Source organism: Papaver somniferum, chromosome 3 (assembly GCF_003573695.1).
Source record: "Papaver somniferum cultivar HN1 chromosome 3, ASM357369v1, whole genome shotgun sequence".
Lineage (NCBI taxonomy): Eukaryota > Viridiplantae > Streptophyta > Magnoliopsida > Ranunculales > Papaveraceae > Papaver > Papaver somniferum.
The window spans coordinates 134223342-134295430 of NC_039360.1; the positions used below are offsets into that span (position 1 = coordinate 134223342).

The 72089-nt window shown below is 36.7% G+C and overlaps 2 protein-coding genes and 1 pseudogene across 3 annotated transcripts; 2 read left to right on the forward strand and 1 right to left on the reverse strand.

Annotated features, from left to right (window-relative positions):
• Window positions 1-2068, forward strand: part of LOC113361652 — a 4402-nt pseudogene extending 2334 nt beyond the window's left edge.
• A 1083-nt stretch (window positions 2069-3151) lies between these two features.
• On the reverse strand, window positions 3152-3872 carry LOC113361654 (protein GLUTAMINE DUMPER 2-like). 2 transcript variants are annotated; one of them, XM_026604827.1, is made up of 2 exons: window positions 3407-3872; window positions 3152-3349 (listed from the first exon to the last, which is right to left on the reverse strand). In XM_026604827.1, exons 1-2 carry the CDS (start codon window positions 3827-3829, stop codon window positions 3323-3325), a joined length of 450 nt encoding a protein of 149 aa, XP_026460612.1. In that variant the 5' UTR covers window positions 3830-3872; the 3' UTR covers window positions 3152-3322. The 2 variants fall into 2 exon arrangements, with proteins under 2 accessions (XP_026460612.1, XP_026460611.1); XM_026604826.1 differs by having other exon boundaries at window positions 3152-3872.
• A 14483-nt stretch (window positions 3873-18355) lies between these two features.
• LOC113360004 lies at window positions 18356-36600 on the forward strand. Its single transcript, XM_026603558.1, has 4 exons — window positions 18356-18658; window positions 18747-18815; window positions 35511-36189; window positions 36467-36600. Exons 1-4 carry the CDS (start codon window positions 18356-18358, stop codon window positions 36493-36495), a joined length of 1080 nt encoding a protein of 359 aa, XP_026459343.1. The 3' UTR covers window positions 36496-36600.
• Window positions 36601-72089: the final 35489 nt, after the last annotated feature.

Below are 72089 nucleotides of genomic sequence, written 5' to 3' on the forward strand. Positions count from 1 at the left end.
CTTTCAATGTCATGTTTCTATGTTTTATGCTTTCTGGTGTTCTGCGTTTATTTTGATGAAACTGTTTATGGAAGTCTCAAAAGTTTATCTTTCTCTTTATATAACCATCAATGGGGTACAGAAATTAGGTGCATAATATTTTTAATGCCATGCAATATGCTCAATATTTTAATTGATATACATTTTCAGGTTCTTGAAGTGTTGGAGCTGTATCGGAGGATTTATGAAGAGTTCTTGGCAATCCCAGTGGTAAAGGGGAAGAAAAGTGAGAATGAAAAGTTTGCTGGAGGTTTATACACAACCAGTGTAGAGGTGAGACATAAGTTCCATTTCACCCTATCATTATATTCCTTATGAATAATCTATTAACTTTATTTTCTTTGGTGCAATTACATAATTCTTTTATTTTATCAGGCTTTTGTTCCAAATACTGGTCGAGGAGTACAAGGTGCAACCTCACACTGTCTTGGTCAAAATTTTGCAAAAATGTTCGAGATCAACTTTGAGAATGAGAAGGGAGAAAAGGGCATGGTGTGGCAAAATTCTTGGGCATACAGCACTCGAACAGTAATAGACCCGAATTATTTTTCTTTTTCTTGTTCACTTGTAAAACAGATGTATCGTTTATTTTAGGGGTCATTTTCACAGAAATGATATCTCCGTGTCGTATGCAGTTTAAATAGGCCCTTCCTAAGATAAAAAATTTACGGAAATTGTTTTATATTCATTTTGGAAAAAATAAATCTCCGAATGGTCCGTTATGCAAAGCATCTTTATTTATTGTGTAGTTATATTTTTTACAGATTGGAGTGATGGTGATGGTTCATGGAGATGACAAGGGCTTAGTATTGCCACCTAAAGTTGCATCGGTCCAAGTGATAGTGATTCCTGTGCCTTAGAAAGATGCTGACGTTCAAGCCATCTGTGATGCTTGTTCCGAAACTGCAAAAGAGTTGAATAACGCTGGTTTTCGTGCTGAGACTTTAAGAGACAACTATTCACCTGGTTGGAAGTATTCAAACTGGGAACTGAAAGGAGTTCCCTTGAGGATTGAGATAGGTCCGAAGGATATGGCCAAAAATCAGGTTAGTTGAATTATATATTGTTTCCGCCATGTCTGCAAAGCAAGATGCAGTCAAATTGAGTACTCCATTTGGACACATTAACAGGTACGTGTTGTTCGCCGAGACAATGGAGCAAAAGAGGATATCTCGAGAACCATTTTGGTTGATCAGATTAAAGACCTACTAGACAATGTCCAACAAAGCCTATTCGATGCTGCAAAGCAAAAACGCGATGCTTGTGTGGTGGTAGCTAAGACATGGGAAGAGTTTACCAAGGCCCTAAATGAGAAGAGGATGATCTTAGCTCCTTGGTGTGATGAGGAGGTATGCATCCATTGGTTAACATTTTACTTGCTTTAAACATTTTCTCCTTTTGCTTTTAATAAAAATTTCCAGCTATTGGTGCCTTTGTTTTGGTACATTATTGTCCTTTGATCTATTCTTTCAGGAAGTTGAGAGAGATGTTAAAGCGCGTACCAAGGGTGAGATGGGAGCATGCAAGACTCTTTGCACCCCTTTTGATCAGCCAGAGCTCCCAGAGGGTAATTTTTGCTATAACCGATGCTGTTAAAAAATTGATCTTGTTTTCATTCCTTAACATCTAAAATCATGGACCTACTTACAGTCTATTTATGCCATATGCGTTTCATATCTACCTTCTAATATTCAAGACTTGCACTTCCAGGGACGCTGTGCTTTGCATCTGGAAAACCCGCTAAAAAGTGGACTTACTGGGGCAGAAGCTACTAGTTCAACTGGTGTTGCTTGAAAGCTGGTGTAAGGGTTTCTTTGCAACGGTAAAGAGGTGGAAACTAATTGGGAGATTTTTGAAGTTATATTCTATTTTATTTGTTATCTTAACAAAGAAAACATTACACAGTGAGATGGGTAAATCCTGAAATAACATCAGGAGGAAACTAGTGTTAATCTGAAACCTCAACCCCTTTCGTTACTTACACCACATTTGGTTTTTTCTTATTTTAACATACATAGTGTTTATCTGAAACCTTAACCCCAATTTACAATCATTTACAATGGAAAACTTAGTCCAAGGCATATTAGTAGGTGCTCCGTTTGCCACTCTGACTAGAGCAAGGTTATCAAGAGAGACAATTTCTTTTCCAACTTTTGTTGTGAGCTTTAGATTCTGCTTGGCTGCTCCAAAGTCGCACCGGTTAAACCGGACGGAAAACACTGGTTGCACATACAGAGCCATAAAGTCGAGATGGGATTCGTGTAAGACAAATGCCATCCCGCACTGTATCCCGCTCAAGCGAGCTTCTTTACCATTAGATGATCAAATCAACGGTTAGATTCGCAATTAGGAAAAGACCCATCACTTTTAGAAAAAGACCCACCATTTTCCTTAAAGGGTTCAAGACTGTTAGATCTAGGTTTTAGCATCATCTAACGGTATGGGCGCGGTGCGGAAAGCATTGCTCTTTGTGTAAACACTTGGTAACTACCGGTTGGTTCATCGCCCAATGCAACGAATTTGACGTCTTATTTTCATTCATGAATCTTAATGGCTGATTGAAAAGCTGCCGTATAAAGAAATATAGCTGTCATCCAACTCGTAATGAACGAGAGCTAACATTCAAAACTGATGTTCGAACGATTTCCTACTTCTCTACTACACTTGCCAAAACCACCGAAATCGAAACCCTACAAATGAACCGTTTAGATTGCTGTAAATTTCATTATAGTGGCCAGGATTTTCTAAGACTACTGAACTTCTAACTTCGTCATTTACGTATAATGTCATATTCCCCCGAATATATATAATAAAGCATTTAATAACATTGATTATTATTCACGGATTTCCTACGCGATTTCGTGTTGCCGCATCTTACTGGCAATCGACGCGTGTACTCCCACTTTGAGAAAAACATTCTTTTTTTTCTTCGTCTTTCTTGTTCTTGTGTAATTTTCCATTTTCATGGCTATTAGATTTTCCATAGGATCACTATTTCTTGAAAGTAAATTCATGTACTCGATTAATCAAGGATTTTACTACTAATATTTGTGTGAAAAAATACAGAATTTGTAACATTAAACTCCTGTGTTAATTTGTTCTTCCAGAACTCTTTGTGTTGAAATGTCCATTAAGAAAAAAGATATTTGAAATCAGAAAAACACTAAAAAGAAAATAAACTGTGATATTCCAATTCCTCTCAGATATTTTTATACATTGCCGCAAGCAAACTAACAAAATTGAAAAAAGAAAAAAAATACACAAGAAAGGACTAAAAACAAGATCACCGGCTTTGATCATGATGTGGGTTTTCTTCTTCTTCTTCTTCTTCTTCTTCTTCTTCTTCTTCTTCTTCTTCTTCTTCTTCTTCTTCTTCTTCTTCTCTAGGCTTATCATCTGACGATTTACTCTCATCTTCCTTTTCTGCATTTTTGGAATGTTCAAAAGAAGAAGTATTAAGATAAATAGGTGTAGCCAAATAACTAGGCTTAACATCACCAGCCATAATCACAACAATTTGGTTTTCGTAAACGACAGGTATTCTAATGGTTTCTTCTTCTGTTGATTTTTCATCACCATCATCTCTTGATCTTTCCCGATCATTGTCTACGGAGCTAGATAATTTCTTATGAGAACAAGCAAGGATTAACAGAGACAAGGCTATTAAACATAACATCGCTGCTAATCCTCCAAATAGATATGGTATTGGTGAATGCGAAGGAGAATGGATTGGTGCTGCCGCTGCTGATGTTGATAAAGATGTGTGAGTAACGGTTCCACCAGTTCTCATTTTTCTTGTATTTTAAGATGCAGAATAAAAGAGAGGTTTTTTTTTTGTGTGATTGAGTGAATGAAGACGATATGAGAAACGGGTTCAGAGAATTTATATAGGTAGTCAGGATGGGGAATGATTTGGTGTTTAACATCATTATACATTTAGTGTGTAGCTGTTAATTAATAAAAGGATGCAAGTTTTTGTTTCGAGGTGATTTGACAGCAGAACTTTATGAGTTTTTTTTGTTTTTTTTTGGAAATAGAAGCTTGAAAATCTTTTGAATTTGAAAGTGGAATCACTCTATATGCTGACTAGATCATAAATATTTGTAGTAACTGTATATTTATTGCACATTTTAAGCTGTACGATGATTTTGGAATGCTCCGTTTCTAGTTTCTAACCACAGTGATCCTCATTAGACTACCGTCATGTTTGATTTTGGGGAAGTGCTAGGGAGCCCCGCTTTTATACCTCATCCTTTGACACCACTATGTGTCATCAACATCCATGGTTGATTTTTATTTTTATCCCGCCCCGTATGGAAAAATAAGGGGTCCGCTTTAAGAATGGGCAAAGGAAAACCGGATACATAAGTGGTGTAATGTTTTGGGTATAAAAACGGGGTTTCTAAAGCATTTTTGTTGATTTTGTTCTATATCAGAGGATATTTATCAGGTTCTGTCTATTGTGGATGCGCCTAAATAGTTAAGCATATGATATTTGGACTTGTGCGACTTCGTGTCAGGCGTTATTTTTAATGTAGTTGTCTACTGAAATTGCCTGATTTTATTTTGTATATGTATCATTTCATTAATATAAATGTTTATTCTTATACAAATATGTTATTTATGAATAATTTATTAATATTATTAGGAAATTACATTCATAATATATATATATATATTAATGGAAATATCACCAACATTTCCGACTTTGTCGACCGACCATAACGTTCTACCTTGGCAACATTTTGTTAGGAAAAACCACCTGGGAAAAACCCGTATGCCCAAAGCTCACCAGTAACTTGTTATCTTATCAAAATTTGGTTGAGATAACCACTTGGGAAATCTTCTTGAAGCTCTCAATGCTATCAACGACGCTGCACATTTTGCTTCGTTAAAATCTTATCAAAAAAATCGTGTGCGGTGAAAACCTGAATCAAATAATATATGCAATCATCTGATAACCACAATACCCCAAAAGATCTATGAATATACATCTATTTAAACAATGATCACCTCTAAGATTGTTTTCTCATTGAAAACCTCGTCAAGAAAACCCAGTGGGACAAAAACAAGGACGTATGTAAACATGAGTCCTTAGAACAGTGTGGGACTCGTAGATATTTCCTCGTTAAAAACTTGCCGAGAAATCCTGAGCGAAAAAACCAGAACAAGGGAAAAAGAATACAACATTTCGAATTGAACCCTTGACAAGGAAAACCCGGTGGGACAAAACCTTGGCTAAAGAAAAAGGGTACACGACGTAATGTCCAACATTTCAAATATCCATAATTTTTTATGGATTTACTCTCCCTGATGCATAGCCATCTCACTAAATCATTGTGCTCGGTATATTGCATGGAGATCATGAACCATCCTTTAATGTCTTTAGTAGGGCTGCACATGGGCGGGTATGGGCGGGTATAAGCTAAAACCAACCTCGCACCCATAGACTGCGGGTTTTTATTTTTATAACCAACCCCGCACCCACAAACAGCGGGCGGATGTTAATACCCGCCCGCTGCGGGTTGGGCGGGTATGGGTTTAAGTGGATTTAACCCGCTTTATATTCAATGATCATCTAGTTAACTAAATTTTCTCTCACCTTGCTGCCGATGGCTCTGTTATAGAAAGCCATGTCCAGTAACGTGTGTTGTCCCCCCATGCGATATTGAAACTCCTTGGAAACAACATGAAGCAGTTGCGTCCAGAACTATCAATCCAGCGTTTCTGTGTATAGATTTATAGGTTATACATACAAGTTCATTCCAGTACCGAAATAAGTAATAAAATTTAGTTTGGACTTGCCTCTTTGTTTTGATTTGAGAAGATCCCAGACCTCCTACGTGCAAGAAGCTCTAGGTACATGTACGGATTCCGTGGTATGAGGCTCAGCGGTGAGGTAGAAGATCCATTAGCTGAAATCCCAATATAAAATATGGAGGGAAATAGTTAGGCAAGTAATAATTTTCTGAAGTCAGTCATATAGAGAGAGAGAAACGAGAAAAACCTATTAGGAGGGGGGGTCAGGCGTTGCATCTGTTTGTCAGAAGGATGATACTCCAGCCTGCTGCAATTTTGAATCTCCAAATTCTTAGGGTTTCATAATGGATCAGACGGCTAGGATTAATTTTATCTAAAGGTATATATTTTGCGGGTTTTTCGGGCGGGTATGGGCGGGTATGAGCTAAAACCAACCTCGCACCCACGGACAGCGGGTATTTTTTTTCATAACCAACCCCGCACCCACAACGGACGGGTATGGACTAAAAACCCACGGGTTTAGCGGGTACGGGTGGGTATGGGTATCGTGGGCGGGTCTTGTGCAGCCCTAGTCTTTAGCAACTTCCTTTAGATGAGAAACTCGGATCGATTTTTCTTTGTGCAATTTCTAAATGATCTTTTAATTGTACCAGCTTTTTATTCTCGACTAGCTTGCCTAAACAATCGTAATTGATTGCAGGATGAATATGTGTCCTCTACTACCAGACTACTAACTAGGAGAATATATAGCTACTTTAACAAACCTTCCAAAAATTCGAAAACTCATATAGTCTAGCTTTTCCCCGTGGGAGACATTATGTGATCTTTTATGTAAACAACCAAGCTTAATGGTATATAAGATGAAGGATTTTTCTTCAGACCAATGTCTCGATATATAATGATGGATATAACCATACTTTCATGTTTACTACAGACCTAGTATCAGGTATATGTAGCATATTTCAGCTAATGTATCATTTATACATCTTTTGTGTTATACAAATCACAGAGTGATGCATCTCCTATGTTAAGATGTAAACAAATCGATCATAAAAAAAATGAGATCGAATGACTGCAGTCGTGTTAGCTTGTCCATGTAAACATGTCTAAACCTTCAAGGTTCACAAAATTAATGGACTGCTAGCTAAAATGCTCAACCAACAGATTTAGATCTTTCTTTACCGAGTTTTTCATCTCGAACTCTTGTTTTAAGTATTTTTGTGGTTTGAAGCATTTTTTAGGAATTCCGACCAAGTTCATTTTGTATTCATCAAACCTAGAAAATCAATAATTTTGTTTTTCTAGTGATAACTTGTGACATATAAGATTGAACACTTATCCCAAGATCAATGAGCATTCACTTAGATGATTGTACCAAATTTGTGTAGATTATTTCAAACCATACAGGGCTCTACTTAGCTTTAGTGAATATATATGACATGTTAATTGTTAGAGCATTGCTCGGTCGAACTCACAAGCGTTTCTATCTCAAGCTTGTTTGTCAAGTTTAGTTGTTAAGACTATCAATATCGATTTCTAGTCTACTTATATCTATATCTCGGTTTATGATAGAATGTGTAGTTGAGCTTTAGACTTCACGACGTTCATCGATTGAAGACGAAGAACTACTAAGGGGAGCTTGTGGAACTTCATCAACAAAAGGTATATAGAGATTTGAACTTATCTATCACTCAGAAGTCTATTCTATTCCATCTCCCATTGAGACAAAAGTTGTATAGCTATATAGACTTTACATTATACACACTTGATATTTCGAGTTGAGTTTAACTCGCTTATATCTTTCTCGAAATATGTGTTGGTGATAAGCGCATGTTTACATATATTTGGTGTCAATTCCATGCTAGTAATTGTTGATTTTATTGCAAATTATTGTATATTACGCTTGTTTTCTCTTATTTGTGTTTTATTAGGTGGATCATCCAAAAGAACTGAATTGACACTTATTTGTGCAATAAAAGAAGCTAGATACAAGTGGAGAAGGGCCAAATACCAAGTGGAACTCATTCAAGTACAAGATTTCTACTTTTCATTTTGTAGAGGACGAGAATACGAAGTCAATGGCGAAAAAACAGAATCATTCTGAGTTCGCATGAAGAAGTTATGAGCAAAACAAGAACTTGGAAGGATAAAAGGGCAAAATGGTCTTTTACAGGACAAGTGCTATTGGCACCCCTACTATAGTTAAGGGCAGGCACTTTGTTAAGGGGCAGTCATATTTCAAATAAACTGCTAAACGCAGTCACGTATTTTACAAGGGGGAAAGCTGGAATTTAAATATTGTTCAAGGCGGACGTTGTTTCACTCGGGGCTGCCATCTCCATCTTCATCATTCAAAAAACAGAAAATCCCGCGTGCAGTTTCTTCTGCATGGATATCTGTTACAACGTTGCTCGAGTTGCTACGATTGGAAGTGATGAGAAGGAGGGTTCGGTGATTGATGGAAGACGAGTAGAAAAGAAGACCTCAAGCCTGGCAGTGAACGTTGTTGTCATTGTTGGTGACGAGCTCGAGTCCGTAGTCATTGGTAATGGGTTTAAGTTCTGTCCCATCTATGAAGAAAAGAAGAGGTGTTGTTGTTTCTCTGCCATTGACAGTGATGATGCTGAACACGAGCTGGCAGTGAATGATAATGGAAACAGAGAAGTGTATTGCTGCTGCCATTTTATGGCAAACGGGGACTGTTGGTCTCTTTGAAGATGATCTTGACGAGATGATTGGATTGGGTTTGCAGGAGTATGCTGTGTTTGTTGGATTCTCTCAGGATATAGAAGAACTCGAGTTCAAGTCTAAACAGGGAAGAGTATGGAGCTGTGTTGGATACTGCCATTTCCGATGAAGAACAATGATGGTGGTGGTGATCAGGATTGATCATAATGGTTGATGGGAAGTGAGCTTGAGTCTGTACCAGTGAATTCTTAAGCATCGAGTAATGGTGACTTCTGGCAGGGACAGATGGAGAAGAACGGGTTTTCGAAGTCAAACAAGATATGGAACTGAGAATCGACTCTGAAACTTAACCGAGAAACCAGTTGAGAACCTCATCGCTGACGTGATTATCGTGGACTCTGTAGGATATCTCCGCGTCTAAGATACACATGAATCATTGGTGCACGTTTGTAGAGATTGGGTAAGCTTTGGAAGTCGAAACTTGTGCGAGAATCCAGAGTTTAAGATAAGTTTCAGGTCGGCAAAACATCAACCAAGCTATGCTTCAGCCGTTGATATTTAAGATGAATGGTGAGGATTCAAGACAAGTTTAGGGTTTGAGTCGGCAAAGGAAATTTGGGTTATTATCATATTCGACTCTTTAGGATTCAAAAACTATAAATACAGGGTCGAATAACCCATAGAAGACATTTCCTCACCCTCACTTTCACGTCCAGAAACTGTTCGACAGAAGTACCCAAAGAAAGAACAGAAGCATAAAGAGTTCATATATGCAGCAATAGCTAAAGTGTCCCTGCAACAAGGCGACAGTGGCTGATATCCTGCAACAGAAGCAGCAGTAGCTAGAGTTCTTCTACACCTACATTTTGCTTTCTATAAACTCCATTATGTCAAGCTAAATTACTTATTTGATTGAGGATGATTTCCTAGTGCTAAATATGATTTAAATTATAAAATAAATCTATTTTGAGTTCTTCACATGATTTTTGATTGTTTTTACTATGTTTAATATTTATGATTAATTTTAAAATTGTTTGGGTGGCCAACTAAATCGTTTTATCAATTGATCTAATGCTAGTAAAGTTTTAAAAGATAAGTGTAATAGTCTATTAATTCTTTACAAAAGTGGAAATCGTAAAACCTTGCAGAGGGATTTTGTGGAGGGATTTCGAGTAAAAACAACCCTAGAAAGTAGACCTTGAGCTAAGAGTCTAACTATTAGGATCAACCTATAATTCACAAAAGATAAAGCATTCGACCAAATTACATCTAGAGTGAGCTACTACTAGGTGGTTTAGACGAATAGAATCTGATATTGGAGAGCTTCTGTACTCAGTGATATTAGGAATTTAGAGGATAACATTGAGCTAGCTGTTATTCTGCGGTTGGTAATAATCTGTGATAACGATAAATAGATGAATATATTAATTTAATGAATATTTAGTACGAAGAAGGATTCCTTGATCATATTTCTCATCATTTTTTTTCAACCTAATTATTTTAATTTGCTTTGCCATTTATTTTATTTAAAAATATTTTACAAAATCCCCCATTGTGACACTTTTTGACAACTAAAATTCCATGTTCTTCGTGGGAACGAACCTTATTTACTACTATATTATTCATTAGTAAAGTAGAATATAAGTAAATTAATTTGTGCACCTATGACACACATCAAATTTTGGCGCCGCCGCCGGGGAGCAGTTGGTAGCTTTAGTTGTTATTCTTTTTAATAATTATTTTGTTTTTAGTTTTATTTTTAGTTTTTGATTTAGCTTTTGAGAATTTTGTTTCAGGTACTTAATCTCTGGCATCAAAGGATTGGAATTATCCGAGGTGTGGAATTCAAACTCGCAAGAGAACGGTACTAAAAGCACGTCCAAAGTTGCAAAAAGAACCTTCTACAGTAAAGATGGTTAATACAGACGACGAGGAAAATCCTCCACCACCTCCACCTGTGGAGAGGAAGTTAGGAGAGTTGACATCTCCATGCTTAGATTCGCAACCATTGTGCATTACAATCACTAACGCAGTGGAGCTGAAGTCGAATCTACTTCATCATATACCAAAGTTTAAGGGACATCCAGGTGAAAATCCAAATCGACACCTTCAACAGTTCCAGAACACAATGACAAGTCTGGGGCATGCAACCACAGACAGAGATATGGCTATGCTACAAGCCTTCCCGTTCTCATTGACAGACTTAACATAAGAATGGTTGTGTTGTCTTCCTCCAGGGAGTGTTACAACATGGACAGAGATGAAAAAGCTATTTCTGGAGAAATATTTTCCGGCTTCCAAAGAAGCATCCGTTCGTACGGAGATTAGTGGGATTCTACAGATGTCTGGGGAGTCTCTATATGAATATTGGGAGAGGTATAAGAATTTGTTGGTAAGATGCCCACACCATAATATATCCTCAATACTTATCATTCAATAGTTCTACGAAGGATTGCTTCCAGAACAGAGGAATTTGATTGATGCGGCTGCCGGTGGTTCACTTACTGAGAAGACGATCTCGCAGGAAACCAGTTTGATTGATAGTATGGCTTCCAATGCTCAACAATTATACACCAGAAACAACTCTAATGTCAGAAGAGTTAGCGAGATAGGAGAGTCTGCACAGTCAGAGAAACGAATGAACAACATAGAGAAGGTAGTACAACGAATGGCAGCAATGATTATTCGTACTTATGAAGAATAGTCTGAACAGGTGAATGATGTGTTCCCTAATTAGAGGCCAAAGTATTATCCCTACTCTAATACTTATGATCCAGATTGGAAAGATCATCCAAATTTCAGTTATGCAAATCAGCAAGCTGCAGCTCCTAATCCGTATGGGAGACAAAATGGTTTTCAACAACCACAATTCTGACCACAACCTCCACCTCAGCCTCAACAACAAACTCAGAATTCTAGTTTAGAGGAGATGATGAAAATGATGATGCAAAAGCAAGATGCAAATGCTCAGCGTCAAGATACAATTCTGCAGAAGTAAGATATGGCTATAAAGGACTTGCAAATTCAAATTGTACAATTGGATACAGAAATGAATGAAATAAAAGCACAAAATTCGGCAAAGTTGCCATCACAGCCTTTCGTGAATCCAAGAGCGAACGTCAATGTTGTAACTCTAAGAAGTGGGAAGCAAACAGAAGAGCCAAAACAACAAGAAAAGGTTAGTCATGACTTGGAAGAGGAAGTAGAAGTGGAAACCGTTCCAAAGGGAAATCCAACCTCAACTGGCCAACCTAAGGACACAATTCCTACTTTTACCGCACCACCTCCTTTTCCTAGTCGTTTTGCCAAGTCAAAGAAGCAAGCTCTAGATAAAGAGATTATGGATATTTTTAGCAAGGTGCATATCAACATTCCATTTATTGAGGCCATCAGAACGGTACCCAGGTATGCCAAAGTTTTGAAGGATTTGTGTACAAGGAAGGAGAGGTTGATTGCTAATGAGATCACTCAGGCGGGAGAAAGTGCTTCAGATATGTTGCTAAAGAAGATGCCTGCAAAGTGTAAAGATCCTGGTGGTTTTATAGTGCCAATTAATATTGGTGACAAGCGGTTTGAGCGTGCTTTGCTTGATTTGGGAGCTTCCATAAGCGTGATGTCAGCCGATGTTTGTGATTCTTTGAATCTGGAACCTTTAAAGGAGACAGGGATTACCATTCAATTAGATAATAAGTCTAACATATATCCTAAGGGACTCGTGGAAGACGTGTTGGTACAAGTGAATGAATTAATCTTTCTTGATTTCTTTGTTGTGGATATGCAAAATGGGGACAATTGTTCGTCTACTTCATTACTTCTTGGGAGACCATTTATGAAGACTGCTAAGACGAAGATTGATTGTGATACTGGGACACTCACTATGGAGTTTTACAAAGAGGTTATACGCTTCAATATTTTCGAAGCTATGCGTTATCCAAGTGATATTCATTCTGCATTTTCTGTTGATATTATAGGTTCGTTGGCACAACAAATGTTTGATTTGAACAACAAAGATGAACTTGAATCTGTGCTACAAAATAACATTGATTTTGACGTCCATAGCATTCCTAACTTGGACATTGATATTCTCAAGTAGTTTGTTGAGACATGTGGTGCTTTAACGGCATCACAAGAATTTAAAACAGGTAATATTTCATATATTTCTTTACCTATAACTGATGAAGTTCCTTTACCTTCTGTTGTGCAGGCACTTAAATTAGAGCTGAAACCTCTACCTGATCACTTAAAGTACGCTTACTTGGGTGATGGGGAAGAGCTTCTAGTCATTATTGCAAAGAATCTCACAGTTGTACAAGAAGAACGCCTTCTTAGGGTTCTGAAAGAGCACAAAACGGCTATTGGTTGGACAATTGCTGATATAAAAGGCATTAGTCCAGCCATGTGCATGCATAGAATGCTTATGGAAGATGATATCAAGCCAGTACGTGATGCTCAGCGTAGGCTTAACCCCCCAATGATGGAGGTCGTGAAGAAAGAGATCCTCAAATTACTAAGTGTGGGGGTGATTTACCCAATTTCTGACAGCAAATGGGTTAGTCCGGTGCAAGTGGTGTCTAAGAAATCAGGTGTCACTTTTTTTAGAAATTAAGATGATGAACTTGTTCCTACAAGAGTTCAAACTGGATGGCGAGTGTGCATAGACTACAGAAAGCTCAATTCGGCTACCCGCAAGGATCACTTTCCTTTGCCTTTCATTGATCAGATGTTAGAAAGGTTAGTGGGACATTCACATTATTGCTTTTTGGATGGTTATTCGGGATACAACCAAATTGTTATTGCACCGAAGGATCAAGAGAAGACCACCTTTACTTGTCCTTTCGGTACATTTGCATACATAAGAATGTCATTTGGTCTTTGCAATGCGCCTGCCACTTTTCAGAGATGTATGGTTAGTATATTTTCTGATTACGTGGAAAACATCATTGAGGTATTTATGGACGATTTTAGTGTTTATGGTGATTCATTCGATATTTGTTTAAGTAATCTTGAGCTTGTGCTTAAAAGATGCATAGACACTAATTTGGTTTTAAACTGGGAGAAATGCCACTTTATGATAAACCATGGAATCGTACTTGGCCACATCGTTTCCTCTCAAGGGCTCGAGATAGAAAAGGCAAAGATAGACTTGATTAGGAACTTACAATACCCTACTTCGGTGAGGGAAATTCGCCCGTTTCTTGGTCATGCAGTTTTTTATAGGAGGTTTATCAAAGATTTCTCCAAAATCTCAATGTCGATGTGAAAATTGTTGCAAAAGGAGGTTGCCTTTAACTTCAACCAGGAGTGCAAGGATGCCTTTAATAAATTGAAGGAATTGTTGACTACTACACCAATTATTAAGTCACCTGACTGGAGTTTGTCGTTCGAGTTAATGTGTGATGCAAGTGATTATGCAGTCGGAGCTGTTTTGAGTCAGAAAGTAGACAAGAGGTCACATGTGATTTATTATGCATCAAGGACCCCAAACGATGCTCAAATCAACTATTCTACTACTGAGAAGGAGTTGTTGGCTATAGTATTTGCATTAGAAAAATTTAGAGCTTATTTGGTGGGTACCAATGTGATTGTATATTCTGATCATGCAGCACTACAATACCTATTAAAAAAGAAGGAGGCTAAGCCAAGACTCATACGTTGGATTCTTTTGCTGCAAGAACTCAATATGGAAATCAGAGATAAGAAAGGTGTTGAGAATACAGTTGCCGATTACCTTAGTAGACTTGTTGTTTCCGAAGAAGCACTTCCTTTACAAGATCGTTTTCCAGACGAACAACTTTTCTCAATTGGAGAATCAACACCTTGGTATGCTGATATAGTAAACTATTTGGTTACAAGGCAAGTACCTAGTACGATGTCTAAAGTTAAAGCTTAAGAAAATATCCAAGCAGTATGTGTGGGATGAGCCCTACTTGTGGAAATATGGTGTTGATCAAATTATCCGTAGGTGCGTACCAAACTCTAAATTTCAATCGATTCTATCTTTTTGTCATTCTTATGCTTGTGGTGGTCACTTTGGTTCTAAACGTACCGCTCTCAAAATCCTTGAGAGTGGCTTTTATTGGCCTACCCTATTTGAGGATGCATATGTTTTTTTGCAAATCTTGTGATAGATGTCAACGAACGGGCAATCTAGGTGCTCGAAATCAAATGCCACTCAATCCTATTCTCACTGTCGAGATTTTTGATGTGCGGGGCATTGATTTTATGGGTCCTTTTGTTAATTCGAATGGAAAATTTTATATACTTCTTGATGTGGATTATGTTTCTAAATGGGTGGAAGTTAAAGCCACCCCTACTAATGATTCTCAAGTTGTTAGTGAGTTTGTGAAGGAATATATTTTCTCTAGACATGGTACACCAAGAGTGGTTATCAGTGATGGAGGCTCGTACTTCAAGAAATCCTTTCATGCTCTCCTCAAGAAGTACAACATTACACACAAGGTCGGTACGCCATATCACCCACAAACTAGTAGGCAAGCTGAAATCTCAAATCGTGAGATCAAGTCCATCTTGGAGAAAACCGTTAACACAACACGGAAAGATTGGAGTTATAGACTCAACGATGCACTTTGGGCGTATAGAACAACATGCAAGACACCGACTGGTATGTCTCCCTATCGGTTGGTTTATGGCAAAGCTTGTCATCTTCCGGTTGAACTTGAGCATAAGGCTTTATGGGCGGTAAATATGTGCAACATGGAGTATGATACAGCGGGGAAACATAGGCAACTACAAATTAATGAGCTAGAGGAGATACGTAATGATACTTACGAGAGTTCTCGTATATACGAGGAAAAGACTAAGCTTTTCCATGACAAGATGATTTCTCGAAAGAATTTTGTTGTGGGACAGAAAGTTCTTTTATTTCATTCTCGTCTTAAGCTATTTCCTGGTAAGCTAAGGTCCAGATGGATTGGACCATATGTTGTTACTAATGTTTATTCTCATGGTGCAATTGATATCACTAGTCTTAGAGATGGGACTAATTCTAAGGTCAACGGCCATAGATTGAATTCATACTATGAAAACATAGCTTATGTGAATGTTGATGAGATAGAGCTTCAAGATTTACTCCCTCTGGAGGAGTAGTAAGCAGAATGCCAAGTCGGGCTGACGACTTTAAACCAAGCGCTTTGTATCTTAAACCTTTTTATTTTTTGTTTTTATTATTTTCATATCATATTTTCATCCCCATGTTTAATTTCATTGAATCCGGAATCTATCTTAGAAGAGAATTATGACGAATACCTTTTCGTCAGAAATATTCAGACTGCGCGTAGTTTAGTCCAGAGACCATAACTGTCAGACCGTTTATCGAAACACTGTGACCTTTTGAAACTGTGTAGAAAACACGTAGATGAACAACCTTTGTGAAATGGAGTTTTTCCAAATTCCTTACCAATTTGCACAGTTTTTGCGTTTTATCTTCTGTTACGTCAGAATTCAGAATTTTCGGTTTTACACATTGAGGACAATGTGAAGTTTAAGTGTGGGGGAGTGTTTTGCATGTAGATTTTTCATTTTTTTTTTGCATAAAACCTTCAACTTGTAGAGATTTTAGAGTCACTAGCATACTTCTAGGTATGTTTACATAGAGATTCCGACTGACATAACTGAATTTCGAAGTGTTAGGGAACTACGTTCGGATTTCTTACGAATTGGAGTGTTAAATAATGGATTTAATCATGTCGGTGATGCAAATGAGGTGCAGGGAGAAATGCATTATTATAGTTGCTGATCAATCATTAGTGGAGACTACCCATTTTCATATCAACCGAGGCACCAGACCAGATTTCTTTATAAATTACTAAAGAGCTTTCTTTTGAGTGTATGTCACCGTACGTTAATTCCGGGTAGAATGGTGAGCTACCCAACCTCCTACCAATAGAAGCACTACTCTTTGATCTCTTGAGTGCTAATTTTGTCAATCATGAGGGTGACGTCTATAGACGAAAACCACCTTCTTGTAGTTTGATTTGCAGTTAGCACCATTCTCTCTCTCTTGCCAACAACAGATCCATAGAAACACATCATCATCAACAAGTGGAGCGACATCAAAATCTACAAGGAAAGTTGAAGACGTTTGAGGTTTACAAGCAACAACTCAAGGAAGAGAAAAAAAATTCATATCTAAGTAAAAACAACATACAATGAGCGGATTTTTATATACATGTTGAAGACTTACATATAAAGAGCAGAATTCTATATATAAGTATGAAGACTTATTTACAAGAGCGAAGAAAATCAAAAGATGAGAGTTATTGAAGTTTAGGATACAAAGACAATACAAGTTGTGAAGATCAAAGTGGTAAAGTACTTCTTTCATGGCCATGGTATTTTAATTCCGTTATTATTTTCATAGTTGCATTTCCGTTATTATTTTAATTCCGTTTGAAAAAAAAACACAAAAACACAAAAATATTTGCATTTAGGTTGTTATTTGTTCAATAAGGCCATGAGGAAGAAAAATATATAAAGAAGTTTCAAGCAACAAGAAATTGAAGATAAAGAGTTACAAATTGTCAGAATTCTACGAAGTTCAAGAGTTTATCATAAGCAGTTGAAGATCGAAGACCAAGAAGATGAAGATGACGAGCCGATCGAAGACGTTTCTATTGGATGCTGTGAGAGTGGTGTTATCATCATTGCAATCGGATGTGAAGGTGGTAAGTACTCCCATCCTTGCTATAATGGTTGATTTCCTTTCTTAGAGATCATCAGAAAATATTTTTATTTCCCACGATCTTGTGGGGTCTCCAGAAATAATTCGGAAGTTTTCCTTCCCACCATTCAACGTGTGTAGGATTTTCTCTTCATTCCTACCTGCACACATGTGAGACCCATAAAAAAGTTGTCTTATTGAGTGCAATTATCATAAAATCCTTTTAAGTGAGGCAGAAGTCGAGGTGAAATGCTTATTGATCGCTCTCAAATACGCATTCTCTCATTATGGTGTGGTTATTTCTCACTCAAGATTTAAGAATGAATATGTTCTTTGGTATTTCTAACTTTTTATTACTAGCATGCAGAAACTCTATGTCCTCATAGCTCTTTGGATGCTTGGGACGCTAGAATGTTTTGAAGTTGGAGCTGGTTTTGTGGGTATACCTCTCGTAAGCCCTCACGAGAATATAACTCGTCCACTAGGGACACCTAGGGGTTTAAAGGAATGTTGCATTAGTTAAGTGCATCCGTATCCTCGACGAGATGGAGTTGTTGTATTTAGTTTTTGTTTAGGGTAGTTTGCTCGAGGACTAGCAAAAGCCAAGTGTGGGGGAATTTGATAAGCGCATATTTTACATATATTTGGTGTCAATTCCATGCTAGTAATTGTTGATTTTATTGCAAATTATTGTATATTACGCTTGTTTTCTCTTATTTGTGTTTTATTAGGTGGATCATCCAAAAGAAGTGAATTGACACTTATTTGTGCAATAAAAGAAGCTAGATACAAGTGGAGAAGGGACAAATACCAAGTGGAACTCATTCAAGTACAAGATTTCTACTTTTCATTTTGTAGAGGACGAGAATACGAAGTCAATGGCGAAAAAACAGAATCATTCTGAGTTCGCATGAAGAAGTTATGAGCAAAACAAGAACTTGGAAGGATAAAAGGGCAAAATGGTCTTTTACAGGACAAGTGCTATTGGCACCCCTACTATAGTTAAGGGCAGGCACTTTGTTAAGGGGCAGTCATATTTCAAATAAACTGCTAAACGCAGTCACGTATTTTACAAGGGGGAAAGCTGGAATTTAAATATTGTTCAAGGCGGACGTTGTTTCACTCGGGGCTGCCATCTCCATCTTCATCATTCAAAAAACAGAAAATCCCGCGTGCAGTTTCTTCTGCATGGATATCTGTTACAACGTTGCTCGAGTTGCTACGATTGGAAGTGATGAGAAGGAGGGTTCGGTGATTGATGGAAGACGAGTAGAAAAGAAGACCTCAAGCCTGGCAGTGAACGTTGCTGCCATTGTTGGTGACGAGCTCGAGTCCGTAGTCACTGGTGATGGGTTTAATTTATGTCTCACCTATGAAGAAAAGAAGAGGTGTTGTTGTTTCGCTGCCATTGACAGTGATGATGATGTCAGAATATCAGAGATGAATGGAGAAGAACACAAGCTGGCAGTGAATGATAATGGAAACGGAGAAGTATATTACTGCTGCCATTTTATGGCAAACGGGGACTGTTGGTCTCTTTGAAGATGATCTTGACGAGATGATTGGATTGGGTTTGCAGGAGTATGTTGTGTTTGTTGGATGCTCTCAGGATATAGAAGAACTCGAGTTCAAGTCTAAACAGGGAAGAGTATGGATCTGTGTTGGATACTGCCATTTCCGATGAAGAACAATGATGGTGGTGGTGATCATGATTGATCATAATGGTTGATGGGAAGTGAGCTTGAGTCTGTACCAGTGAATTCTTAAGCAGCGAGTAATGGTGACTTCTGGCAGGGACAGATGGAGAAGAACGGGTTTTCGAAGTCAAACAAGATATGGAACTGAGAATCGACTCTGAAACTTAACCGAGAAACCAGTTGAGAACGACATCGACATTCCATTTATTATGGATATTTTCAGCAAGGTGCATATCAACATTCCATTTATTGTTTTCAACCTAATTATTTTAATTTGCTTTGCTATTTATTTTATTTAAAAATATTTTACAAAACCCCTAATTGTGACACTTTTTGACAACTAAAATTCCCTGTTCTTTGTGGGAACGAACCTTATTTACTACTATATTATTCATTAGTAAAGTAGAATATAAGTAAATTAATTTGTGCATCTATGACACGCATCAGTTGGTAAGCTTTTTTCTTTAACAACGTTCATCATTATTCTTGACGAAAGTCAAAAGATGATCATGTGACTATCACCTTGTAACATCTTACATGATTTGTGTGAGACAGTCATTTGATGTGTACTCGGAATGTTTCGTATTGATCATTTGATCACTTCAAAATTTCTTTGAAGCTAATAGTTTGTGTGAGACAGCTATTGTCGTCTTCTAAGAATGTTTCAATGATTGAAATGGGAGTTACGAGCTAAAACCCATGTATGGATACATTACGGTTTGTGTACTTAGTGTACGAACTGTTTTGACGGAATTCAGGACCGGAAGTTTGCATACCCGTTCGGAAACTTATTCAACTGTTTATGTCAAGGTACTTAAGTTTGCATACTCGTTCGCAAACTGATTTAACTGTTGAAGTCTGGGAACCAAGTTTGCATACCCATTCACAAACGGTTTCAACTGAATTCGTCCAGGAGCTAAAGTTTTCGTACCCGTTTGCAAACTGTTGTCTTGTGACCAATGTCCGAAACTTACGTACCCGTTTGCAAACTTAAGTTGTTCAAGTTCTTAAATCGGTTATGTATGATTTCATACTCATGAACAAATACATTTATAAATTAAGGAATGCAATCTTTGCAACCGTGGCTAGAATGTTCATGAACTGATTCTTTTGAATCAATCCGATTTTTCTTCAATTGTGTCTTGTATACTTCTATGAGAATATAAATAATTGAACAACTTTATGAGTAACACAATTAGATTCATTTGATTATCAATTGATCTAGAAGTGTTAAGATGAACAAGGTTAAGAGAAATTGTTCATATGGCTAACTTCGATTAACTGTTTATGAGCCAACTCAATATACACGTTTAGGTACGGTTACCCATATCTAAATGAAGGTATATTTCATTTGTGTGTAACAAGATAAATACCATCTAACGGTGGAAAGATATTAGCTTGAATCATAAATTAGGTTTCATCTAACGGTGAATATTGAATGCTTTGTTACCAAGGTAACATTGATTGCAAACCCTGATTTGAAGACTATATAATGGAGAACTCTAGAAACTGGGAATCCTAATACCCACACCTCATGTGTGAAAGTCTGTTACGATCGATTGGACCCAACCAATTGGACTGGAATGACCGGGAGAATGGATCAAAGTCCAACCAGGACACGTACTCTCTGTTTAACTTTCAAAGCTATTTTCAAGAGATTCTGGGAGAGTTTTGCGCTGAAGTAAACTATACTTGGTCCTGTTCAAGTCTTGATAAGAGTTTGGTAGCAAATTTATAGCTAACAAACGCGTACAGGGAGATCACAAGAGAGATATTTTCTCAACAACGCAGAGAAGAGAGAAGAAAGAAGAAGTCGGATTCACTCGAGATTTTTGGGGGTTTGATAGCTATATAAGTGTTGGTTCGAGTCATAAGAAGGGTTAGAAACCCTTAGGAGAGAATTAGGAGTAGAGGAGAGACGAGGAGAAGCGATTACAGAGAGTTAGAGTGCTGCAGCTGCTGCTGTTCGAGGAGGAAGAAGAAGAGGAAGAACAGACCTGCTAAGGCAGTCGTTCTTCAACAGTCTTAAAACCAGAAACTAGTGTCGTAGTTCAACATCGCTAGATATGTACGTTTATAAACGGCAATACTCATCTTTGTAACAGTGACGCTGTAACGTTTATACAGCGTTGCAAACTTCTCTCTATCACCATATTCATCAATAAAAACACCTATTAAGTCATGAACACATCTTTTGATTATGTTTTTGGGATGAGGAGCTAAACCCATTAGTCGAGACGACGGAGGAAGCCATTGGCACAAAATTTATTGGTATAATTCTAATTTTTATATTTATTTGCAATATTATTATTTGATTATTTGCACGAATTAAAATTGAATTAATAGTTTTTATTGAGTAATTGTGAATTGACTTGATGAAGCATGCTGGGTTTTAGTAACTTTTGATGTTTTATACTTTCTAATTACAATTATTACTTCAAAAACTTATTTGAGGCAAATATTAGAATTGATTTTAAAGATAAAATTGCATAAGAACTATTTAGAGTTTACTATTAAAATGGTCATTGGTGGAATCCTAGTCTTGGTGTTTTTTTATAAATTTGAATTATTTTGTTTATTTTCCTTTTAAATTAAATCTAAAAAAGAAATTGTTTTCTTCACAAGTCCTAAAGAACCTTTTTATCACTACAACTACAATCACTATTTAAAAACCATCAATTTTTGGCGCCGCCGACGCGGAGTTGTGTTTAGGTAGCATTTTTTTTAGATTTATTTTATTTTTATTTTTATTATTATTTTTCTTCTTCTTTACGTTTTTGGGTTTTTTTTGTTTCCTTGCAGATTTTTGAAGATTGGAGCGAAAGACAATTTTGCCAAAGCTTGTGGTGATTTACTTAAAGTTTGGGAGCGAAAAGCAAAGCTAAAGGAGCGAAAGAAGAAGATTTTCTTTATTTTGTAAAAGAGAGAAAAAAAAAAGAGAGATTTTTGTTTTTTTTTTTTGCTTTCATTTTTGTTTTTGCACTTTATAGACTTTGGACTGTGAACTTTGGACATTTTATTTTTATTTTTTATACCCTACGGAAGGGTACCCTTAAATATAAACTGTTTGCAGGGAAGGAAGACGATTACAATATCGTCTCGGCACCTCGGGTTCGCACACGGCATAGGAGTCGTGGCCCGAGTCGACAACAACGGTTCATCCCCCATCTGGTACGGGAGGTAAGTCCAATCGAAACACTCGCGAATCCCCTGCAAGCGGGTTACTGTACTCCTTAAGGTGCTAATTGTTTGAGGACGAACCGGACTGTCTTTATTTTCCTAGTAAAGGGCAAGGCCTAGCCTAAACAAGATAAGGGTTCGGATTTCATCACCGCTCCCTTCTTGCCCGCCTTAGGAAAACGAAACCTAACGCGAACCTAAGCCTAAAATTTGGACTAGAAAGAGACCTATAGGGTATCGAGCTTAACAGGACAATCATTCGAAAAATATTGGTTACTCTTTTAAGCACACCTCGAAGTTCTTGACGGTTTCTGCGAGTTGAATGTGTGACTGCGCCGCATTGGATCGGTGAGGTTTTGGGTATCAAAGCTCCACTGAGCTTCCCTCGCCTCGATTCAACTTACTTTAACTCGGATTGATTCTAGAGGGGTTTGCTTAAATTGTAACGAATTCCCTTTCGAAGGATTAGAAGCTGGTCTAGAAACAATCTAAGTGGAGCCATCATGCTTGTTGTTTGCTAGAAATCTTTAGGTTTGCTGTGGTAAAGTCGAGTCAGCCTGCTGTGTGATTGCTAGAACCTTCCTGTTAGGATTTTTATTTCTTTTTGAATTGTTTTTAGTGTATGCCCGATTTTGTTAGGGCTTGGAAAAGAGATACTCTAGGTCGATTGATTAGCGAAAAACCTAGTAGTTCTTCTGAATTAAGCAGGGAGCTCGAAGATTCTTCTTTTGAGAGCCCTGTTTTTGGAAACTTCAGTTTTGAGAATTTATCTCTGAGTGAAAAAAGTACCCCTAGTACTCCAGTTGTGCCAACGATGGCAACTTTGAAAGGTTACATGTTCCCAACAAGGACCAACCGAGCTTCATGCATTAAATTGCCAGCCACTACGGCTAATTTTGAGATAAAACCTAGTATTCTTCAGATGATACCTATATTCTTAGGAAAAGATGATGAGAACCCTTATTTCCATATTAGGGACTTTGAGGAAATCTGTGGGACAATTAGAATAAAGACCTTACTGATGAAGTCTTGAAACTTAAGATGTTTCCATTTTCCTTGAGAGATAAAGCCAAGACCTGGCTAAACAACCTACCATCTGAATCCATTGAAACATGGCAGGAACTTATTGCTGCTTTCTAAATGAAATTCTACCCTAAGCATAAAACTGCAGCTGTTAGGCAGAAAATTAGTGCTAGTGTGCAACAAGAGGGAGAGTCTCTTTATAGGTTTTTAGAGCGATTCAGTGATCTCCTATCTCAGTGTCCTCACCATGGATTTGATAATATGAAACTTGTACAGATTATTTATGATGGTTTAGACTATTAGACCAAAGCCATGGTTGAGTCTATGTGCGCTGGTGAGTTCACTAATAAAAATGCTGATGATGCTTTTACCTTCTTAGGAGCTATCGCTGAAAAATCCCAACAGTGGGAATATTGTGTTGAACCCCCTAAAAGACTCTTGGTCAATAGAAGTAGCACCAATGTGGTAGATACAAGTTTTGGTTCAGATGCTAAGTTTGCTGCTTTATCTAGAAGGTTAGAAGCTTTGGAATTGAATCATCCTAATAATAGGTCCCTTGTTGAACCTAATAGAGCCGCCCAAGTCTCTAGTTGTGGAATAGAGCCCGATAACTCATTCTGGGAAGGTCAGGTTAGTGAAGAGCAAGCCCATGCTGTCTATAACAATGCTAGGTTTGAGAACCGTCAGAAGTTTGACCCATACTCAGAAACCTACAACCCTGGTTGGAGAAACCATCCTAATTCTCTTGGTCTAAGGGCCAGAGTCAAGGCCAGTCTAGCAATTCTCAGCCTCTCCCAGGTTTTGGTTTTAAGAACTCTTCAGGTCAAACCCAGTTTCAGAACACTTCCGAGAAAAAGATCTCTATCTTAGAGGATACTCTCACTATGTTAGCAAATAACCATGAAATGCTAACAAAGAACCACATGAGCTTTCAACAGGAAACTAGGCAAGAATTGAAGAATAATTCCCAGAGTCTTTCCAAATTAGAACTTCAAGTAGGACAAATAGCTAAGTTCATAAGTGAGAGAGAAGATGGAAGGTTCCCTAGTCGTGCTGATCCCAACCCAAAAGGAGAGAAATCGTACAATCATGTGAATGCTGTCACAACCCTTAGAAGTGGAAAGATAGTTGACAACAAGGTTGACATGCATGATAGTGAACATGTTGTAGTTCACCCTGCTGAGCCAGAAAATGAGGAGACTGATAGAGTCTCCAAAGAGACCAATGAGGGTCATGTTGAGCCCGGCTTTGTTCCCAGAGCCCCATTCTCACAGCTGCTAGTTCCGACTAAGAGGGAGTCCAACTTTAATGATATATTGGAGGTTTTTAAGCAGGTTAATATCAACCTTCCATTATTAGATGCAATTAGGCAGATTCCCTCTTATGCCAAGTTCCTTAAGGACTTGTGTACGCGAAAGCGTAAGCTCAGTGTCCAGAAGAAAGCCTTCATAGCTAGTCATGTGAGTTATATTATTCAGAATACCACTACTCTTAAGTATAAAGACCCAGGGTCCCTTACCATTGCTTGTACAATAGGTTAGTACCGTGTTGAGAAAGCTTTGCTTGACTTAGGAGCCAGTGTAAATTTACTTCCATATCATGTGTACCTTAAGCTAGGACTTGGTGAGATGAAACCTACCCAGATGACACTTCAGTTAGATGATAGGTCCGTTAAAATTCCTCGTGGTGTGATCGAGGATGTTCTCATAGAGGTTGACAAGTTTATTTATCCAGTGGATTTTGTTATCCTAGATACCCAACCTGTCCCTGACCCAGAGAACCAAATACCAGTGATTTTAGGTCGCCCGTTTTTAGCTACATCCAATGCGATCATTAACTGTCGAAATGGTATTATGAATTTGTCTTTTGGTAATATGACTATTGAGCTGAACATTTTTAATATTAGTAAGCTACCCTCTGAACTAGATGACTCGAATATAGAAGAGGTGAACATGATAGGAACATTAGTCGAGGAGTCATTACCAAACACTTTGTTAGAAGATCCATTAGAAAAATGCCTAGCTCACTTTGGGATTGATTTTGATGATGATAATGTAATTAATGAGGTGAATGCTTTGTTAGATTCAACCCCTTTGTTAGATACTAGTAATGGATGGAAACCTAAGTTCGAACCACTACCAGTTTCTAAGTCTACCCTAGTTCCTTCTTTAGAAGAGCCTCCTAAGTTGGACCTAAAACCATTGCCAGATACCCTGAAGTATGTGTTTTTAGGCCCGTCTGAGACTTTACCTGTGATTGTTTCTTCCGACTTGGATATAGATCAGGAAAGTAGGCTAGTAACCGTCCTTCAAAACAACAAGGAAGCTTTAGGGTGGACCATAGAAGACATTAAGGGTATAAGTCCCACTGTTTGTATGCATCAGATCTATTTAGAGGAAGACACCAAACCTTCTAGGGAGATGCAACGTCGACTAAACCCTAATATGAAAGAAGTAGTTCGAACTGAGGTTCTTAAGCTATTAGATGCAGGCATCATCTACCCTATTTCAGACAGTAAGTGGGTCAACCCCGTTCAGGTTGTTCCCAAGAAATCTGGTATTACTGTAGTCCAGAATAATAACAATGAGTTAATCCCTACCCGAATGACCACGAGTTGGCGTGTTTGTATTGACTATAGAAAATTGAACAAGGTCACTAGGAAGGACCACTTTCCCCTTCCCTTCATCGACCAGATGCTAGAGAGATTAGCTGGACATAGTCACTACTGCTTTTTAGATGGCTACTCTGGATATAATCAGATCGTTATTGCCCCAGAAGACCAGGAGTAAACCACTTTTACCTGTCCCTTTGGTACCTTTGCGTGTAGACGCATGCCTTTAGGGCTATGTAATGCCCTGCGACTTTTCAGCGTTGCATGATGAGCATATTTTCTGACATGGTAGAACGGTTCTTAGAGGTCTTTATGGATGATTTTTCAGTGTTTGGTTCGTCTTTCGATGAGTGATTGCATCATTTGTCATTAGTTTTGACTAGGTGTAAGGAAAATAATTTAGTGCTTAATTGGGAGAAATGTCACTTTATGGTTCGTTCAGGAATTGTTCTAGGGCATATTGTATCTTCAAAGGGTATAGAGGTGGATAGAGCCAAAGTTGACCTTATTAAAACTTTACCGGTCCCAAAAACCGTAAGAGATATTAGGTCATTCTTAGGACATGCTGGTTTTTATCGTCGTTTCATTAAGGATTTTAGCTTAATATCTAGACCTCTTTGCAATTTGCTTGCAAAAGATTTTAAGTTTGTTTTTGATGATGCTTGTTTAGAGGCTTTTGAGAAGCTTAAGTCATTACTCACTACCGCCCCCATAGTCCAGGCACCCAACTGGAACCTACCCTTTGAGATCATGTGTGATGCTTCAGATTATGCTATTGGTGTTGTGCTAGGTCAGCGAGAAAATAAGTTACTTCATGTGATTTACTATGCTAGCAAAACTCTGAATGATGCCCAGTTGAACTATACCACTACCGAGAAGGAACTATTATCCATTGTGTTTGCCTTAGACAAGTTTAGACCCTATCTCTTAGGTTCTAAGATCATCATATATACTGATCATGCTGCTTTAAAATATCTTTTGTCTAAGAAGGATACTAAACCTAGATTGATTAGGTGGATTCTGTTGTTGCAAGAGTTTTCTCCAGACATTAGAGACAAAAAGGGTGCCGAAAATGTTGTAGCAGATCACTTGTCTAGGCTAGTTGTTAGTTCCTTAGATGATTCCCTTCCTATAAGGGATAACTTTCCTGATGAACAATTGTTCTTTGTTACCCAATTACCTTGGTATGCGAATATAGTGAACTATCTTGTTACTGGTCGAATGCCCCAACATTGGGGTAAACAAGATCGTTCTAGATTTTTAGCTGAGGTTAAGCACTTCTTTTGGGATGATCCTTATTTGTTTAAGTATTGTCCAGACCAGATTATTAGGAGATGTATACCTGAGAGTGACCAGTCCAGTATTATCTCCTTTTGTCATGATCATGCTTGTGGGGGTCACTTTAGTGCTAAGAAAACTGCTGCTAAGATATTGCAGTGTGGATTCTATTGGCCTTCATTGTTTAAAGACTCCCACAATTACTGCGTTACTTGTGAACGATGCCAGAAATTAGGAACCATTTCCCGTAGGAACATGATGCCCTTGAACCCTATTTTAATTGTTGGGGTCTTTGATGTGTGGGGTATTGACTTTATGGGTCCGTTTCCTAATTCTTTTGGTAACCTATACATCCTTGTCGCCGTAGACTATGTCTCTAAGTGGATTGAGGCGGTTGCGTGTAAAACCAATGACCATAGGGTTGTGATTGAGTTCTTGAAAAATAATATACTTACACGTTTTGGTACACCGCGAGCTATAATTAGTGATGGAGGGTCGCACTTTTGTAATGGGACTTTTAGGATTCTGATGAAGAAATATGGTATTACACATAAGGTATCTACCCCGTATCATCCACAGACTAGTGGTCAGGTAGAGGTTTCCAATAGGGAGGTAAAACGTATATTAGAGAAAACAGTTAATCATAATCGGAAAGACTGGTCGTCTAGGCTTACTGATGCCTTATGGGCTTACCGTACTGCGTTTAAGACCCCCATTGGAATGTCGCCTTATCGACTTTTTTATGGCAAGGCATGTCACTTACCTGTTGAGTTAGAACACAGAGCTTATTGGGCTGTTAAGCCGCTAAATTTTTCACTTGACAAGGCAGGAGCCCATAGGAAACTCCAGCTCAATGAGTTGGACGAGATTCGTATAGATGCTTACGATAGTGCGAAGGAGTATAAGAAAAAAATGAAACTTGTGCATGATAGAAACATATTACGGAAGTCATTTTCTCCAGGTCAAAAAGTTCTTCTGTATGACACTCGTTTGCATCTATTCCACGGGAAACTGCGCTCTCGGTGGACCGGTCCTTTTGTGGTCCGTACTATTTTTCCTCATGGAGCTGTTGATATCGAGACACTGGATGGTAGTAGTTCTTAGAAGGTTAACGGTCAGCGATTGAAGCCCTTTTTAGAGCCTTTTCCTACAGGTGATGTTGAGGAGGTCCCTCTGGAGGACCCTGTTTACCCTTGATTGACCATCGAGGCGATTTGTATGTTGTATAATTTTTGTATTCAGTTTTTGGTTTCACTTCACTCAGGTACTATCTTTCCGAACTCTCTCTTTACTATTTTCTCATGTTACTTATATTTTTGGTACTGTTCTTTCATGCGAAACATTGAGGACAATGTTAGATTTAAGTTTGGGGGTATCGGAGAAACTTTTGTGTTGCACTTTTGAAACTTCTAGCGTCACATGGTATCCGGTTAGCTAAGTTTACATACTGTTTCTCACCGAAAAGATAGAAATTGGAATGCTACAGATAACAACTTATTGAGACATTAGAGAAAAAGACATTGAGATCCTTGAAATTCAGGAGAGAACTTGTTCTTTTTAGAGGGTAACCGTAATGGACCTAACCATACATGATGGAAAGGCAAGTAGGTCAGGAAATGCCAGAAAGACAAAGCAACCTCACAATGTAGTCTTAGTTACTGGATTGCGACTCTCTCTCAGTAGAAACTTATCATCATCAACAAGCGGAGCGACATCAAAATCTATGAAGAAAGTGAAGACGTTTTAAGGTTTAGAAGCAACAATAGAAAATAATAATTCAAAAATCAAAGTTGAAGACTTAGTTACAAGAAGTTACAAGAGCAAATGATATAAGTTGTTAGAATCCATGATACCAAGACATCACAAGTTGCGAAGAGCCAAGTTTTGAAAGTCCTTCTCTCATGGCCATGTAAATTTTTGTCTTGTAATTTTTTCTATTTAAAAAAAAAATGAAAAAAAAAAGAAAAGAAAAGAAGACCGAAGAAGACGTTGTTTCTACTGAGCACTATGAGAGAGTCGAAGAAAGATACATTTGGTTGCTTTGTTAGTCCGCTTTCAATCTGGCACAAGATCTTTCTAGCACTGGTTTAACTCATCACATGTAATTAGTCCAGCTGTGTAGCAGATGTCCCTCTTTTTTTTATCTCTCTCCTAATCTTATCCAGCTGTAAAGCAGCGGACGCATCTTACAATGTTTATCTAGCTGTATAGCGGATATCTCTTTATCTAGCAGTCATGCAGATGTGTCTCCCCTTTTCTTCAGTCATCTTTAGAGCTGACACCTTTAATTTCTCTGGCATTCTATTTACTTGGAGATAGGTTGAGAATATGTATGTCATCATAGCTCTTTGGATACTTGTGACCAATTAGGAGTACAGGTTTTGTGGGTATATCTCTGGTAAGCCCTCCCGAGACTATAACTCGGCCACTAGGGCCACATAGGGGTTTAAAGGCTTATTGCATACGCTAAATGCAATCGACGATGCCTGCGACAGTGAGTTAAGATTTTATTTTGTAGTTTTGATTTGCTCGAGGACTAGCAAATAATAAGTTTGGGGGTATTTGATAGACGAATTTATGTGTCTAATATAACTCATTTGTATATATTGTTGGTGCTCGATATCGTACTTATTTGGTTATTTTATTTATTTGTAGGTGTTTTTGGAAGAATAAAGCTTTGTGGCGAAATTGGCTAAAAATGTGGCATTTGGACCTCCGTTGATAACTACCAGAAGCACCGCAGAAGTATGTTGGAGACACCCAGAAGTACCCCGGAGGAACCCCGGAAAAGTCCGGAAAACATTCAAGAAAAATTACTAAAGGCACCCAAGATTTGGTTATTTCCACCCCAAGAATTTTATTTCAACCCCACTTGCTATTTGCACCCCGTCAGAGGATAGGGGGCATTCCTTCTCAAAATTCAAAAATGGGTTTTTGGCGGGAAGACTTGTTACAGCACTGGCAGATTTAGTGATCGAATTTTGGACGTGATTTTTGGAGATTCAATTGCTGTATTTGCTACTAATGGGATGTAATTGAGTAAACAAGTCTGTTACGATCGATTGGACCCAACCAATTGGGCTGGAATGACCGGGAGAATGGATCAAAGTCCAACCAGGACACGTACTCTCTGTTTAACTTTCAAAGCTATTTTCAAGAGATTCTGGGAGAGTTTTGCGCTGAAGTAAACTATACTTGGTCCTGTTCAAGTCTTGATAAGAGTTTGGTAGCAAATTTATAGCTAACAAACGCGTACAGGGAGATCACAAGAGAGATATTTTCTCAACAGCGCAGAGAAGAGAGAAGAAAGAAGAAGTCGGATTCACTCGAGATTTTTGGGGGTTTGATAGCTATATAAGTGTTGGTTCGAGTCATAAGAAGGGTTAGAAACCCTTAGGAGAGAATTCGGATTAGAGGAGAGCCGAGGAGAAGCGATTACAGAGAGTTAGAGTGCTGCTGCTGTTGTTCGAGGAGGAAGAAGAAGAGGAAGAACAGACCTGCTAAGGCAGTCGTTCTTCAACAGTCTTAAAACCAGAAACTAGTGTCGTAGTTCAACAGCGCTAGATATGTATCGTTTATAAACGGCAATACTCATCTTTGTAACAGTGACGCTGTAAGGTTTATACAGCTTTGCAAACTTCTCTCTATCACCATATTCATCAACAAAAACACCTATTAAGTCATGAACACATCTTTTGATTATGTTTTTGGGATGAGGAGCTAAACCCATTAGCCGAGACGACGGAGGAAGCCATTGGCACAAAATTTATTGGTATAATTCTAATTTTTATATTTATTTGCAATATTATTATTTGATTATTTGCACGAATTAAAATTGAATTAATAGTTTTTATTGAGTAATTGTGAATTGACTTGATGAAGCATGCTGGGTTTTAGTAACTTTTGATGTTTTATACTTTTTAATTACAATTATTACTTCAAAAACTTATTTGAGGCAAATATTAGAATTTATTTTAAAGATAAAATTGCATAAGAACTATTTAGAGTTTACTATTAAAATGGTCATTGGTGGAATCCTAGTCTTGGTGTTTTTCTATAAATTTGAATTATTTTGTTTATTTTCCTTTTAAATTAAATCTAAAAAAGAAATTGTTTTCTTCACAAGTCCTAAAGAACCTTTTTATCACTACAACTACAATCACTATTTAAAAACCATCAGGAATCAAGTGCGTAGATTCCTGCTGGGATTCAGTGGCGTAAGGAACACGACTGTACCTTAATCAGTGTGAGATTTGTTAGGGCTCAATTACATTCCAGTCCGAAGTTAACTTGTAGTAGGCTAGAGTCTGTAGCGGCTTAATACAGTGTGGTGTTCAAATCTGGACTAGGTCCCGGGGTTTTTCTGTATTTGCGGTTTCCTCGTTAACAAAACTTCTGGTGTCTGTGTTATTTCTTTTCCGCATTATGTTTTCTATATAATTGAAATATCACAGGTTGTGCGTAGTTTAATCAATTGGTGAATCCAACCTTTGGTTGTTGATTGAACTTGATTGACGCTTGGATATTGGTCTTTGGTATTATCCAAGTTATTTCTCATATTGATCCGGCTCACTGATTCCTATATGTTCGATTGCAGGTTGATTTGAGAAATAGAGATATAACTCTTGGATATATTTTCTTTCATTGAGTCTGATTGTCTAGTTGATTCTCTTGGAATTATATTGGAGTTAGTCCATACAGATTTCCTAAACGAAATATTGGGTGTGGTTGTTCACCCACGCTTTTTCAATTGGTATCAGAGCAGGCAAACACGTTCAAGACCTCATAAGTCTGTGTTTGTAGCAATCTGACTGTATGGACAATTGTGTTATCTCCAAACACACCACCAGAGATAAAAGTTTTGCTTCTATGAAATCTATGAAAGAGAAACACTTGTGGATCTCACATATAGATGAACATTCTGTTCACACGAAATAGACAAGTACTGATATGTGTTACCCTAATTACCTTACTGACGAGTCCGACTCTGAAGTAGAAAGGGAAGCAGCCAAATAAATTGCAGTGATTCTAAAACTTGTTAGAATCCAGGTAGTTGAAAACACAAGGTCAATACAATGGTTTGTATGGTAAAAGATCGTGATTCCCAATTAAGGATTCTTCGTGAGGAAAATGTTGTAGTTTGTTCTTCCCTAACCTTACTCGAGGCTAAACTCAAAGACGATGCCCGTGAAATAGAACGACTATCGAGTAATCTCTCTATTCAAGATAACGGTTGTTCTATGGAGTCCGTCAGATCAATTACTTTTGACATTATTGTGATATTAGAAAGCGTGACTAGTCATAATCATGTTCCTCTAATGAAAACAGCCTCAGAAGCTAAACAACAAATCCTTCATATCGCTAAAGAGGTGCTTGATTCTTCCACTGATCAAGGAATTATCACATCTCATGAAAAGAAGAAATCTTCTAACGATGTTACTAATGCTACACACTCTAATCACTCCGGTGATCAGAAAGCATGTCTTTTTTGTGATTAAAAAGGACATGTTCAACGGAAGAGCAAACTGAAGTTGAATGACAATTACTTTGGTCGACTTCAGCATACCTTAGATTTAATACTCAAAGTTGTAACTGACATTCGGATGTGTAAACCTATTGGTTTTAGTACTCACTTTGTGAATCCTTCCAGGAAAGTCAGTTCAATATGCTCAACAAATGTTTGAACTAATTATAGTATTAATACAAATCGGTGAAGGATATTTCAGAAAGGTCCTTCTCAATCTAAAGTGAAGGATGATGGTCAAGATGTGAGAAAGGTGTCAGTAGACGGAAACAACAATGGAGATATGAAGGACAATCTTAATCTTATAATTGAAGGATACAAGGATTTTATCAACAGGCTGTCAAAATCCTTCATATAAACTTCTTCTAGTAAGGATTCAAACTTAGTATCTTATTTTGATGATAGTAAGTTTTATAATACTTTTTCACATCGAAAAGGGTTTCCTCCAAAAATTAGAAGGAAAAAGAGAATTAACCTTGAAGAATATTCATTTGATGAGCATAAAGCTCATACTTGTGCTAATTAATCACAAGGTTGAATTCGTACTCATAAAAAACCTGTTGAGTAAGTTTTGCTAATAATCTGTTAAAACTACACCTATATGTCCTTGGTCTTTTCTTGATCTTTCTAATGATACAAGTAATGTTGTGATAACACAAGGCACTATTATAAACCCTAATAACAATATCGTAAACCCTAATGTTAATGTTTCCACTTCTGAAACTGCTAAGCATAAATTTATGCCAGTATGGTTTCGTCATTTAAATCGTTAGCTTTTGATTCATCCAAGTTGGCTAAACCTTGCTTTAATGGATCTCATGTTTCAATTCGTATATCTGAGGATGAATATCAACTGGGAGTGCAAGATTGTAAGAATTGTTTAATTGGTAGGATGGTTTTTCCTAAGGGTACGATGATAAGCACGCAAGTGCGACACTTTTATACCCACATTTATACTACCTACGTCTCAATATTTTGCTAATAATATCACTTTAGAACTTTTACAGGAATTACAAGTGAAATTCGACCACCGGACCGAAACATAACCAAAGTGGATGGCCTAGTATCTGAGAAATTTTCTCACGAAAATTGGGTGCACGCGTGAACTTTTCCCCCCGTGAATTCCAGGGTGTAGAAAATCTGTAGAATGGGTCTCCCTATAGTTTTCACCTTTATATATCAGCACCACTCAAATCACTCATGGCCCTAAATGGAGTCGGAGTTTAATGAGAGTTTGTGGGCTGGCAAACCAACAACTCATATGCCGCAGGCGTATGTTCGTTCAAGCTTATGGGCTGAACCACTCAAGCCTAACCCACCTGCGGCTAAGGAGTAAACGGGAGACGGAGCCTACTCTATTACCACATCTCTTGTGGGTATATTCTAAAAGCTCCATCAGCATCTTCTACTTTACCAAAACAAAAGAAAATTTCATTTTCTTTCTCATTCAAGCTGGTAACATCCATGGAATTGAGGGTTCGTAGAGTGAAATTGATGACAATAGAATGGATGTTGATGTTGTTGGGTCAATGAAGAACAAAGGTGTTGTTGCCAGGGATTAAGAGGGTATTTGGGCAGTGGAATGAAAGTTCTGAGATGGGTTTTGAGAAGAATTCGAAGGTTGGAAGCTAGGAACAACAGCAAACATGCATCTGTGAGTCTCGGTTGATGTGAAACGATTTCACAAGTGAAGATAGATCTGTCTGTATGGGAAGTAGTTCGTACTCTGAATTTCAGTCTCGACTGAGAAATACAACAACAGCCGGAGTTTGGAAAGGGCCTGAAGTTGGAAGTCAGGGCTTGTGCTTGGATTGGGCTTGCGCTAGTTTTGTGAGGTTTCAATCGGATGTCTACACAGCAGGGCTATATAAACAACAACAGAGTGAGATGGGGGGGAGACGCCGTTTACAGGGAAGCAATTAGGTTTAGCTCCATTGTTATTTGATTTTTTATATCCTGAGTTTATTCATCTCTATATCATTTTTTATGGCTTTGACCAAAACTATGTCTAGCTAAACTCCTCATTAGGGTGAAGGATGAACTTGTAGGTTAAAGTGCTTGTGTTCTTAAACAATGGTTTCAAAAATAAGATCTTAATTTCATGTTTGTTTTTCTCAAAAGAGGTTGATTTTTTTGAGAGTTTTTCATGTTTTATGCCATGTATATTGCATAGTTGAATTCTAGAACATCATTCCATCTATAACCTAGGTATCAATTGTTTTATGATTATTCCAAGACTTTGTATGCCATGTATGCTTAGTACTTAGGATATCTACCTTCTAGGTTGAGAACAAACTATCTTTTATTAACTCTTGTCTATAATCCTTAACAAAATATCTTCTGTGTGTTAGTAGCTAGGTTTGCCGCTTCGCATGAGTAAATTTGAGACCTTGTGATAGAACACAAGTAAACATAGCTATAACGGATTCCATAGCCCTAATACTTCCACATCCTTGATTACATTTTCTTATAAACTTGCTTCAATATCTGAAAATATTGAATTTGGTTAGATAGTTCTTGATATTGATTAGTAGTTTTCACACTCCTTGAGGGAACGAACCGTGCTTGCTTTTGTGTGCTCTTTTTGACACCATGCGCTTGCGGTAAAACAAAATCGGTTCTCCGACTCATCATACGGCTCCAGTGAAGATCCCGGAGATTCATGACAAGCTAAAACAACTGTGGAATCTCAAACCTTGGTTTATCTCTCCATTAGGTAAAGGTTTCTTTTGCTTCAAGTTTTCTTTTGAGGAAGATGTTACTTATGTTCGATCTGCACGAGCATGCAATATCAAGCCTGGTATTTTTTATTTTCACAAATGGATCCCAGATTTTAATCCCTATAAGCAACATCAAACCCTAGCTCAGGTTTGGGTTCACATTTATGATTTAAGTTATGAATACTGGAGATCTAAAACTCTGTTTGAAATCTCAAGTACTTTAGGTGATCCTTTATACATTGATAAGGGTACATTAACAAGAAGTTTTGGTTTATCAAAGCCATTACTTTATGCGAGAGTTTTGGTATAGATTGATCTATCAAAGCCGTTACTTTATGAAGTTCTTGTTGAGAGGAATGGTTTTTCATTTTTTGTCTCAGTTGACTATGAAAAAATTCCCTCCTACTGTGCTTTTTGTAAAACAATAGGTCATGAGGAAGGTTCTTGTAAGAAGAAGCAACAAAAAGAAGTAAATGTTAATGAGCCGAGCAAGGATGCTGCTAATAATAAGAAGACTCATTATGTCCCTAAGAAGACTATTCCAACAACTACAGGTGTTACTAATGGTGATGCTGTAGGTTCTCCACCGAGTATTCCCCCTGTAGCTCTTGAGTTTACTACTGGCTTTGTCGAAGTTACACAGCCAAATAGTAAGGAGTCTCTCCCAGCCTTTGGGAATGATGTTGATAAATCTGTTACTATGCCATGTAATAATGAGACTCTTTCAAGAATGAATGTTTTGAATGGTGTTGTTGTAGATACTCCACCAGATAATAATGTTGATAACTCAGAGATTCCTCTATCTCACCAGCATGAAGATAATGAAGATGATGTGGTAAGCGTTGGTACTCTTGAAGATGAGAAAGGATGTGATCCCCCTTTTGAAGCAGTTCTTACCAAGTCTCAGAAAAAACGTGCTCGAGAAAAAGCCAAAAAAGCTGTTATGGCAGAATCACAATCTAAATCTTGGAATATGCGTCCAAGGAGTGGTACAAGCTCTTCTCAATGAGAATACTTTATTGGAATTTGCGTAGATTTGGAAACATTGACACGCAATTAATCTTTTCTAATCATTGTCGTAAATTTTCTTCGGATTTTGTATTTATTGAAGAACCCTGGGTAGACTTTTGTTCAAATCCTAATAACATCTGGTCTAACCTTGACTTAAAGTTAGTTGCAGTTAATGATAGAGGTTTTCAGCAGTCGAATTTATGGTGCTTGTGTGCTAGACATATTAATGTCACTGTTGGGTCAAATTCCATGCAGATGATTTCTTGCGAAACAAGTTTGGGTGACATGAGTTATTACATTGCTGGTGTTATGCTTCCACTTCTTATCTCACTCGCAGAGATTTGTGGTTAGGTCTGACAGATTGAATAGCCAATCTTCCTGGTCCTTGGTGTATCATTGGAGATTTCAATGCAGTTATGGGTGCTCATGAGAAATCTAGTGTTCCTCCTCCTACTAAAGCTTCTTGTGATGATTTCTTGGCCTTTTCAGAGACTAATGATCTTCATTATCTAGATACTAGAGGTGCTTCATATACCTGGACTAGTACTCGTAAAGGCAGACATCATACTGAGCTTCGTCTAGAAAGAGTTATTTGTAATAAGCAATGGATTCTATCTTGGGATTCTTCGGTGTGCAGTACTCTTGCTCTTGTCAAATATGATCACCATCCTTTACTGTTCGAGGCTTATAAGGGTGATAATTTTTTGCTTCTTCTTTCAAATTCCAGAGTGCTTGGCTGAATCATTCTGGCCTAAGGGATGTTGTATTGAATGCATGGCAACAACAGTTCTTTGGTTGTCCTATGTATGTGCTTATTCAAAAGATGAAGTTTCTGAAGTCAGTGTTGAAAACTTGGAACAAGGAGGTCTTTGGGGATATTTAATTAAATGTTAACAATGCTACTCGTGCTCTTGAAAGTATTCAACAGAGAATTGCTGATGAGGGTCACTCTGATGAGCTGCACTTTGTAGAAGTTGAAGCTTCAAATAAACTTGTTGATGCTCTTAAGATTCAGAAAGATTTTTGGAGGAGTAAATCTAGACTCAACTGGGTGAAGGGTAGTGATGCTTGCACTAAATTTTTTCATACTTATGCGGAAATTAGAGCTGCTACTAATAAACTTACTCATCTTAAGGCTGATGGAGATATATTAGTTTCTCATGATGAGTCTCTAATCATGTAGTTTCTTATTTCCAAGAAATGTATGCTAGTGATACAGTGAATCCCTCTACTGATTTTATCTCCAGAAATATTCAAAAATCGGTGTCTCAAGATGATAACAATTATCTTACTGCCATGCCTGATATGTTCGAAATTAAAGTTGTTGTGGATGACATGAATGCTAATGGATCTCCTGGGTCTGATGGATTTAGTGGTATCTTCTTCACTTCTTTCTGGGATATAATAGGTACTGATGTGATTAACTCAGTACAATGCTTCTTTCAAAATGGTTGGCTCATTCCTAATGCTAACCCTAGTCTTGTTATTATCATTCCTAAAGAGCCGGGGGCTGATGTCATTGAAAATTTTCGTCCAATTTCTCTGGGAAACTTACATTTCAAAATTATTGTCAAGATTTTGGCTAATCATCTAAGTCCTATTGCTTCTAGAATTATTTCTCCGCAGCAAAGAGCTTTTCTTAAAGACAAAAGCATATTCAATTGTATTGGCATTACTTCTGAGGCTATCAATGTGCTTGATTATAAGACTTTTGGAGGAAATCTTTCTCTCAAATTTTATATTCGTAAAGCTTTTGATACTCTTAATTGGGAGTTTCTTCTTCAATCGTTAGTGGGCTATGGTTTCTGAAATTTTTTTTGGGTGGATTCGTACCATTCTTCACTCAGCTAGGCTGTCTGTTGTGGTAAATAGCAAGGCTATGGGTTACTTTGGTTGCACTAGAGGAGTTCATCAGGGCGACCCTTTATCTCCCATTCTTTTTTGTTTAGCTAAGGATGTTTTAAGCTCTACAATTTCTAATGCTTTTGAGAAAGGTTTGGTGCATCACATCTCCTCTCTGAGAGGCACGATTGCTCATTCTCATGTGCTTTACGCATATATATTATGGTTTTTTTATAGAGGTACTAAGCGTGATGTGCAAGCTCTTATGAATATTTTTGAAGAATATGGCCATAACTCCGGTCAGTTTATTAGTGCAGCTAAATGCACGATCTATTCAAGTAAGCACATTTTTATAGAGTTTCTAATATTGTTGCTTCTTATAATATCCCGATGGGTACTCTCCCTTTTTGATATCTTGGAGTTCCAATTTTTCAAGGTAAGCCAAAGAATTCTCATCTTAACAAGATTATGGACATAATCAAGCTTAAATTTACGGCTTGGAAGGGCAAGTCTTTATCTATGATGGGGAGAGTCGAGCTTGTTCAAACTGTGATAGCTAGATTTGGTCTGTATAGCTTTCATGTTTACAAGTGGCCTATATCTTGCATTAAAACTCTTGAGAAGTGGATTCGAAATTTCGTGTGGTCTGGTGATATTAACACGACTCATCATAACTCTGTAGCTTTGGACAAGGTGTGTCTCCCTGAGAATGAAGGTGGTCTAGGCATTAAATCTATGAAAAGCCTTAATGATGCAGCTCTTATGAAAATTATATGGAAGACGATGACTGAAAACTCGGTTTTTGGTAACTTTATTAGAACTTGTTTTAAAGGCGTTGCATACAAGAAATCTTATGTGTGGCATGGATGTAAAGACTAGTGGAGTATCATTCAAGAAAACTTGATCCGATTAGTTGGGCATGGAAGCAATATTGATTTCTTGAATGATGTTTGGTGCACCAATATGGGTTCTTCCATCGCAGAATACTTGGAGTTAGATAATTCGAATTTGCACAACTCTGTTGCAGAGTTTATTATTGAAGTGGGGTGGTATTTACCTTCATACATGCCTGAGTTGGAGGGCCATGTGCAACAGTTGATAAGGGAGACCCCTTTTGCTTCTCACAAAAAAGATAAACAAGTGTGGATTGCGAGTAAGCCTGGTTGTGTCACAATGAAGGATGCCTATGATTATCACAGGCCTAGAGCTACTAAAAATATGGATTTCAGAGATTTGTGGGATATAAAAGTTCCTCTTAGACGTGCCTGCATTGCTTGGAAGATAATGCGCAACAGAATTGCTACTGATGATAATGTGAAGACACAAGGAGTTGATGCAGCGAACTGCTGCAACTTATGTCTCTCTCCTTGTTGCAGTGAAACTCAATCCCATCTATTCTTTGACTGTGTATTTGCTAACTCTCTTTGGAGATGGATTATGCAGGTGTTCAGACATCAGCTGGATTGTACAAGTGTCAGCTTGTTATTTACCTCTATTAGAAGTTTCGTGGGATGCTCTCAAACTAAAAATCTTCTTTGGATAGTTGTGGTAAGTTGTCTTTGGCTCATTTGGTTTTGTCAAAATAAACTCAGGTTTGAGCACCGCCTTATTTCCTCCAATCAAGCCATTACTCATGTGAAAAACCTAATTGTCGAGTCGAGTAGGCATAGTGGTGGTTTCTCCTTTAATACTTCTGCAGACAAGATCATTCTTGATTTCCTGGGCATTAAGAGTCTACCTCCTAAGATGCCAAAAGTTATCTCGGTTAAATGGCAATCTCCTCTTCCTGGTTGGATTAAATCCAACATAGATGGCTTCTCTATTGGTAATCCAGGTCTTTCTGGATGTGGGTGGTTTTTCGCAACTCTCATGGTTTGGCTAAAGGCTACTTAGCTCAGAACTTGAGTTTTAATAATTATTCTTGTTCTGAGCTTTGGGGAGCAATTTATGCTCTTCATTTGGCATGTGCAAAGAGAATACAAAGACTCTTGCTTGAATGCGACTCTACCTTTGTCTTACAGGCTATCAAGAATCCAGATTTGGTCCCTTGGACGCTATCTACCCATTGGATCAATTGCTTGAAATTTGCATCTTCAATTCAATTTGTTTGCACTCATATATACCGTGAAGGTAACTCGGTGGAAGACCTTTTGTCCAAGCACGGTGCTCTGGTTGAGTCTCGTTGGTGGATTGAGCCTCCATATTTCACAAGACGGAAGCTTCTCATAGATAACTCTATTTTACCGTTGTACCGTTTCCGTAATATGTAATTATTTTATTTTCTTTGTTCTTTTTTCCTTTTCTTCTTTTTCTTGTTGGAGGCAAGGCCTAGTCCCCCCTTTTTTTTAAGTTTAATAAAATTGCTGCCCAGTGTGCCGTTTCCATGGGTAGTTTCTTAAAAAAAAAAAGGTTTTGCTAATAATCAGGTATACTTTTTGGTATAATGCTTTTTGTTTAATTGAGTTATTTTCTTATCGTCCATAGCTAAATTATTATTTACAGATAGCTTTGCCTAAAGTATTGTTCTATTTAGAATAAAGTGTTCACTTTTTATTTTAAAAAGTATTTATACTTTTTGTGAGCTATTTTTGTGCTCTAAATTTTTCTTCTTGTGAGAACATAAAGTTTATAGAGCCAAAAATTGTGAAATAAAATTTTCTCGTAGCAAAATTTTTGTTGTACTTTTTCTACCTTGTAAAGAGGTACTTTTATTTTTTAAAGTTTTTGATTTGGGGACCATATTGGTTTTCATACGGGTATCCATGTTAACTTGTCACGAACCAATTTTTAGAAACCCTAAAGTCATTTCCTAAGAAACCATTTAAATACCAATCCTATTGAGTCACGTACGCATACTCTAGGTTATTTTCTTCTCGTCAAGAATGTCTTAGCCTTCTCGCTCTTGTGATTTTGCAAGAGGTTTTCTTGATAAAGGTATTGGTTTCGAGTCCAAAGGGAAGAAGAAAAGAACCCTTGTAGATGTTGATGATATCAAATATCAAAATCCTAAGGATTATTCTGATGTCTCATGCTACTATGCTTATACTCATCAAAATGTTGAGAATGATGAGATGGTTTCGGCCGAAGTGGTTCATGATTTTCTTAAATACTTTGAGGAAGAAAAACTGCAGCTCGTTGATACCATGAAAGGTCTCGATGTGTTGAAAAAGGTAACTCCGACCTTGTTCTCATGAAGACACATGTTAAAAATATTCTCAATGATGATATCTTCTTTGAAGAAGCAATGGATGCTTTCAATCACAAGATCAAAGGTCTCAAGACTCGTGAGGGTTCCGGAAGAGCTCTTTGATTTCAGTTCATGATCGGTTTTGTTGGTTTAGGAGTATTTTTGTTTTTAGCTTGTTGTTGTTTATTTTTCTAGGAAACTTCTTATGAGAATTTATTCTTGTGTTTTAAGAAGGATAACTAGGGTTTGAAATAGCATATATTGTGATTACACATAGCTATTGCTAACGATTTTCATCTTGCAATGTTTTTAGATTTAATTATTTAAATTCTAAGTTATTTGGAAGACGATTTTGCAGTATTAATCTTTATTGGTTTCATATATTTCAAATAATGTTATGGGATATGTGTGTTTACGTCGTGAACTATGATTGTCCCATATATGTCAAAAGTTAAGTTTATTGTGTCATTATGCAAATATTGATGGAAAATAGAATGAACTTTTGAATTCTATGTCAAAAATTAAGTTTATGGTATCATTATGCAAATATTTATGAAAAAATAATGAATCTTTGAATATTCCGCAGTATTGATCTTTCCCTGATCCACTTCTTTGTGAAAGTACTGTGCGGCTCCGTAAGTTTTCTTAGGTTGAGCATTTCCGATTAAATTAATCATTAAGGTTTCCTTGAGGTTAATTTAATTGAGTTTTCTGAATACAAATTCATGTTTCATGAGATTTGTTAATGTCCAAAGAAATCCTTCTTTTCTTGCAAAAGTAAGATCGCTCTTGTTGTTCTTTCGGGAATGACATTTTCGGGGGAGAGTTCTTAATTGAACTTGTCCTTAATTGCCAAATCTTTGTGGGGAGTGTGTCTATGGAATATTGTAGGAGTTATCTTGTATCTTTATAAACTCCTTGATGAATAAACTAAGTTTCGACTATGTGAAATCATCAAAACAAAGTTGATATGTTCCTTTTTAGTCATGAAGTATCTCTTTGAGAATTTCATTATGATCCTGCTAGTTTTCGTACCTTTGCCAATTTATATTGACAAAAAGGGGGAGAATTATTTTGTAATCCACACTATATATACATATAATTTACAGATCATTATGTAAGGGGGAGTGGTTTTCATTGTGAGATGAAGTATTGACTAAGGGGGAGTGATACATATCACCGTAGTATTTCTGTCAAAGTTGTGATATAATTGAACTTTAATGTTGTGCAATAATACTATAACACTGTATAATAATAATTGAGAATATTTATTTCCTTATTGTTATGGCTAAGGATCTTCAACAACTATGATGCTGAGTTGAACACGTTCAGAATCACTGGAGTACTTGGAGTGACGAAGAATTCAAGGAATGTTGAAGAACCAAGGAGATCAAGCATTTGGATGAGAAGCTACAAAGTTTCTTTATTTTGTAATCCATATGTATTGATAGTTTTTTCATTAAATTGACAAGGGGGGAGATTGTTAGAGCACTGCTCGGTCGAACTTGCAACTGTTGTTATCTCAAGCTTGTTTGTCAATTTTAGTTGTCAAAACTATAAGTCTAGATTTCTAGTCTACTTATAACTATTCTCGGATTAGGATAAAATGTGTAGTTGAGCTTTAGACTTCACGACGTTCATCGATTGAAGACGGAGAAATACTAAGGGGATCTTGTGGAACTTCATCAACAAAATGTATGTGGAGACTTGAACTCATCTATCACTCAGAAGTCTATTCTATTCTATCTCCTATTGAGACAAAAGTCGTATAGTTATATAGACTTTACATTATACACACTTAATATTTCGAGCTGAGTTTAACTCGCTTATATATTTCTCGAAATATGTGTTGGTAAGTTTTTTGATTTAACAACATTCATCATTATTCTTGACGAAAGTTAAAAGATGATCATGTGAAGATCACCTTGTAACATCTTACATGATTTGTGTGAGACAGTCATTTGATGTGTACTTGGAATGTTTCGTATTGATCATTCAATCACTTGAAAATTGCTTTGAAGATAATAGTTTGTGTGAGACAGCTATTGTCGTCTTCTAAGAATGTTTCAATGATTGAAATGGGAGTTACGAGCTAAAACCCATGTATGGATACATTACGGTTTGTGTACTTAGTGTACGAACTGTTTTGACGGAATTCAGGACCGGAAGTTTGCATACCTGTTCACAAACTTATTCAACTGTTTAAGTCAAGGTACTTAAGTTTTCATACTCGTTCGCAAACTGATTTAACCGTTGAAGTCTGGGAACCAAGTTTGCATACCCGTTCGCAAACGGTTTCAACTGAATTCGTCCAGGAGCTAAAGTTTTCGTACCCATTCGCAAACTGTCGGCTTGTGACCAATGTCTGAAACTTAAGTTCACGTACCCGTTTGAAAAATCAAGTTCTTAAATCGGTTATGTATGATTTCATACTCATGAACAAATACATTTATAAATTAAGGAATGCAATCTTTGCAAACCGTGGCTAGAATGTTCATGAACTGATTCTTTTGAATCAATCCGATTTTTCTTCAATTGTGTCTTGTATACTTCTATGAGAATATAAACAATTGAACAACTTTATGAGTAACACAATTAGATTCATTTGATTATAAATTGATCTAGAAGTGTTAAGATGACAAAGTTAAGAGAAAATTGTTCATATGGCTAACTCTGATTAACTGTTTTTGAGCCAACTCAATATACACGTTTAGGTACGGTTACCCACATCTAAATGAAGGTATATTTCATTTGTGTGCAACAAGATAAAGACCATCTAACGGTGGAAAGATATTAGCTTGAATCTTAAATTAGGTTTCATCTAACAGTGAATATTGAATGCTTTGTTACTAAGGTAACATTGATTGCAAACCCTGATTTGAAGACTATATAATGGAGAACTCTAGCAACTGGGAATCCTAATCCCCACACCTCATGTGTGATAATAGTTGTGACTAGAGTCGATTCTCCTTTAACTTAGGTTTTTCCCTAAAACCATATAGGTTAATGACTTAACGACTTCATTGGTATTTTGAGGCTAGAACTAACTATTTTCTCTGTAGTTGCGTGTTGTGATCTTACTTTGTTCAATCGTATTGAGTACTATCTTCTCTAAGATTTGCTCGAGATTTATCTTCGATAGGTAAGATATAAAAAGTAATCACAAAGCTCTTCGTCTCATTCTTTGTGATTCCGCAATAATTGTTCTCATATAGTTAAGTTATTGTGAGGTGATTGATATTTCTAGGCAGTTCCTCGGGAATATAAGTCCACTATATCAATTGGTTCCTGTTCACCTTGATTTATCAAAAGATGGAACAAAAACTTCGTAAGTATTTCTGTGGGAGACAAATTTATCTATTCTAATAAACTTTTCTGTGTGAGACAGATTTGTTTATCAAGTATTTGACTTTAGGTAGTAGCAACTCTTAGTTGTGGGTGAGATCAGCTAAGGGAATCAAGTGCGTAGATTCCTACTGGGATTCAGTGGCGTAAGGAACACGACTGTACCTTAATCAGTGTGAGATTGGTTAGGGCTCAACTACATTCCAGTACGAAGTTAACTTGTAGTAGGCTAGAGTCTGTAGCGGCTTAATACAATGTGGTGTTCAAATATGGACTAGGTCCCGAGGTTTTCTGTATTCGCGGTTTCCTCGTTAACAAAACTTCTAGTGTCTGTGTTATTTCTTTTCCGCATTATATTTTCTATATAATTGAAATATCACAGGTTGTGCGTAGTTCAATCAATCGATAAATCCAACCTTTGGTTGTTGATTGAAATTTATTAACGCTTGAATATTGGTCTTTGGTACCATCCAAGTTATTTCTCATATTGATCCGTCTCATAAATTCCTATATGTTCGATTGCAGATTGATTTGAGAAATAGAGATATAACTCTTGGATATATTTTCCTCGATTGAGTCTGACTATCTAGTTGATTCTGTTGGAATTATATTGGAGTTAGTCCATACATATTTCCTAAACGAAACTTTGGGTGTGGTTTTTGACCCCCGCTTTTTCAATAATTCTACTTATAACCGAAAACCTTCAGGGATTTTTCATGAAGACAGCAGTGACTGGTTTTCCATAGAGATGCACAGTAACTAACCATATCTACTATATGCACGTCGATTCTTTTAATGACTACCAGACTTAATCAAGTATCGGAAAGGAGGTTGTATCTAATACATAGAATATACTTCATTTGTATTCCATCTCAAGTTTCGATGAAAGACTCGGTGTCATTAGTTGACTTTATTTTTCTCACTATGAGTAAACACCGATATGTAACCGCTAGGGCATATATTATCGAATGTCGTTACTGTAAATATCCATATGATCTTTAGCCATAGAGTTATTGAACCATCCGTTAATGTCTTTAGCAGCTTCCTTTAGATGAGAAACTCAGACCGATTTTCTTCTGTGCAACTTCTTAATGATCTTCTGATTGTACGAGCTTTTTATTCTCAACTAGCTTGTATAAACAATCTTGATCGATTGCAGGATGAAACTGTATTCTCTACTACCAGACTACTAACTAGGAGTATAGTTAGATGCTTTAACAAACTTACCAAAAATTTGGAAACTCAAACAGTCTAGCTTTTCCTCGTTGGAGAAATTATGTAAAAGACCAAGCTTAATGGCACTACGAAGATGAAGGAGTTTTCTTCAGACCAATGTCTCGATATTAGTGCTGGATATAACCATACTTACATTTTTACTATAAACCCAGTGATGCAGTTTTACAAGTGGTAAGTAAATGGTTCGACTGTCGGACTGTTTTCTAAGATTTGGTTTTTGATTAAAATACTAAGACAAGCTAATTCAATTTGATTTTTTTTTTATCAAGGAGAGACAAGCCCAGGATTTTGGATTCCACTAATCCTTATGATGTAAACTCAATAAAAATACTTTGACATAATACTCCTAATTTTCTCAAAGCAGTTTCGAACCCAATATCATGCTTTGGTGAATATAAAATTACAAGTTCTGTTTTTTATGACTTTCATCATTAATCATAAGTCTAATTTTCCTCCGCTTATAAAATATCGGCAGCTTAAACTACCTAAAACAATTAATATGAAGCAAGTAAAGAAGAGAAATTTTTTAAAGAAATTAAAAACACCAGAGGAGTAAATATGCCAAAGAAAATAATTATTAAAAATTACTCATAGAAATAGCTTCTTCCAAAACCCTAGAAGATAAATTTAGCTACTCATGAAACCAAAAATTGAGAAAACGTGATCAATCATTGTATTAAATAATATAAGTTTGCTTACAACGATTTCAGTGGTTAAATGTCTCCAGCGACCAAGATGACTCAGTTACAAAAGTATTGCAACTGAAGATATAAACGATAAAAGGCTTTTGTGGTGGAAGAGAGACATTTTCTGCGATTGTCCTAAGAAGCTCAATGTTCTTCGTGTTCTTGGTTCACAACAGCAGAGTTTTTGCAAACTCTGATTTTTTTTATTTCTAGCTCTCTATTATTCATTAGACTCTCCGTCCCCCTTCTCTGCTCCCCTACAACCCTTTTTATACTCGACAGGACCCTCCAATCTTCAAAAAGTCTTCGCAATTAATCTCTTTCCTTTTTCATGGCAGTCACGGGAAATATTTTATTTTTTTAATCTTCTCCACGCGTTTTCAATAGTTCAGCCTTCCATACTTATCTCGTCATGCTCTAAATTGCAACCTGAATCCTCCAACACGTGTAGTTCACGTCGGTTCCTCACACCATCCCGTGAATATCTTATTCCTACGATATACTCCCTTGTTTTCCACGTAAACTTATTCTTTTCTCTATTCCAACTCATATACCACCGGTGTTTTGATGTGACAGGTCACTCTCCAACGAAAACAACAAGAAAATATCGAGAAAATCCCTTGTAATCACTTCCAGAATCCGGTATCGTGTTCCACACTTTGTTTTGCTTCACACGAATATCCATATCAACCATGTTTGGCCTTAACAGGCCCAATCCAACCAAATACAGGTATTGAATCTCCTTAGAACATGCTTAATTCTCGAACCCTAATTCTGTTCAGGTCTGCAACATTTTCCCGTCATATTTGAGAATTCAAATGAAGAAGGTGTCCCTTAGCAATTGGGGGTACAGTTAGCAATTCTTGGGGGTGCGAATAATAATTTTATGGGGTACAGAGAGTAATTTGGGTTGTATATGGTGAAAAACTCCTGGGTGCTTTTATCAACTCCTCCGGGTGCCTTCAACGCATTTCTGGGGGTGCCCTTATCCAGAGCTAGAGTGTCTTTAACGCTTTTCGAGTCGATTTTTCCAACAATGATTCTTTTCCAAAAAATACCTACCCACATAGAACACCATAATAAGTACAAAATTGAGCACTAAAAATATATAGAATTGAGACAAATTAGACACATATATGTGTCTATCAAATACCCTCAAACTTATTATTTGCTTGTCCTCGAGCAAATCTAATCTAGAAAATAAAATCATAACTCATTTTTGCAGGAATCGAGGTTGCACTTAGCATGTGCACCAAGCATTTAAACCCCTAGGTGGTGCCCTAGTGGCCGAGTTATAGTCTCGGGAGGGTTTACCAGAGGTGTACCCACAAAAACTTTTATACCAAACCCTAACTACTTGTGAAGAACTCGGGAATGATACTAAAGAGTCTCCTTGGTTGGCATACCACATGATGAAAAACCCTGATGCGAATCATATTCATTTATAAGTGACAGAGCTCTACTTAGATAGTCACACAACGGACATCGATATCGGAATCTACACATATTACATGGATATATTAAGAAGATGGATATAGAGATAGATGATTTAAAACGATGTTGACTAAAGTGAACGGTGTTTCCCATATCTGTCTGGAGGCCACTGCCAAGATGAGTCATATCTTACTGGACTGAGATACTGGTCTGGACTAATATCAACACAGCTTAGCATATACAAGGGAACCGACGGTCGATAATCTTAATTCTAGGTCAACACAACTGGCATATACAAGGGAACCAGCGTCGAATTATTCACTTAACATTAACATTTTTTTTTAGTAACAACATGATTAGATCTTTTGGATCCAAGCACATGCTTCTTTTCAGCAGATTACATGATAATTCCTATGAATCCTGCATTCCACGCTTGTTTATGCGATGGAGACAGGGAAAACATACGCATACTGTTATCCAAGTGTTAGTTATTATGTTTGGTCTGGATGGTCTGGGCTGGGTTTTTTTCAGTAACTCAATCACTACTCCATCCCAGAAATTGTAACAATTCGATGTGTGTGCCCCACCAAATCACTTAGAGAAACATATAAGTTTCCAGAAGAAATAAAAACAGAACGTAATGTGATGAACGTAGTGTGATGATTCCATTATAACACCTGAACTCTGTCTTTTATGAATAGACTCTGGAGTTTGTTTTTTTAGTATTGACTAACTAAATTTTTTTCCTTCACCCCCTAAAAAAGCGGGGGTCTAACAACCTCACCCAATATTTCGATTAGCAATCTGTATGGACTAACTCCAATATATTTTCTAAAGAATCAACTAGACAGTCAGACTCAATCCAGATAAAAAGTATATCAAGGAGTTAATATCTCAATCTCTCGATTTGATCTATACTCAAGCAAATGAAAATATGCGAGTCTTCATCCCATGCCAGGCTATTTCTAAAGCAATTGCGCGTAAACGTGCTAAATATTTGAAGGATTGTGTTTCGCGTGGTTATGGTTTGCGTGTTTTAGCCTTCACTACCTTAGTGGGAACTCAATGAAGATATTGTATGTTTTTTCAAGCGTTTGAAGAATTGTTTAGTTAGTCATGATGCTGGTAGTGGTCTAGGTAGTTTTATTTTTCATAGATTGGGCGTTGCTATTCAAAAAGGGGTTGGTGCCCAGCTAGTCGCTAGGATGCCAACTAAAAACTTTGTAAAAGTTTAAATTTTTATTAAATTTCCAGTTTGATTTGGTTCCGAACAAAAAAATTATATGTTAAGTAATAAAATATAGGAAATTACACTAAGTTGTTAGAAAGGGTAGGGAGCCTTGCAACAATCTGCGCTCCAACACCTTTCTGAATAGCTAAACCTATCCTATGAAAGAGAGAATTTCCCACCTTATAATTTGCATCATAGTTGGCCAAGCAATTCCTCAATCTGTTTAACAATACTATAAAATCATCACCAAGCTCCCGTTATGTCGAGAAGGCAAGAACTGTAAAATTATGCCCATGAGATAAGCATCTATCAAGATACTTGGTTTTTTTGCGCCTAGTAGCAGCAGCAATAGCGCGTCCCGGAACAAAACCTCGAGGCCCATCACCTGTAGAAGAGGAGATCCCGGTAACATCGAAGCAAGTTTCATGTCCATTTTCCCAATTATACAATAGTATATCAGCCGGTCGAATGTTATTGCCATCGGACAGGAAATTCAAGTCCACTTCCTTCCTCGCAGCCATTCCAGATTTATAACAAATGTCCATAACTACATCTCGCACTATGTTATGTCAAAGTTTCCCTCTTATAACATTAGCACAATGAATGGCATGGTCACCAAACACATCCATGGCGCGACCACAACAAGAACAAGAACTGTCTTCAGGGAAAAAAGGCACTCCTAAGCGATATTGTAATACAGCCCTGAAATGTCTAGGACAAATATTCTGACCCATGCCTTCAGTAGGAAGGGCTTTTAAAAAGTCCATCGCGTGAGCTAACTTGTTGCTTTAAATTATTATTATTAAAGTAATAATAATTTAATTAAAAATAATAATTGGTATTTTAATTAAAATAATATTTTATAATTATAAAATAAGAAATAGTATATTAATAACAATAATGTTAATTCTTTTTTTTTCAAAAAGAAATTAGTAATTAGTATGATGGTAATAATGGTTCTTACAAGAAACTCGATGAGAGCCCAGTAACAAGCTGGGCTCCAACATCTTTTTGGATTGCAAGACTAATCCTATAAAACTAAACAGTTCCCTAGTCTCTTCAAAAAGATAATAGTATCCTCACTTAGTTCTCCCAAAGTGGTGAAACCTAGCATGCTAAAACCATAACCTTGTAAGTGTTTTTATTTAAAATAATATTAAAAAACAAAAATATATTAATTATAAAAATAATGTAATTGTAAAAATCAAAGATTGTTGAAATTAAGAAAATAAAAAGAAAAAAGAAAACCAAATGTCAATATGGTCATCTGATGAAGTTAAAAGGGTGTGGTTTAAAATTCCATAGGAGGAGGTGTTATTTGATTTTTCACCTTATGATGGAGTTTCAACTACCTAGAATCGGAACTCACTCCATTCCAAATACACCATTATTCGAACTCCACCCTTGACTCTATCCGTTGACTGAACTCCACCGTCAATTCCTTCCATGCTAAACACCCTAGTATTAGTTATAGACCCTGAAACAACAAAAAATACGAGTCTTACTGATAACTGATAAGTTCAATGTACGCATATATAAATCTAGGCCCACTTCAATAAGTTTCAAGTATATGAATGGGCTTAACAGAATTAAAAGGAACGATTTTTTGGGAATCATGGTTTTTTTTTGGGACCATGGTTTTATTTTGGGTAAAAACATTAGAAGTAAATCTAGGTCACCCCTTATCTGGATATTTATATTAATACCTAAATTACCATCCTGATTAATTTTGGGTGATGATTAGTTAGTGTTAATAATAATTAGTGAGATGATTAAGTTAAAGATAATTAGTGAAATTAAAAAATCAGATGATTTTTTTTTTAAAGTAGAATCATTGAGAGAGTAAAGTTAGAGAAGATGAAGAAGGAAAACATGAAAAATGATGGATTTTACCAACCACAACCGGAGGAAGGGTATTTGGGTACCCAGGTGTGCTTCAAACTTAGATAATGTTGGTTAAATTGCTCCAAACTTTCAAAAAAAATGAAAATTTTTATGTAGATTTGGGTCAGTTCGGTTACCATATGTCAAGAACATGTAACCGAACACACCTGAAAGTGTAGTTCGTTTACTTTTTCCAAACACGCAGGTTACCGAACTCGCTCGTTAATGGAGGTTTTGGTCGTACAGTGTAATGTTCGGTTACCTAGGATAAAATGGTGGGTAACCGAACTTTGAACTTAACAATTTATTTGGGTACATCTTGTGTGTTCGGTTGGTTCGCAAACTTCAACATATTTTGCGAATCAACCGAACAGGGCTTATATATGCATATATGCAATTAGGCAAACGTTCGGTTACTACGAAATTTATTTCTTAGCGAATTAGATAGAGTTCGGTTACGAAGTTTCAAAGGTAGAGTTCGGTTACAAAGAAAACTTAACATTTTTGCGAACGAGCCGAACTTGTGGACTTCTCATTATTTTCGTAAACTAAAGTTCGGTGATATCCTTATTTTGCGAAAGAACCGAACTTATGGACTTCTGTTGTTCTAATACAAGGAGTTTGGTTAAAAATATTTTTTGCGAATCAACCGAACCCTATTGGCTAAGTTCGGTTACTTTGTAGTTTTAAAATCTTTTGCGAAAAAACCGAACTCTATTGGCTAAGTTCGGTTATTTTGGAACTCAAGATAGTGGCCACAACAACACAGTTCGGTTAGACTGGATTTGTTTTTTTTTCGGTTCTAAGGGTGGAGTTCGGTTACTTTGTAGTTTTAAAATTTTTTGCGAAACAACCGAACAAAGAGTTCGGTGACTTAGTTTTAAATCCAATAGAACCGAATTGTTCTTCGTGTTCTTCATTTTCAAGAAGTTCGGTTAGTAAACTAGAGTTTTTTGGAAAATCGGCCTAACCGAACATGGCTCTGTAACTCCTACTAAAACCCTATTTTGATGATTTCTATTCGATTGAAGCAATCAAAATCAAATTAAAGTGAAGGCTTTGTTGGAAAATACCTCCGGAGTGGTCCCATGGCAGAATCAGGTTGCGGCTGGTGTCTTTTATACTCAATTATCATGTAACAAAACTTAATTGTGATTGCATTGATGTTGTTACATTTCTTAAATAGGCGGTGGTGGTGGTAGTGGGAGGAGGTGGTGGTGGTAATCGGTGGTTGGTGGTGGTGATAATCGGCGGTGGTGGTGGTAATCGGTGGTTGGTGGTGGTGATAATCGGAGGTGATGGTAGTGGTAATCGGCGGTGGTGGTGGGAGGAGGTGGTGGTTATATATATAGGTGGTTATTAGGTTGGTTTTAAATTAAATTAGGTTAAGGGTAGGTTAGTCATTTCAACGTTTTAGGACACCCCTTATCACTACAGGGAAGGTGGCCTAATAAAATCATGGTCCCTCGAAAAAACCATGGTCCCTAAAAATCATTCATTAAAAGACTCTGCTGGGCCTATTTTTAATAGCTATAATTACATGTATTTACTACTCTTATTGTATTATAATATCTTAAATAAGTAGAAAATCAAACAAACATGATTTATCAAGATATCCATTATAAACTTAAATTTACAAGTTTACTCATCCGAATCAGGGGTGACATTCATCCCAAAATCCGCGAATTCGATCCGAATCAACAATATTTTTGTGGATAGATGCCTAAACGGTTCATTAGTGGATTGGATGCAGATGTAATTTTCGAAATCCAACAAATTTTTGGTTAGGAGTCGATGCAATCTTAAAAATCCATTAAACATCTACACCCACTTGGTTGAAAAATATTTATGGTATTTTTATAAAATATACGGTTAGTTTAGTATTTTAAATAGTCCACTATATAACATATTTATCTCCTCATCATTTTCTTCCATCAAATATGAAGGGATTGAGATTGAGATGCAAAATCAAGTTTTTTTTTTCTTTTTCTTGATTGGTCATTGTATTCAAGTCATTTTGTTAGTTTTTTAGAGTTACAATTATAAAACAAATTCACTGGATTACGCCGTCCAATATGTCTGTTCGTGCATCCATTAGATGCCGATGCCAAATTTAAATCCGTAATGAATTGGATTGGATTCCGATGAGATAGGAATCATTACATAACGACCCACGCTCACCCCTAAATTAACAATATATATTTGAGACCTAACAACTTTTATGTATATGAATGGGCTTAATTGATTTGAAAGCCTATGAATATGTATTGGGCCAACTTTTAATAATGATAATTATGATAAGCAACCATCAAACAAATTTGAATTCATCACGATACCATTTAAATTTAAACGTCAAAAGTTTACTCAACGGAATATATGTATAAATATTGAGTGATGATTCATGGACAATCTTATATCACATTATTTTTTTGATTTGAATCTTGATCGTTAATTTTTGACGGTTAAATTTCAATAGTATAGATAGTGGTGTTATGAGTCTCCGATTTGTACTTATTTTTGTTGGATTGTTGAGTTTCATAAGAAGAACGAATCCCCAAAACATTAGTTTCAAATTCATTATCGTTTGGAATCCAAAGAAAAATTATGTCAAATCTTGTAAGGTAGTTTCCATATAAGATTGTTCATGGATCCTCTCCCTCACATATATATATAGATATAGATATATATAGGTCCACTTTAGTAAGTTTAAATCAGAATGGTTTTTTTGGGGACCAGCCTTTTTTTTCGGGGGACCATTGTTTTATTTTGGGTAAGACATTAGAAGTAAATCTAGGTCATCCCTTATCTAAATATTTATATTAATACCAAAATTATCCTCCTGATTATTTTTGTATAATGATTAGTTAATGTGATTAATCATTGATTAAGGTTAAATTAATAGATGATTGTATTTAAAAGAAATAGAATTATTGAGTGACCAAAGTAATAGAAGAAGAAGAAGAAGAAGAAGAAGAAGAAGAAGAAGATGGAGAAAAAAATTATTTTGAGATGGGTAAATATGGAGAAAAAACATTCTCTCGGCACCGAAATATGCTTGTAACTTAGTGAATCTTGTTATAAATGGCCTAAAATATCGTCAAAATCAAAATTGTAACAAAAATTTCAACCAAGTCAATAAAGTTCGGTTATATTATATGAAGAACATGTAACCGAACTTTCTGCAAATGTAGTTCGGTTAATAAATCCAAAATCACAGGAAACTGAACCAAAGCTTTAATGGAGTTTTTGTTTCTGCAAATGTAGTTCGATTGGGACATTTTTTGCGACGTAACCGAACCCAAAGTTCGGTTGAGACATTTTTTCGCGACGAAACCAAACTTTTTTGCGACGTAACCGAACTCAAAGTTCGGTTGGGACATTTTTGCGACGTAATCGAACTCGAAGTTCGGTTGGGACATTTTTTGCGACGAAACCGAACTTTTGCAACATAACCGAACTTTTTGCGACGAAACCGAACTTTTCTCTGGAAAAAGAAAAACCTCCATTAAAGTTGAGTTCAGTTAGTTCGACAAAGTTTTTCACATAATTCCTAACCGAACTTCTCTCTACAACTTCCATTTTCAACTCATTTTGGTGATTACTTCTCATTTTTTTCAACCAAAAACGATATATATACATATTTTGATGATATATATGTATATATATAGAGAGAGAGGTGGTGGTGGTTGTTGGTGGTGGGTGATGGTCGGTAGTGGTAGCGGCGGCGGTGGGAGGAGGTGGTGGTTATTTATATATATATATGTATTTATATTATAAAAAGAAGTGGTGTGTGTGTAGCCTTACAAATCCGACCATCGATTTCGTCATCCCAAGATAGAGATTGATCGGTTATATGTCCTATATAGACGTCCGTCCGATCTCTTGGCTTCCTAATAAAAATATGATTCTAAAGATTATTTAACGGCGTCAGATCCTTGGATTTATTAATTTGATTGCAGCGTCGGATTTCCTAATTTGACTAAGTTTCCGTTAATATAGGCTAACACTAAGTAGATGTATTTACAGAACAGAAGAGCGTCATTCTTTAATGGTTTCACCAACAGATGGTCTTCTATCTATAGTTCTTCCCCTCCATTAACAACTTTTAATTCTTAACTTCGTCTCTCTATATCATAATAATACTGAGTTATTAATACTAAGTTATTATAAGTTATTATTATAAAAAGAAGTGGTGTGTGTAGCCATACAAATCCGACCATCGATTTCGTCATCCCACGATGGAGATTGATCGGTTATATGTCCTACATAGACGTTCGTCCGATCCCTTGGATTCCTAATAAAAATACGATTCTAAAGATTATTTCACGGAGTCGGATCCTTGGATTTCTTAATTTGACTGCAGCGTCGGATTTCCTGATTTGACTAAGTTTCCGTCAATATAGGCTAACACTAAGTAGATGTATTTATATAACAGAAGAGCGTCATTCTTTAACGGTTTCACCAACAGATGGTCTTCTATATATAGTTCTTCCCCTCCATTAACGACTTCTAATTCTTAACTTCGTCTCTCTATATCATAATAATACTGAGTTATTAATACTAAGTTATTATTATAAAAAGAAGTGGTGTGTGTAGCCATACAAATCCGACCATCGATTTCGTCATCCCACGATGGAGATTGATCGGTTATATGTCCTACATAGACGTTCGTCCGATCCCTTGGCTTCCTAATAAAAATACGATTCTAAAGATTATTTAACGGAGTCGGATCCTTGGATTTCTTAATTTGACTGCAGCGTCGGATTTCCTACTTTGACTAAGTTTCCGTTAATATAGGCTAACACTAAGTAGATGTATTTATAGAACATAAGAGCGTCATTCTTTAACGGTTTCACCAACATATGGTCTTCTATCTATAGTTCTTCCCCTCCATTAACGACTTCTAATTCTTAACTTCGTCTCTCTATATCATAATAATACTGAGTTATTAATACTAAGTTATTATTATGGATGATTTAAAGGATGGATACGGTGAAATAAAAGAAAAAAGAGCTGATGATTTAAAAAAAAAATTGGTCTAAAGAGGAAAGGAGAAGAAAGAAAACCTAATAGAGGAAGAGGAGTGAATTGGGTAAGAGGTTTTATGTTTAATGCAACCAAATATCTCCTTACTAATACATCTTCACGGAAAACATATGGCTAAGGGTCTTTTTGGCTTATGTTTGGTGGATGACCCTCCATGAAGATTATTCGTATAAACCAGATATATTCTGGTCCATCGAACGTTCAATCATCCAATAAGCATAATGATTTGTACCATAACTTTCTCAAGAAAATTTAAGTTAGCCTCAACTAATCTAAAAGCTATTTTTAAACAACAAATAAAATAAAAAACATGGTAAAGATTTATGTGCGAGATTTAAGTGTCACAATCCCGACCAACAAAACATTAGGGAATGTTTAAGGGACACGGTCGGGGATGTAAGCCCCGGCTAATTTGAACTGACCAACAAAATACTATAATATTCTCAAGGGACCACGGCCCCGGCTAATTTGACCCGATCAACAAAATACTATGGTATCCTCAAGGGAACACGGTCGGGGCTGTAAGTCCCGGCTAATTTGACACAACCACAAATACTAGGGACACAAATCCGAACTAACTTATAAGCTCGATGTTTGACCGTTATAATCTAATTAGTTTTGCGAATGACTAAAAAAGATTTTGGTAGAATACGGACCAGCCGATCAAACAACAAAACGAAAACAAAAAAGGTTGAGCCCGGCCATAGGCCGGGGTGATACCTAGTATATATATGTGTGTGTGATTATTAGGTTAGTTTTAAATTAAGTTAGGTTAAGGATAGGTTAGTCATTTTCACATTTTAGGACACCCCTTATAACTATAGGGAAAGTGACCTAATAAGACCATGATTCCCCCCAAAAAAACCATGGTCCCAAAAAACCGTTCTTAAATCAGATGAATGGGCTTAATTGAAGTAAAGCCTTATGATCATATGTTGGGCCAATTTTTAATAACTATACAGTTATATGTAGGGCTGTGCAGAAAAACCGTAACCGCGATTTTTATCCGTATCCGTCCGCAAAATTGCGGGTGAAAACCAATCCGCAAGAGCTATGGACCGGACACGGATGCAATCTCAAATCCGCACGCGGTGCGGTTACGGTTGCGGTTGGGATTTGATAACCGCGGATTACCCGCACCGTAGGACAATTAGGGATTCAATCGATTTCTTCTTGGGCCTCTTATTAGCTAAGTATAATTAGTTGGGCCTATAGTAGATCTGGGCACATAAATTTATTGACTATTTGACTGTATGACGTTAAAAACGTCCAGATTAAAACAAACCGGTGTTCTTGTACAATCCAACCACTTACTCGTCTCTCATCAAAACCAATTTCCTTGTTCTGTTCAGATTGACATTCTAAAATATCTAATTCGGAATACGTCTGTACAGTCCACATATAGATCTCGGATTGATCTCACGGATTGAATTTGAAGCTCAATCATGGTATTTTTTCCCTGTAAATTTCATAGATTTCGTGATGAATTTTTCATAAAACAACATCACAGAGTTTCAGATTTGTAGAGATTCTTCAATTTACAGATTTAAAAAAAAAAAAGTTATAAAGAGAGTTTACAGGATTTCATTTGAGGTATAGATTGGAAATATTATATTGATTGATGTTGTCGTCTGAGGGTTTGGATTTAACAGAGTGATGATGAATTTTGGAGTAACACAGAAAGGAGGTGGTTCAGGGTTTCCTGTAATGCCTAAATCACTTGCATCAATTGTAGTTTCAGTTGGTGGATTAGCTTTGTTTGTCATTTTTGCTTCATGGCTTTTGATATCTAACCCTGCTAGTATTCCTGTTAATGGTTCTTCTTTATTCAGCATTAGTAATAATTCAACTAAATCTGGTTTCGATTCGTCGCCATTGGTAGGGCTTGACAATAACAATGAGACTGTTACTTTGCTTACTCAGAAACCACCTTCATATAGTGTTGATGATGAGAAATTACCCTCGATTAGTTCTGATAAAAATCCGCGGTTAATCCGCAACCGGCCCGCACAATCCGCGGATCCGCGGATGTAAAATCCGCGGGTGATTGAGCCGATCACGGTTTGATTTTCCAAATCCGCAACTTTGACGGTTTGGTTGCGGGTGACCCCTAATCCGCAACCGTCCGTCCGTTGCACACCCCTAGTTATATGCATTACTACTTTTATCTATTATAAATAAGTAACCATCAGACAAATCTAAATTTATCATGATACCCTTTAAACTTGAAGAAGGTGGATTTGTAGACGATCTTATAATATTTGCACCAATTTTCTTTAGAGTCTAAATAATGATGAATTTGAAGCCAATATTTCAGTGATACCTTTGTCTTATTAAAATTCTTGATTCCTACCAAAAATGAAAACAATTCGAGATATCAAACCTCACCATCTATCGATTTTAATCCTACCGTTAATTTTCAAGGTTTGATTCTCAAAGTATGGTGTTATGTCTCGAATTGTGCTCATTGTTGTAGGATTGTCGAGTTTCATAAGAAAAACGTATCACCTAAGTAGTGGCTCAAATTCATTGTCGTTTGGGTTCTAAAGAAAAATTGGCGCAAATCTTATAAGATAGTGTTTATATAAGATTGTCCATGGATTCCCGGCATTTCTTTTGTCGTAAATTTGCTAGCCAGGTATAATTTTGTGCCAAAGAAACGACATTAGACAGGGATGAAACAGATTTTTCATTACCTTCGCGGTACTACTGACATGGGTTTGTTTTGCTCAAAATATTCTTTAGCTTCTTCACAGAAATAGGATATACAAATGTTAGATACCTGTTAGACCCAGAAGAAGGAATCTCTCAGATATGGTACGTTTACCAATGATAGTACTGCAATTTCATGGCGTTCTTGTAACTAGAGCATCTCAGCTACTTCCTTAAGTCACTCTGAAATAATTTCTCTCCACAAACAAAGTAGAGATGTGTGTAGCTGCGGTCATCAATCGAACACATAAGAAGCTCTTGTGGTCTAACTTCCATAAAAAGTGTGCCAACGAATTTTTGAGTACAATCAACATGTATAACACAAACCTGACTTATACTTTATGTATGATGAATCATTTTTATGATTAGTTCTTAAATAGTGTACTCTTATCAAGATTTTAAGAGACTATTTAATGTGTTCGGCCAACTGAGTGATTTCCTTTATGTTATGAAATATATACTTGCTGCAATTTTTATTGTGAATTTGTCTTTTTGTGAACTAGCACATAATCAGATGCCTTATCCTCTTTATGACTTCTATTTTACTGAAATTTTTATATTGTTTAGACTGTACTTTGCTTTTGGATAAGATTTTTGGTAAGTTGCGGCATCGTTGCCAGTGACTTTCGTGAATTGGTTATAGTTTTAGAAAATATTATCTACTTGAGAATTCACTTGTGATTGTCGTCACTAAGAACTACATAACTTTACTTTAGGATTTTTAGGCCTTAATTTGATCCCACCTACGAAATTCTACCAGGAAGACCATTGACAACTGGACGATTGTGGTTGATATACGACTTGTTAGAGCATTGCTCGGTCGAACTCACAAGTGTTTCTATCTCAAGTATTGTCAAATTTAGTTTTCAAAACTATATCTTGATGTCTAGCCTACAATTAGTTAAGTCTCGGATTAGGATAAAAGTGTAGTTGAGATACGGACATCGCGGCAGTCATCATTGCTACTACTATTTGAAGACGAAGATCAACTGAAGCTGTTGGAGAACTTCATCAACAAAAGGTAAGTGAATACTGATGAATTTCGATTAAGGACAATTTATTGTTCGGAATCAAAATCATGATTCAAATTTTATCATTCGGAAATTGCCTGGAACAACGATATGTGTCATTGATGTTATTCGAGAATGTTTCGAATTGATATAGAGAGAAATATAGAACTACTATATTCGGATATAAGACAATGTTATCAGTCTTACAAACTGAGAGATAACTATTATAAGTCTGGAGCTGTATTACATGTACTCGTACACGTAGCGGAGTAGCTATATGTCGACAAATGGATTTTTGGTACACATATTTTTATGCATACCTTAAATAAAATCTGTTGGCTCGTGAACCGAATCGGTATGCATACCCGTATGCAAACCGTAAAGGAACTGTGGTCACGGAACCGGCTTGGTATACATATCGGTACTCTGGAACCTGTTTAATTCTTAAGGCATGCAAACCGGTACACGTACCTGAATTGTTTTGTTAACTCCAGAACTTGGTAAGTGGTTATGGTATGAAAACTGGTACACGTACCTAAATTGTTCTGTGTTAACTACGGAACTCAGTAGTTTTTGTAGTATACAAACCGATACACGTACTGTGACTCAACTGACTCACGAACGACTTTTGTATTTGTACTTTGTACACCTACTTGCCATGTCGATTAAATTCTTATGCACATAAATTATTTCTCTGAGATAATTTGCATTTGAATAATCTTTATAAACACCACAGACATATTTGATCACCTGATTGTGGTTCGAGTTAAGTCTTAAGTGTTTATGAAAATGAGTATTAAGCTTTTAAGTTCAAATCGACTGGTTCCGACTAACCACCTTGAATATAGTCTTTATACACGCTTCGGTTACAGTTTCATCTAACCAGAGTGTATATATTGTTTATGTAAAATAGATTTCAAAGATTCATCTAACGGTGATTATTGATTGCTTGGTTCCAAAGCTATCTTAGCTTAAACCTAAGGCAACCTATTCTTTGAAAGTATATGAAAGGGGAATCTCAAGCAACTAGGATCTTTTAATCCCGACACTACTTTTTGTATGTCCTAGTTGTAACTAGAGTCGCCCTCTTCCTAAAACCCTTTTATAGTTTCAGCGACTACAAAGATTTCACAGGGATTCGTGAAGCCAGATCTAGTTATCTTCTCTTGATAACTCGAGTATCCTGATCTTGATTGATTTTTGAGCTTCTCACTTGATCAATATAAATAGAAATTATCAAAGTTTTCTTCGTCTTAGACTTTGTTGATTCCACGAGTTTTATACTTGTGAGGTGAATAATAATCTAGGCGGCACTTCGGGTTGCTAAGTCAGGATTTTGAGGTTAGCTAGAATTTGTCTACTGCTATCAACTTTCAATCACCTTGAGCAAATCTATTTGATCGTATAGGAAATCACATATATGTTTAATATTTGGGAGGCAGATTGGTTTAAAGTCTTCAATTGAGTTGATGCAACTCTTAGTGGTGTGACGTCAACTAAAGAAATCAATTGCGCGGAGTCCTGCTGGAATCAAGAGGCGTAAGGAACGCGGCTGTACCTGAATTGCTGGGACGGTTTAATTCGGTCTCAACTACATTCCAGTCCGAAGTTAATTGATAGAAGGCTAGTGTCTGTAAAAGCTTAATATAGTTTGGTGTTCAATCTGGAATAGGTCCTGGGGTTTTTATGCATTTTACGTTTCCTCGTTAACAAAACTTATGGTGTCTGTGTTATTTCTTTTCCGTATTATGTTATTTATCCTTATAATTGAAATATCACAGGTTGTACGTTAATTAGTCATAGTATATACATTCGACCTTGTTTTTTGGATAAGACTTGATTGATTACTTGGGAAATTGATCTTTGAAGTCACCCAAGTATTCTCACTCGAAAATCAGGTTCACAGAATTGTGTCTGTACACGTTCTGGTTTGAGAGTTAAACATATAACTCTAGATATTCTTTCTTGATTTAGATTCACTAAGTTGAACTCTCAGAATTGAATATTGAGTTTGTCCATAAAGATTGCGTAAGAAAAAGCTGGTGGTGTATTTGGTACCCCTACGTTTTCAATTGGTATCAGAGCAGGCAAACATGCTAAGACCTCATAAGTCTGTGTTAGCAATCCGACTATATGGACATGAGTTTAATTTCAATAAACGTACAGCCAGCCTTTAATGGCACAAATTACTTATGGTGGAAAAATGATATGCATACCTTTTTATAAGCCCGTGACTTTGACACATGGAAACTTGTAGTTATGTCATACGATGCGCCGACAGTTATTAGAGACGGAAACACTGTTGCAAAGCCATTAGAACAATATAGTGAAACCGAGATAAGTACTGCAAAGCATAATTCTGACGGGTGAGACGCTATTATCCACGCCATAATCCCGGATCTTCAGCACCACGTGACTTCATGCACTAAGTTTAAATATGCTTGGGATATCTTAGAAACCGTATTCGAAGGAGATACCTCAGAAAAAGAAGTTATGCTTCAAAACCTAAACTCTAACTGGAAAATCTTTGTATGGCTGATGAGGATTCGTTTGAAAAATTTGATCAAAAGGTGTCTGGTATTATTAATGCATGTTTTTCATTAGGAAAGACTATTCCACAAAATGACATTGTGATGAGAATTCTCCGATCGTTACCAGCGATATACGAGTCTAAGAAACATGCCATCATGGAAGGGAATAAACTTGGAACCCTTTCCAATAACACTCTTGTTGGAAAGTTAAACTTTTTTGATCAAGAACTCAGTAAAAGAGATTGTTATTATGTTCAGTTACTGTCTTTGTACACGGTTCGGTTATGGTCTATCCTAACTAGAGTGTATATCTTGCTTATGCAGATTCAAAGATTCATCTAACGGTGGATATTATTTGCTTGGTTTCAAAGCTATCTTAGCTTAAACCTAAAGCAACCTATGCTTTGAATGTCTATAAAAGGGGAATCTCAAACAACTGGATCTTTGAATCCCGACACTACTTTTTGGTGCGTCCTAGTTGTAACTAGAGTCGTCCTCTCCAGAAATCCTTTTAGGGTTTAACGAATATAAATACTTCATATGGATTTGTGAATCCATGTCTAGTTATCTTTCCTTGATAACTCGAGTATCTTGATCTTGATTGTTTATAGAGTCTTCATCGATCAAGATAGATATAAATCATCATCTTCGTCTCAAACTTTGTTGATTCCGCAAGTTTTATACTTGTGAGGTGAATAATAATCTTGAATGCACTTCGCTTTGCATATATAAGTCCGGATTTTCAGGATAGCTAATTAAACTTTTGTCAAATTGCTAGCGATTTCCATCACCTTGATCATACGTTTGATTTTGATCATTCGTTTCGATTGTAATCAAAAAATCAATTAGATAGGCTTAATATGTGGGAGGAAGATTTGTTTAAAATCTTCAAGTGATTTGAAGCAACTCTAGTTTGTGTGACGTCAGATAGGAGAATCAATTGCGTAGAATCCGGCGTGGTTCAAGAGACGTAAGGAATGCAACTGTACCTTAATCGTTGTGATACCTTTTAGGGCTCAACTACATTTCATTCCGAAGTTAATTGGTAGTAGGCTAGTGTCTATAGCGGCTTCATACAGTGTGGTGTTCAATATGGACTAGGTCCCGGGTTTTTCTGCATTTGCAGTTTCCTCGTTAATAAAACTGTGTTATTTCCTTTTCCGTATTAGATTATTTATCTTTATAATAAAAATATCACAGGTTGTACGTTGACCAATCTTAGTAGATACATCCGACCTATTTTATTGGATACGACTGGGTTGATTCTTGGAAAATTGGTCTTTGGTACCGTCCAACTATTCTCTTTATGATTAAGTTCACATACATGTTTCTGTAAATATTCTAATCGCAAGAGAAAGAGATATAACTCTAGATATTATTCCTTGATTGAGTTTATCTCTTGGAGTTGTATTGAGTTTGTCCATACAGATTTTCTAAAAAAAAGTGGTGGTGTATTTTGGTACCCCAGCGTTTTCAATTGGTATCACAGCAGGCAAACACATTAAGACCTAACAAGTTTGTGTTTGAAGCAGTCTGACTATATGGACATGAGTGCAATCTCGATAAACATACCACTAGCAATTGATGCACAAATTACTTATGGTGGAAAATTGTTGTTCCTTTTCACAAAACCGTGACTTTGAGACATTGAAACTTGTAGTAACGGAATACATACCGCAAACAGTTGTTAGAGACGGAAACACTGTTGTAAAGCCATTAGGAGAATATAGTGAACCCGAGATAAGAGTTGCAAAGCATAATTCAGATGGGTTAAACACTATTTACCACGCCATAAGTCCAGATTTTCAGCATCATGTAATTTTGTGTACTACGTCTAAAGGTGCTTGGAATATCTTAGAAACTGTATTCGAAGAAGATACCTCAGAAAAAGAATCTAGGCTTCAAAACCTAAATTCTGATTGGGAAAATATTTGTATGTATGATGAGGATTCGTTTGATGAGTTAAATCAAAAAGTGTCTGGAACTGTTAATGCACGTTTTGCATTAGGGAAGACCATTCCCCAAAAGGACATTTTGAGGAAAATTCTGTGATCCTTACCAGCAAGATACGAGTCTAAGAAACATGCCATCATGTAAGGGAATAACCTTGAAACTCTTTCCAGTAATACTCTTGTTAGAAAGCTAAAGATCTTTGATCATGAACTGCAATCCAAAGCCGGAAAGCATATTGTGTTCAAGGCACTGAAAAATACTAAAACTTCTAAAAGTAAAAGTGTTGAAAACTCTGTAGGCAATATTTTGAGTCTGATTTTTCATATGAAGATCTTGATAACTCAGTTTCATTGATCACAAGACAGATTAAAGAACTTCTTAGGAAGAGAAATAAACGGTTGACTAGAGAAAAACCTCCAACGTCAGCTAAGCCACATAATCGTATTTCTGTCAAAAAAAAAGAAACTCTAACGATAGTGATGATGAGGATATGCCACAGTGCTTCAAGTGTAAAGGGTTTAGTCACTTTTCTAATGAGTGTCCAAATCATAAGAAATACACTGGCAGCAAGAGTCTAGATACAACACTTGATGAAACATCTGATCATTATGATTCTGAAGATGAAGATGGTTCAAGTGTAGCACTCTCGGGAGAAATTGCCAATTTTGATAATTGTAGCATTACTCATATCAATCTTGATAATTTAATTGATGACTCTTCATCAAAATTATTGGAGGATGTTATGGATTTTTCATATACTAAAAATTATGTCAAAGTTTCAGGTACCTTGTGTTTAGCTGCTAATGTTGTTCCTGAATCAATCTCTAAATCGACATGTCCTTATTGTTCCGTTGAAGGTCACGGACTAACACAATGTTTCAAGTACATACATAAACTAAGGTATGTCAATAAACTGCAATGGAGTGCTAGTTGGTTGGCAAATATGCTTAAAATTGTTCAAAAGTCCAATCCTAAGGTACTCAGAGTTAACTTTTTTCTTTCTAAAAGATTAATTGATTCTAAGGAAAAGGTAAAATCTCAGTTAAAGAGAAGAGTCCGGGCTAAACGCTCTGTATAAAAGGATATTAATTCCGTGCAGGAATCTAGTGGTGAGCAACCTAACGCTCACCTCAACAAAATTTAACTGTATTTAAATGTGCATCTTATCTCATGTGCCCTTAAAAGAAATAAGAACTGTGCATATTAGGGCTTTGGATCAGAATTGGATATTATTACATGGATCTTCATCTCAAGTAATGGTATTTGAAATTTTGATCGACAAAACCTATAATAAAAATGACATTTTTATTTCATATTAGGTTTTGTGTATTCTAGTGCGACAACCTTCATGGTTCTGAAATCCTATATGGTAAATATTGTCTTCTTCAAGACTCATATCTCTTTCACAAGAAGTTTCTCATGTTGAGCCATATATTTGTGTTTCACAAATTTATTTTATTCTTACGAATCATGGAGGCTCCAAACACAATATTTTCTCGTGAAACCTATGCTCCAACGGTTGTTGATATTTTTCCAACCAAAAAGAAAGAAGAGATGTCCTTTCCTTTTGTCTCATATATTAAGAGGAAAAGGAAAAATTAGAAGAAACCTAGCTAGAGCAGATTACTCTAATCAGAAAAGGTTTGAAAATATTCTTGTAGAACTTAAGAGAACCAAGAAGGAAGTGTAAGGACTAAAGAAAATTCTACAGAAATCTCTCAAACTACAAGAAGCACTTGTCAATCAACAACCCACCAGGTTTGCAGGAACTAACTCTTTCATTCATGAACAATATGTTCTTATGCCAGTTGTTGATAAGGAGTTTGGGGATGATAAAGAATTTTTCAAATATCTTAAATACTAGGAAACTTCTTGTGAGAATTTATTCTCATTTTTTTGAAGGATAACTAGTGTTTGGTATAACGAAAATTATGATTACACAAATATATTTCCAACATTTTTTCATCGTGCATGTTTTTAGATTTATTTATTTAAATTCTAGAGTTTTTGGAAGATGAACTTGCAGTATGTAATCATTATCGGTTGAACCATTGCAGAAATCTTATGAAATATTTGTGCCTTTACATTTTCGTGAAACATCTAATATTTCATATATGCTCAAAAAGTAAATCTAATATGTTTTTTTTGTTTATAAAAACGGGGAATACAACAAACTTTTGAGAACTCTCTTGCAGTATTGATCTACTTGTGGTCACACTTTTGTGTTTGTTATTGCTTGACACACACTCCGTGAGATTTTCTTATGTTGATTCATATCGATCAAAAATTATCTTTTTGTTCATAACTGGCTTAGAGATGATTTTATTTCGATTTTAGCGACTATAAAGACTTCATAGGGATTCGTGAAGCCAGTTCCAGTTATCTTTCCTTGATAACTCGAGTATCCTGATCTTGATTTTTTTAGAGCTTGCTCCATCGATCAAGATAGATAGAAATCATCAAAGTTCTCTTCGTCACAAACTTTGTTGATTCCACAAGTTTTATACTTGTGATGAGGTGAATAATAATCTAGGCTGCACTTCAGGTTGCATAATCCGAATTTTATGGATAACTAGACTTTTGTCAAATTGTTGTCGATTTTCATCACCTTGATCATATGTTTGATTTTGATCATTCATTTCGATCGTGATCAGGAAATCAATTATATAGGCTTGACTATGGGAGGAAGATTTGGTTTAAAGTCCAATTGAGTTAAAGCAACTCTTAGTTGGTGTGACGTCAGCTAAGAGAATTAAGCGCGTAGTATCCGGCGTGGTTCAGACGTAAGGAGCGCAACTGTACCATAATCGGTGTGATACCTTTTAGGGATCAACTACATTCCATCCCGAAATTAATTGGTAGTAGGCTAGTGTCTGTAGCATCTTAATACAATATGGTGTTCAATATGGACTAGGTCCCGGGGTTTTTCTGCATTTGCGGTTTCCTAGTTAACAAAACTTCTGGTGTCTGTGTTATTTATTTTTCCGCATTATATTGTGCATCTTTATAATTGAAATATCGCAGGTTATACATTGATCAATCTTAGTAGATACATCCGATCAAGTTTGTTGGATACGACTGGATTGATTCTTGGACAATTGGTCTTTGGTACCGTCCAAGTATTTTCTTTGTGATTAGGTTCACAGACTTATTTCTGTAAACGTTCTAATCACAAGAGAAAGAGATATAACTGTAGATACTATTCCTTGATTGATTTTATCTCTTGTAATTGTATTGAGTTTGTCCACATAGATTGCCTAAAAAAGTGGTGGTGTATTTTGGTACCCACGCGTTTTCAAGTGGTACATTTATTCTTAATATCATACTGTTTGACCTATAAATCAATGGTGATTTTTTACTATCCAAGAACCTATTCAAATCCATCATCAAACTTTCATCCAATCTTTACCTCAAACTCATAATCAAAAACTTCCAATGATCAAACTTCATCGCAACAAGGGTATTTTCTGGCATTTATTAGGTTTTAAAGCGCGTCTAAAGAAATTTCGAATTTCATTTACCTAAATTAAAGCCTACAATCACTCCTAATTATCTCTATACATCTCATAGATTTAGTCCACCGTATCTCTTTATTTTTGGTATAATTGTTACGATAAGGGAAACCCTGATATTATCTTGTTCTATATATTTGTAGAAAACTAAGGAAAGTTCACATAAACTGCAATCCAATTAGAGAAATCATGTCTCAAAGTTCTAAGTTACAGCTATCTGCTCTTACAAATAGAATGAGAGACACCAATATGAATGCAGTGAGATCAAACATCACAAGCGAGAGTTTAATCTCAGAGGAAGAAATAGATGAATCTGCTTACAGATGAAGTAACTGTCTCATAGGAAAAATTATTTCCAAAAATGATATGGAGCTTGAGGATGTCAAGAAGGAGGTTAACATCAACTGGAGGAATAAAAGAATGGGGGAGGTTAATGTAATGGGACGCGACCTATATGTATTTAAATTTAAAAACGCTGATGACTTGAACGTTGTGACGGATCGAAAAATTTCGCTTAGCGCGCCAGGACGCGTAGGCCATAACTTCCCAGATGTGCCATGATGATGCTACTTACCGTGCCTTAAAGCTAGGCAAATGCACGTTGATTTGCCTTTGCAAGCATGCTCGTGGAGCATGGTGCATCTAACTTAGCTTCCACACCATTCCATCTTACACCTTATTCTGCGAAGAGTTTAAAGCCATTGATGCTATTGTCGATGCATGTTTATGTGCATCTCTGGCCTTTGGGTCCTTTAGGCATAGATCGTGCCTTGAGTTTACGCATAGGCCATTGCGGCCAATTTTCAACCCTCTACTTAGCTTAATTAGGCATTGCCGAGTGCACGCACTTGTCTTGGTTGTGCCAAGGGTGTATCAATCAGGCTCATGCCATACTTTCCTTAGGCTTATGCAAGCTCCGCTAACTTACATAATAATGTAACTTATACTTTCCAGGCCATGCACAATGCGCCATTGGTACATGCCTATGTTGAATTCCTTGATAGGAAGTATGAGCATCCACATAATGGAACACAACTTTCCTCACCAAATGTGACCACAATCATCTCTTGTATCAAAATACCGAGCTAGATGATATGAGAGGCCAAAATGTCGGAATCATCCCTCAATTAGATGATATGAGCGTCAAAGTGCTGGACCGGCAATGCTGCAACTCATTTCGGCTACCTACGTACACTTCCCTACTCTAAAGGGATCAAGCACGGACCGTAGTTCATCCTCGAAGAAATAGAATCTTAAGCCAACTCGTTTGTAAGGCCATGGAAAAGCAATAGTGGTAATGGCCTAGTCCGTATAGGTCGTTCCGTCAAAATGCATCCAAGTGATGCATATCTGGCCTACGGCATGGCATAGTGATGCCCATGCTTAATATGCTCCATTGGCAAGGCTACACTTCTATAAATGAGGCCTAAGCATCATTTATACTCTTCCGACTAAGCTATGAAGCTTATTTGGTGTATGGTCCGCATATGCACCTTTAACCAACTACCCCTTCCTATATATGTTAACTTGACATTTTTACAACTTAGATTAGGGGAGAAAAATGACTTCACCAAGTCCCAAAGTCGTGATGGCCGCACATTACTACCCTGGCCAAATGCAATATATGGTCGTGATGGTTGTATATCATGTTCTGGCTCACATGCTAGTTCCAATGTCCGGCCATGATGGATGAACATTCCCTGAGTTAAGTCCAGTAAAGGGCTGTGATGGATGTATTTCCGTCTTTGTCCCATAGGCCACTCCAATGTCCAACCGTGATGGCTGTACATTTCCAACGCCAGCCTTCTCTGGCCTGTTTCGATATTGGCCATAGGCCAATGACCTGCGTAATGCGTCGTTGTGGCGCTACTTTGTTCTAGGCCAGCCACCCAATTAGCCTGAAGCACCTTTGTTGCGAGATTGGGTCTTGGCCAATACAGCTTACAACTTGCACCCTCTTGGTGTGATATTGGCCCTTGGCCAATATATCTTCGCAATGATCCTTACTTGGCACCATATTGGCTCTGGGACGATATTCCTCTTAACACTCAATGGATCTTGAGATAAATCTTCATCTAATTCCATGGCGTATCTTTGAGCATGCGCCATGATGAAAACACAGGATGTTACAAACGTTGTAATGGAAAAAGCTTCATGGAGTGTCAAAGATCAATTATTAGTGCTGCAAACTTATTCTTCTACAACTGCATTGGATGATCTAGATGCGGTATAATTAAGAAGTTATGTCAAGATGCAGGGAGAAAATTAAGTGAGGAGAGGAAAAGAGGCTATAACATCATAGGAAGGTGTATTACTGCAAAGATTGAAGTGGACTTGAGCAAGCCTCTCAAAAGAGAGAACTGGTTTTTCAATGCAAATATACAAAAAGTGTGGGTGAAGTATCATTTTGAGAAGTTTTCTCGGTTATCTTCAGTGGCTTGTGCCTGGAACATCTAGATGCGGGTATAATTAAGAAGTAATGCCAAGATGCAGGGAGAAAATTAAGTGAGGAGGGGAAAAGAGGCTATAACATCAGAGGAAGGTGTATTACTGCAAAGATTGAAGTGGACTTGAGCAAGCCTCTCAAAAGAGAGAACTGGTTTTTCAATGCAAATATACAAAAAGTGTGGGTGAAGTATCATTTTGAGAAGCAGCCGAGTGTTGATACATGAAAATATTTACCCTTTGCAGGGCTAGGGAGCCCCTAAAAGGAAAAGTGAGCCTAACATGAAACATAAGGGACTAAGGCCCAAGCCCACTAGAAAGTATCCATAAGATAGAAAGGATAAGGAGGGAATTAAAGGAAAAAGGGAAGGTTGTATTAGGAGGAGTGACGTTAGTGGGAATTAAGGAGGTTTATGGACATGTGGAATGATGTCATAAAAGGAAGGGCTTTTGGGAAAGTCTATAAAAGGAGGTACATAGTACAATGGAAAGAAAGCTCTCTCATACCATTCCTAGAAAAGTGTTGTCATTAGGTGTGACTAGGACGGGTATAACCAATATCATATTCACCCCTCAACACCGAGAAGCATATGTACGTCCTGATTGTTTTGTGATCGACTATGATGATGATAAATATGATGGACATCTTTATTTTTAGTGACTGATACTCAATTTGAGGAGTATTATGCAAAACATGCACATACGGTGGAGGATATGCTTAAAAAAAGTTGATACAACAAGCGGTAATGGGATGGTGGTCTCTGATGAAGATGGACCTGAGGATGATGAATACAGGTCGAATCTAAGGAAAAATAAGAGAAGTAGAGACGACGGTATCGAGGATAACTATGTCATCTATGAACATAACCCTCTATACAACTCCAAAATCCCTAATCAAAACGAAATTGAAATCCTTAGTGATGGTAGAGTTGGTCAAGCACAGATTCATGCAAAAATTGGTAGGGATTTGAATATGATGGATGCATACAATTGAGGTATATGACCAAATGGAGGATTCCATCTCGCGGCTATTGAATCGCATAAAAGTAAACCAAATCAAGTTTTCATCTTTACTTTTTTATAATTTTAATTTCTCAACCTCTAGTTACTTAATTGAATCTCTAGACATCCATTATTTAAATTTTCAGACCTCTGGTTTATATCGGATCTAGATTACCAACTTTAACTCCTTTCAGAATAGTATTAAGTTTAGGTTTTGCATTGTGAGAATCCTTGCTTGGAACGTTGCACCAACTTAGAAATCTTGTTACCATTCAAAATCTAGATTTCATTTTCTTCTCTGAAACAAAAATTGATAATGAAAGGATGATATATATTGTTCATTCTCTGCATTATTATAACAATGTTTGTTTTCACATAGTAGGCTTGGCAGGAGGGTTGGTTATTCTTGATGTGGAAATATGAGATTGTATGTGATGTTCAAGATGTCTCAAACAATATGATTCATTTGGTTGTTAAGCTTCATCCTAATAATCCTGAAGTTATAACTTTTATGTATGGTTCAACTTATTTTAATTTTAAAAAAACTCAATGGAACTTTATGCATGAATTAGCCAGTAGCATACAATAACCATGGATAGTAATAGGTGATCTGAATTTCCATTTGAATGAATCCAATGATAGTGTTGATGCTTGGGTACAAAATAAAGTTAATCAATATGTTTTAATGGATTTAGGGTTTGAGGTTAGAGACTTTGCTTTATCTAGTAATAAGTATAAAACATGCATTAGGAAAGCTAGAATTGATTTTGCATTAGGTAATAATGACTGGTGCATTCATTTTAATCATGCTAAGGTTCTGCA

Bases quoted from the DNA above. Each gene is read 5' to 3' on its own strand.
- LOC113361654 (XM_026604826.1), bottom strand. From the start codon at position 3,829: ATGAGAACTGGTGGAACCGTTACTCACACATCTTTATCAACATCAGCA.
- LOC113360004 (XM_026603558.1), top strand. From the start codon at position 18,356: ATGGATATCTGTTACAACGTTGCTCGAGTTGCTACGATTGGAAGTGAT. The intron at 18,659-18,746 runs GTATATTACTGC...TTGGGTTTGCAG, and splicing joins ATGATAATGGAAACGGAGAA to GAGTATGTTGTGTTTGTTGG. The intron at 36,190-36,466 runs GTACAAGCTCTT...AATTCCATGCAG, and splicing joins GAATATGCGTCCAAGGAGTG to ATGATTTCTTGCGAAACAAG.